Here is a 72,089-nt window from a genome sequence, read left to right as displayed (position 1 = left end):
TCTACATGTGAAGCGGAGTACATGGCAGCCTCGGAGGCAGCACAAGAAGCAGTCTGGGTGAAGGAGTTCATAACCGACCTAGGAGTCATACCCAATGCGTCGGGCCCGATGACTCTCTTCTGTGACAACACTGGAGCTATTGCCCTTGCCAAGGAGCCCAGGTTTCACAGGAAGACCAGGCATATCAAGCATCGCTTCAACTCCATTCGTGAAAGTGTTCAAAATGGAGACATAGAGATTTGTAAAGTGCATACGGACCTGAATGTGGCAAATCCGTTGACTAAACCTCTCCCTAGAGCAAAACATGATCAACACCAGAACTGCATGGGTGTTTGATTCATCATAATGTAACTAGACTATTGACTCTAGTGCAAGTGGGAGACTGTTGGGAATATGCCCTAGAGGTAATAATAAAATGGTTATTATTATATTTCTTTGTTCATGATAATTGTCTATTGTTCATGCTATAATTGTGTTATCCGGAAATCGTAATACATGTGTGAATACATAGACCACAACACGTCCCTAGTGAGCCTCTAGTTGACTAGCTCGTTGATCAAAAGATAGTCATGGTTTCCTAACTATGGACATTGGATGTCATTGATAATGGGATCACATCATTAGGTGAATGATGTGATGGACAAGACCCAATCCTAAGCATAGCTCAAAGATCGTGTAGTTCGTTTGCTGTAGCTTTTTTGAATGTCAAGTATCATTCCTTAGACCATGAGGTTGTGCAACTCCCGGATACCGTAGGAGTGCTTTGGGTGTGCCAAACGTCACAACGTAATTGGGTGACTATAAAGATACACTACAGGTATCTCCGAAAGTGTCTGTTGGGTTGGCACGAATCGAGACTGGGATTTGTCACTCCGTATGACGGAGAGGTATCTCTGGGCCCACTCGGTAATGCATCATCATAATGAGCTCAATGTGATCAAGTGGTTGATCACGGGATCATGCATTACGGCACGAGTAAAGTGACTTGCCGATAACAAGATTGAACGAGGTATTGGGATACCGACGATCGAGTCTCGGGCAAGTAACGTACCGATTGACAAAGGGAATTGTATACGGATTGATTGAATCCTCGACATCGTGGTTCATCCGATGAGATCATCATGGAGCATGTGGGAGCCAACATGGGTATCTAGATCCCGCTATTGGTTATTGACCGGAGAGTCATCTCAGTCATGTCTGCATGTCTCCCGAACCCGTAGGGTCTACACACTTAAGGTTCGGTGACGCTAGGGTTGTTGAGATATTAGTATACGGTAACCCGAAAGTTGTTCGGAGTCCCAGATGAGATTCCGGACATCACGAGGAGTTCCGGAATGGTCCGGAGGTGAAGATTTATATATAGGAAGTCAAGTTTCGGCCATCGGGAAAGTTTGGGGGGTAATCAGTATTGTACCGGGACCACCGAAAGGGTCCCGGGGGTCCACCGGGTGGGGCCACCTATACCGGATGGCCCCATGGGCTGAAGTGGGAGGGGAACTAGCCCCTAGTGGGCTGGTGCGCCCCCCTTGGGCCTCCCCTTGCGCCTAGGGTTGGCAACCCTAGGGGTGGGGGCGCCACCCTTGCCTTGGGGGGCAAGGCACCCCCTTGGCCGCCGCCCCTCCTAGGAGATTGGATCTCCTAAGGCCGGCGCCCCCCCTAGGGACCCTATATATAGTGGGGGAGAAGGGAGGGCAGCCGCACCCAAGCCCCTGGCCTCTCCCTCTCCCTCCCGTGACACTCCTCCGTCTCCCTGCGCTTGGCGAAGCCCTGCCGAGATCACCGTTGCTTCCACCACCACGCCGTCGTGCTGCTGGATCTTCATCAACCTCTCCTTCCCCCTTGCTGGATCAAGTTGGAGGAGACGTCTTCCCAACCGTACGTGTGTTGAATGCGGAGGTGCTGTCCGTTCGGCACTAGGTCATCGGTGATTTGGATCACGTCGAGTACGACTCCATCAACCCCGTTCTCTTGAACACTTCCGCGCGCGATCTACAAGGGTATGTAGATGCACTCCTCTCTCCCTCGTTGCTAGATGACTCTATAGATTGATCTTGGTGATGCGTAGAAAATTTTAAAATTCTGCTACGTTCCCCAACAACGTGCCCTGGCATGGCCCTGGGTACAAAGCCTCTCCCGTGTCCGTTGTAATGGTCGTGTCCTGAGTTTGTGCTCAAAGGAAATTGTTGTGAGTGTAGCAGGCATTCGTCGCCCAAAAACATCATGTGTCCCTCATTTCTTCTTCCTCGGTTCGTGCCAGAAAGACGGCGAGAGAGAGAGGCGGTGAGCCAGGGCCAGCTAGGGTTCGGCTAGACCCCAATAATTGGTATCAGAGCTGATTAGTAACAGGTTCGCTCCCTCCGGCGCACTGGTGGTGGCCGGTGGCGTGACAATGTTGAGTGGCGGCGGTGCGATGAGGTCGTCGGGCCGTGTGTCAGCCTGTGCGTGATCGCCAGTGGTGGCGCTGCGACAGTGGATCGTGTGTCGATCCTGCCGGGTGTGATGCGTTCAACGGCGTGTATCGCCGGAGAAGTGGCGTATGTCGCCGGAGAGGAAGAAGCAGGCATGATGGCGACCGGCGTCAGTGCGCCAGGTCGAGTCTGTTGCCGTGGCGACCCCGCTGACGGCGAGCGTGCGGCAGCCCTGGAAGCCGAAGAAGGCGGAGGACGAGGAGAAGGCACTCCTCGCCAACATTGACGATGTCAGGCCGACCCTCTTGTAGTCATGGCTTAGGGGGTGAGTGTTGGAAATAGGCCATGTCGCGGCGGTGGCGACCGGCGTGAGCGCGCTAGGCCGAGTCCGTGCCAGGCACGTGCATTTTCTGTACATTATCTCGCTATTATCTAGGACATGTATGGGGCGTGTCTAGATAGTGTCTCTGTAGAATCCAAGTGTGTGTGCATGCGTGCGTGAGTGTGTGCGCGGGTGTACGTGTGTGTGTGTGCACCCGACGCGCAGATGTAGGGCTAGGCCGTTGGCCAACGAGGAGGGGTGACCGCGTTGTTCCGTTGCGGGCTCGCCGCGATCCGGGCTTGTACGTGCGCGTCGAGTGTGAGTGGGTGAAAACGCGGGGTGTGTGCCCTGGCGTGGCCCTGGATATGAAGCCCCTCCTGTGTCCGTTGTAATGGCCGTGGCCTGAGTTTGTGGTCAAAAGAAAATTGTTGTCAGTGCAGCAAGCGTTCGTCGCGGAAAAACATCCTATGTCCCTCCTTTCTTCTTTCTCGGTTCATGCCAAAGAGATGGCGCGCGACAGGGATGGCAATGGGTAAGGTATGGGTGGGTACAACCTCCTCTTGCCCAAACCCATACCCATAGAAACTTTCTATATCCACCCATTTCAATACCCATGGGCACAAATTGACACCCATGCCCATACCTATCGGGTATCCTATATCCAATGGGTATCCAATGGGTACACCATATATAGCATTTAAATTTTAAAGAATTACATACATGAGTGTAATATTCAAGTGATGATGGGCAATCAATCTAGTACCGACATGAAGTCCTTTGGTGTGTGGCCAATTCCAGCCGGCAAAGGATTACAATAAGTGGTTGGTGGAAGCCAACATAGTGGAAGGCGACGACGGGAACTGGGTTTGCTAGTTCGAGAGTTGGAAGAGAGTGTGTTGGTGATGAGTCAAGATTTCATCATTTCGAGGAGTCACATAGGACATAGGAGGAATGTGAGCTGGTTGTTGGGAGCCTATTAGCCATGGTTGGTTTAGGGAATAAGGAATTAAGAGTTAGATAATATGAATTGGATGTAGACCTCACATATCATAGGAGTTATTTTCATTTATTAATATTTTCTGGGTACCCATTGGGTTACCCATGGGCGCAATCTTATACCCATGCCCTACGCATATATTTTACGGGTATGGATACCCATTACCCATGGGTATAAAATATTACCAAGCCTTGCCTATGCCCACTATTTTCGGATAGGGTACTTGCGGATACCCATACCCATGGGCAAAATTGTCAATCCCTAGCACGCGAAAGAGGGTGAGCTATGGCCAGCTAGGGTTCGGCTAGACCTCAACAGAAGAGGGAGGAGGCGATGCCGGCCAAAAGTACCTGCAGGCGTTGGGAGAGGAGAGGCGACCGAAACTGCAGTGGCGTTGACTGCGCGTGCCTCATCCTCACCGTCAACGTGCCCTTCGGCCTGCTTATCTGCCACAGCCTGCCCGCTCGTGCTGGAGTGTAAATTGGTTGATATAAAGTGTAGTCTAGATAGTTGCTTGATATAAAGTCTGCTCCACAACAAACTCTACTTCTGCAAAAAAGAAAAACAACCCTGGCTCTGTTTTGGAGAGTAAAATGAAGGAGAAAGATTGTCATGTTTTGCGTAGCCTAGATGTGACAGTTGGCATTCCATAATTTAACCCAATTGAATAATGGTTTGCATAATTTAACCCAACTGAAAGAGTTGATCGACATGATTTTTTTTGAGTAGTTCATCGACCGTACACTGAATGTTAAAAATTCAGTTAAGCAGGCAAGTAAAGAAATATACTCCTAGCCAGATTGTTTGCAACTTGCTAGAAGTATGTTATGGTGCTACTAGAAAGAGGGCGTGAGAGGGCCGGTCGGGGGCCTTTTTGCCCACGGCAGGGCAAGAGGGAACGGATTTCCTTCTTAATTCTTGCTTGATTAGATTGATACATCTCCTCCCCTTATATAGAGAGGTTTACTTAACTCCCTAGCAAGACTTACTAGACCCCTAAGCAAGCGACCTTTATTTCTAATTAACCCTACGACTGACGGGCTATACCGCCAGCCCAGGCCCATTAGACCCATTACATACTCTAACAGAGTATCTATCTATCTATCTATCTATCTATCTATCTATCTATCTAGTGGAGTATCTATCTATATATATTGGAATATATACATGTTCATCCAATATCAACATGCAAAAAGGAAAGATTGACGTTAACGTTAGATTGTGAATGCAATCTAGATGCAATTTATTCTCTTCAAAAGTATTTTTGGGTGAAGTGGTAGACAACACAATGGTTGTCGTCGCCGGCCCGGGTTCAAGTATTCTCATCTACTATAAGAGTAAGACAGGGGATACTCCCGATTGGGCACGTCTTGAACACAGAGGCATCTGCACCCATCTCCCAAAAATACATTTTAAGCATGTTTTAAAATCTCAAAAAAATCAAAAGAAAATTTCATGCATACATGTTCGCAAATATGTATGCGCCGCACAAAGTTTTGTGAAAAAATGTTTTTCTATTTTATCTTCGCAAAAAAGACAAATTTCAGTGTTTTTAAATAGCGTTCCATGACAAAATTGTTTGTCTTTTTTGCACTAGCCACAAAAAAATTATTTTTTCATGAAACTTTATGCACACACATAGAACATAAAGATGTACCCCTGTAACCCTTTTCATATTTCTTTTAGTATTTAGAAATGTGTTTTTTAAAGTGGGTTCATATATATCCGTGTTCATCCATGCACTTTCCGAAATCTCCCCTCTGTTCTCGTTCTTTTACTGACTGATGATTCTCTCTCTCTCTCTCAAAAAAAAAGTACTGACTTATTTTTGTTGAGAAATAAAAGTACTGATTGTTTTCTTTGGAGAATCTATTTTTAGAAGAGTTTTCTTTCGGGAATCAAGTACTGACGAAGTGCTCTTTTCCTTTTTCGCTATGTGCTAACAAGGCCCAGTGAAAAGCCCAGATCGGTCCTACTTCCTGCATTCATCTCGCCGCCGGCGCCGCGTACCCAGGCCAAACCCTCGCCGGCTCGCCGCAACCCACTAACCGGCACGGACGGGAGCACCCGGCGCCGGCGCCCCACGCATCTGGTAGGTCCTCTCTTCCCTCACGCCCCTCTCACGGCTAGCTAGTGCTCTAACCTCCCCTCCCCCGCGCCGATCTTTAGATTAGCCGCTCGTTGCCTCCCCGGAGATGGCGACGGGATCCACAGAGACGGACCTCATGACCGATCCAACGATCAAGCTCCCCGACGACCTCCTGGTCGAGATCATCTCGCGCTTGCCGTACAAGTCCACCCGCTGCTGCAAGTGCGTCTCCACGCGCTGGCGGGACCTCATCTCCCACCCCGACCACCGCGACAAGCTTCCCCAGTCGACCCTTGCCGGCTTCTTCTGCAAAAACCACGGCATGGACTGCGATCCACGTTTTCATGATGTTTACCACAGCGTCTCGGGGGATTGGTGCCCTTTTGACGACTCTCTCTCGTTCCTACCTGAATACGAGCAGCTTGATATCTTGGGCTGTTGCAATGGCCTCCTCCTCTGTCTATGTTCGCAGCCTTATGCCGAGAAACCGGATTATGTGGTGTGCAATCCTGCCACTGAGAAATGGGTAACCTTCCCTGCCAACCGGATTGTGTCGTTTGCTCGCCTGGGATTCGACCCTGCCGTCTCCTCCCATTTCCATGTGTTTGAGTTGGTACCTATCAAAGGTGGACATGATTATAGGATCGAAGAGGTGGGGATCTACTCTTCCAAAGCTGGAGGTTGGACACATCAAATTGCTTGGGACGATCCAATTGAGATACGCTACTTTTCAGGTGGCACATTCCTCAGCGGGGTGTTGTATTTACCTTCTGATAATAATTCGGTTGCAGCCATCGATGTGGAGGGAAAATGTAGGATCATTCCTCTTCCTACTTCTCATGATGCTCCTATTGTTCCTAATGTATATGTATCACTGGGACAATTGCATCTCACAAATAGGGGTGCTTCTGAACTATCAATCTGGGTTCTTGAAGATTCTAGTAGCGAAGATTGTTGGACCTTGAAGCTCAATGTCAGCTACTTGCAACTGTTTGGAGAAGGGTATTCGAGCCGCATGCCATATTATGGTGTTATCTCAGCACACCCAGAACACAATATGGTATTCATAACCATAGGATTGAGATCGGGGTTCCAAGAGCTTGTGAAATTATTTTCATACGACGTGGATTCTAGGGAGCTGTGTTTCGTATCTGATCTTGGCTGGTATGTCAGGCGGGCTTATCTTTCATATGTTCCTTTGTTCTCGGAGTCATTAGCAGATGGGCACTAAATGTCCTGTGTATTGGAGCCTCACAATTGTCTATCTTTCTGATGATACGAGTGTTACATCGTGAGTACGAGCAGAACAACAGTGATTTGGGTAGACCTTTATAAGTGTGGACTCATGTACCACACTTTATGAGGCAAGCTATTCAGTGAACTTAACTAAAACTCTGTTTGGTCATATATGTTAGCAGCTGCAATACCCTACTATTAAACTAATTAAGGATAATTGATCGTCTTGTTGCAATTATTATGAGTATTGATGTCTACATTATTGTCTCTGCTTATTTATCTGTTTGTGGATTATTATTTTTAGTGCGCTAAAGGTTATTTCCTCCTTATTAACCTCAAGCTCTACCCTAGAGCCTAAGATTTTCCTGTTTGGGTGGACCTGGAAGTGCTGTTGCATTACTAGAGCCTAAGATTATTCGGTCTTTGTTTTTTATTTTCATGTGCTTAAACTGTGATATATGGTAATGTAATAGCAGTAGCTTAACACGATCTATTGCTAAGGCTTTCCGGTAGATGAACTGCCGTTTCAGTTTAACGTGAAGAACAAGTGATTTTTCACCATTCTGGTTCGATTATCTTTCTGTCACCTTCACCGGCTTTGAAGCGTGGTTCTCCAGCTGCAGTTTCTAATATATGGAAGTTGAGTTGCCCGTTCAGTTGGTTCAGTCATGGGGGCACTCCTACTCAGAATTGTAACTTCACCCTGTTCTTGCTAGGAATTTTACGATCTACATAACTAGCAGATTTATCAACAGAGAAGCTTGTTATTATTTGCTCCACCTCGGGCTTCTGATTTTCTGTCAAGTGACATCTATCTGGAGGAAGTTCAGATTGGATAATGGAGGACAATTTGACCTGCATATGTTCATGCATAGTGGGGTTGGCATGGTGCATCAGGATGGCAAAGTTGCCAGAACATCTCTCGACCAGGATGACAAAGTTATGTTTGTGTCGGCAGATTCATCAGCAGTGGAGAAAATGAAAATTCTTTACCAGGCGAAGTACAAGAAGAAAATTAGCCTCATGTACAGGACAGTTAGCAGAGACGCAGGCTGTTGGATACAGTCCCAGTAATACACAAGTTTGTGTAGGATGTTGATTACCTTCTTTACTTGAAATGTGCGGCATGGGAATGCGATGCCTCCAGTACTAGCTGCTCGGTGGGCCATCATTAGCCGCGTGATCTCCAACTCATCGTTAGGGTACGACGCCGGCGGTGGCTTCAGTTTCTAGAGCCTCCGAGGATCAGGGAGCCCTTCGTTCTGCAGTTTTGGCTCTGATCTTTTTTTTTTTCATCATTTCTGCTCAAGCTGCGGCAAATAGAAGTTTAACTTGACCTATCGCTAAGGATCATATATGGTAATATCGAGCACATAATTTACAGATTTATCTACATGCCAACTTATTATTGTTTGCTCAACCTCAGACTTGTCATTATTGCCAAGTGATACGTACCTTCCTGTGGAAAGACAGTTGAATCGGCTACATAGACATGAGTAAAGGACCAGGATGACGAAGTTGCCAGGATATCTTCCCAGCACTGCCTGTTATCTTTGTGTCAGTTTGACCAATTACCGAGTGAAAATATTCCTCTAATTTCTTGTCATGGCCTATTTTATTTAATTTAGAAATAATACCCAAAGGATAACTTACTAATAATTATCAAGGAAAACAGTAATCAGCACAGTGAAAAGACAACATGACATAAATTGACCTGCAAAAGATAAAATTACACCCAAAAACATACTGGCTGCCTTCTTCCTAAGATTGTACTCCCTCGGTTTTTATTTAGTCTGCATATTAGATTTGATTGAAGTCAATTTTTGCAAAGTTTGATCAAGTTTAGATAAAATAATAATAAACATTTATCATAAAAATCTATATGATGTGAAAGTACATTCAATAATGAATCTAATGGTATTGATTTGTTATTGTATATGTTAATATTTTTGTCTCTAAACTTTGTCAATGTTTACATTGACTTTGACCAAAGCTAATACGCGGAGTAAATAAAAACAGAGGGAGTATGCTGTCCGTCAAAGCCTGAAAATTGCACTAAACTGGCGGTAGAGGAAAGGGACACTTGCAAATGTACATCCTCTTCATACCAGGCTTTAAATGCTAGAAACAAGATCTAATAACTGCCAAATGAACATCGGCTAGGGTCTTGCCCCATGCAGTGCAAGCTTGCAATGTTTCCCACTAGTCCAGAGGGTTGGTGAAACTATCAAGACCATGCTGCGAAGCAAATGAAAGAAGGAGGTCGAAGTCTCTGTGACAAGAGTCAGTCAATGACTTCCCTTGATTAACACATAAATTATCAAGATCTGAAAAGAACTAACAAATAGGCAACACAAAATCCATACATGCCCTTCGTCGCCACCGGATCAGAAGTTGTCAAGGTAGATTCTGCCACTACCTCGCCGATGCTGCCAGGAGACCAAAACCTACGCAAAAAACAAGGATATACGAGAATTCAAAAAATAATTAAGGGACGGCTCCCACTCCTCGATCTACTTTTTTTTTTTGTATTAGGACTTCAAAATGGTGTATGTTTGTTTGTTGAGGGACTGCAAAATGGTGTACGTTTTTTTTTTAGAAACGCAAAATGGTGTACGTGTGCGAAATAGTGCGACTCACACGGCCCAGTAAAAAGCCCAGATAACTTCACACGCCCGTCCTTCCGGTTCCAGCCCAGTTCCGCAGCATCCGTCCATCCATCTCGCCGCCTTTGTCTCAAAAAAAAAAATCCATCTCGCCGCCTCGCACCCAAACCAAACCCTCACCGGCTCGCCGCCACCCACTCGCCGGCGCGGATGGCAGCACCCAACGCCGGCGCTCTCGCCGCTGTTCGCGCGCCACGCATCTGGTAGTTCCTCTCTTCCTTCACTTTCCCCTCACTGCTAGCCGGACGTATCTCTCTAACCTTTCCTCCTCCCCGATCTGCAGATTTGCCGCCCTCATGGGATCCATGGAGATGGCGACGGGATCCATTGAGACGGCCCTCATCAGCGATCCTACGTCCAAGCTCCCCGACGACATCCTGGTCGAGATCATCTCGCGCGTGCCGTTCAAGTCCACCCGCTGCTGCAAGTGCGTCTCCACGCGCTGGCGGGACCTCATCGCCCACCCCGACCACCGCAAGAAGCTTCCCCGGTCGACCCTCGCCGGCTTCTTCTACAAAACCTACGACATGGCCAGCCGTCCACATGATTTGCATGGTTACCGAAGCGTCTCAGGGAACTGGTGCCCCATTGACGCCTCCCTCTCGTTCCTGCCAAAATGCGAGGAGATTGACTTGTTGGACTGCTGCAACGGCCTCCTCCTCTGTCGACGTTCGAAGCCTTATCCCGAGGAACCGGATTATGTGGTGTGCAATCCTGCCACTGAGAAATGGGTAACCTTCCCTGCCAATGAATGGTCCTCGGAATCGTATGCTCGCCTGGGATTTGATCCGGCCGTCTCCTCCCATTTCTATGTGTTCGAGTTGGTACCTGCTGTGGCTTTGAATTGGAATTTGAAGTATGAATATGACATCGAAGAGGTGGGGATCTACTCGTCCAAAGCTGGAGGTTGGACACATCAAATTGAATGGGACGATCCAATTGAGATACGCAACTTTTCAGGTGGCACATTTCTCAGTGGGGTGTTGTATTTATGTTCCTATAATAATTTGGTTGCAGCCATCGACGTGGAGGGAAACTGTCGTTTCATTCCTGTTCCTACTTTAAATGATGCTCGCTGTGGTCCTTATATTTATGCATCACGTGGACAATTGTATGTCGCAAATTATGGTGCTGCTGAAGTATCAATCTGGGTCCTTGAAGATTCTAGTAGTGAAGATTATTGGACCTTGAAGCACAATGCCAGCTACTTGCAACTGTTCGGTTCAAGCAGCAAGGAATTTTACGGTGTTATCTCAGCCCACCCAGAAGACGATGTGCTATTCATGACTGTTGAAACTACATTACCGGGGCACCGATTACAGATGAAATTATTTTCATACGAAATTGATTCTAAGGAGCTGCGTTTTATATGTGATCTTGGATGGACTTCCAGGTGCCCTTATCTTCCATATGTTCCTTTGTTCTCGGAGTCATTGGCAGATGGGCACTAACTGTCTCGTGTATTGGAGCCTCACAATTGTCCATCTTTCTGATGATGATAGCGAAGTTAGATCTTGAATATGAGCAACAGTAATTTGGGTAAGTTGTGATAAGCTATTGGTGCTTGAGTGAAGTCATGTACCTGACTTATGCTGCTAGCTATTCAGTCAACTTAGTAGTCTGCTTGTGTTTATGTTGTTATTGGCAGCCATGCAGCTGTAATACTCTAGTACTTAATCATGGAAACTTGACCGTTTTGTTGGAACTATTTTGAATATTTGAGTATGTTGATTCTGGTCTCTTTTATTTCTCTGTTTGTAAATAATTGTTGGTATACCAACCTATGTTTTCGACAGTATATGTAAGTTTATATTCTTGTTCTTAATCTCTAGATCTAGTTTAGTAGAACTTATCTTGTTGTTTGGGTGGACCTGGAATGGCCAAGACCGCCGTTGCATTTGTAGATTCAGTTCTGTGCTGTACTTTCATGTCAGCTAAAACTGTGATATAGTAAGGTAACAGTGGTTTAATATGATCTATTGTTAAGGTTCTGATATATGGACAACATTTTCAATTCAACTCGAACCACAATTTCCATATCTGTTGAAACTGTGATATAGTAATGTAACAATAGTAGTTTAACATGGTCTACTGTTAAGGCTTTCTGATATATGAACATCAGCTTCAGTTCAGCTGGACCCGAAATTGTTTTATGCCATTCTGGTTTGGTCATCTTTGTTTCACCGAGGATGACCAATTTGTCAGGATATCTCTTGAGGAGTGCATATTGTTTCTGCTCAGATCGCCTTTCAAAGTTTGTCTGGATCCGACTTCAATCAATGTTTATTTGGCCGTCCTTTTGGGTTGATTGACTTTGTGCCAATTTGTTCAATTTTTATGTGTTGGAACTGGTAATATTCTAGTCTTGTGTCCCCGCAAAGAAAGAAGATATTTTAGTCTTATGGTCGATGTATTTGCGTTGTCGCTTGAAGGGTGGAAACTCGTCGTGATGATGAATGATTTATGACGATTGTTGGTGTGCTTTGTTTTTTTTTGATGGGGTGTGCTCTTATCTATATCTATGTACCTATACCTACTAATAAAGCAAGGTGCGTTTCTCCGATTTTTTCATCCGTTCACTGACGTAAAATTATTTTTCTATCAGAGGTCGTACTAAACTTTTGTGCATCCGTCTGCTAGAAAAAACATAAAACAATTTTCGTACATGGGCTGAGCACGCTGTGGCCGACGAAGCCAGCCCACTTATTTATCTGCCCAGACAGCTGTGAAAGACTATTTGCCGCATGCAGCGTCGAATAAGTGGAGCTTCGCACAGGACGCCCAAGACTGGGCCGGACCATTTTCTTTTTCTCTATGTTCTGTTTCTAATTTTTTCTGTTCCTTTCTCTTTTTCTTTCATCATTTTTTTCTTACCAATTTTAGATTATTTTCCCTTTTCTCATAAATTAAAATCTTGAAAAAATCGTTCAAAATTTCAAAGTTTACCATATTTTAGAAAAGGAATCAGATTTTTTTTTAAAATTCCTATCTTGTAAAATTTTCAAATCTTTACTTTTTTGTTCCCATTGCAAAATGTGTTCAAAATTAAAACAGTTACCATTTTTAAAAAAGTTTGTGTATTACAAAAAATCAAGATTTTCAAAATAAGTTGCATTTTAAAAATATTCCAGATTTTAAAATTATTCTTGTTTTAGTGAAATGTTCACAAATTCAAAATAATGTTCACTGTTAAAAAACACATTTTCTGGACTTGTTCTAAATGTTCAAAACATGTTCACACATTCTAAAAATGTTCATGTTTTTTCAAAAGGTTCATGTTGTCAAAAAATGGGTATGATTTTTTTAAATCTACCTATTTCAAATGATGTTTGTCTTTTTCCAAAAAATGAACGCAATTTTCAAAAATAGGTTCGTACTTTTGAAAACTGTTTGGGGCTTCAAAAATTGTTCATGTTTCCAAAAATATTCGGCAACTCATAAATATTAATTTATTTTCAGAAAAATTCAGCAAAAAAACAAAAAAAAGTTTTGAATCTGACGCTGCATATTCTTAAACATTTGGGTTGTCCATTGGTTAGCATGACCCATTTGTTCGAGTGGCTAGCAGCCCATGGTCGAGTTTTTGAGGTCGCTAGTTAAAAATTTATATTGTGCCTTACAAACATTGGTAGTTTTGGTGCCTGCCAATGGGCTGCCAATGAACTGTTGTGCGTCCACACGCTATTTAACAATAAAAAAGAATATATGCTTCTTGGCTATAATTAAAATATATTGTGGGCGACCAGGCGACAGGCTGGTCAGCAATTTCAAACCTTGATATTGATATATTGAATCAAAAACAATATTGTGGACGCGTGCCAATAGAAAGAATATGTTGGTTTGGATCTAATTATGAAGAATTGTGGGCACATGAGCGCTAGAACAATTAAAGAGAATAAACCCTGATAAAGAAGGGATTGTCTGGTTATCCGTGGGTTATGCTAATAAAATGGAATTTATGCGTTGCAATTAGTAATCTATCTGATTACGTTATCGTAGGAGAGAGTGGTCGAAGCAAGTGCAACGTAGGTCGCCGCACAACTACCAAATGAGGAGACAATCACAACCGTGACACAAAGGTGAACCTGAAGGGGAAAAACACAAGTTGGGTGGTCGCCACTAGGCTTGGCGATGGGAAGCCCGGCCCCGCCGGCCCGGGCCGATGCTGCTCCCGGGCCGTGCCCGGGCCCGTTGTTTTTGCGCTTTTCTAAAGGAGCCCGGCCCGAGGCCCGAGGCCCGGCAGGCTTTTACGCGTTCGGGCTGGGCTTGGGCCCAAAAAACAGGCCCGATGACCGGGCCGGGCCCGGGCCTAGGTTTTTTTGCCTCGGGCTTGGCTAGGCCCGGCCCGAGGTTTGGCCAGGTATAGTCGCTGCCATGCCCACCACTATTAACATCTTGTGGGACAAACATGATTCGCGAGAAGACCACAACTCCTCGCTCTATCGCCCCACCACTATGGATATCGTTTTTGGTGAACACATAATTTATCTCTCTTGTTGCTTCTCAGAAAATATCTCTGCGTTTGCAACGCACGACATATATGCTAGTTGACATATAAATCTTATCATCGAACATCCCGCATCTTGGTGAGGGGACATGTGTTCTTGGCTGGTGAAACAGCGTGGGAAAGAAACCAATATGGACACTCGTCACTGTATAGTGCGTTTTCCATTGCCTACCAACGACACCCTGTCCTTTCAAGTCTTATTCGTGCAGACTGCAACTGTTGTCTCTGATCTTCACAATAAAGCCATTAAGAAAAGAGAATGATTTCAACGTACTTGTTGTCACTAAGGCTGGTTGTAATGATAGTATCATAGTTAGTATCATGCATGTCAACTAGGCAATTTTGATAAGGTGTCATAGCATTAAATGAAGAAAGATAGGGTGCAGTATTATATCATGATACCGTATCGTAATAAATGCTATGCTACTTTGTATCATGCATAACAATAAATAAAGTACTACATGATACTAATATATGATACTATGCATTAGGAAGGTAGTATCATACACTAGTATCATATGCATGATACTAGTATATGATACTCCCCACTACAACCAGCCTAAGAAAATGATCTAAACAGACTGTACAGTAGTATTATGAGGGTGATCATGGAGTTAAGAGTTGTGCACCGCTGTTACATTTTTTTCAACGATAGGATGTTCCTTGACATTATAGCTCCAGCGTTGCTATACACACCACACATTTGTGCCCGACGCCTGCACGATCCAACGTGGCAGCACCTACAGCGAGCATGCATGCCTTAGGCAATTATTTTTTTAAAGCGGTTGCCTAGCGCTGTTGGGAAGGAAGGTGTCGTCTGTAGATCGTGCAGTTCATGTCATGCATGAAGACATTTCGTTATATCTCACAGAAGGCAGAAGGAATCAAGAAAATAAAATCATAAGTAACTTTGTCCCTGATTTCGTTTTCGAAAAACATGTGGTCCCCATCCACGAGCTTACGCATTCGAAGAGTTTAGGTAGCCCGACTATGAGGGGCGAAAATTACGGAGAGTCTGTCGGGGCGACCGGGGGGGGGGGGGGGGGGCGACGCCCACCCATCCGAGTGGCCGGCCCGCCGGCGGACAACTCTGATGACCATGGTCGAGATCCACGAGTGTCTGATGGAGAAAGGGGTCCGACGGTGATCGCGGACTCGCTGGGCCTGCGAGAGGCATGGCTCCAAACAAGGAAAGCGGTGAAGGAAATCGCCATGGAAAGGAAGAAGAGCGGAGAAAACCGATCTGGGATCGCGATAAAAGCTCAGGCCATTGATGGTATAGCCATGGGGAGAATCAGGGGAAGACTTCATACCATGCGTAGAGATCTGGGCCGCGGTCTAGGAGGAAATATTACGGGTGTGGTGAACCCAACTCCTCCTGATGCAAAGGACACAGATCCTCCTGATAAGATCGGAGGATTACCAGAATCAGTAGACGAGGAAAGGTACCAGTCAAAAGGCAAGGTATCATCAGCGAATCCTGCAGTATCGCTGAGGTCAGATCGGGGACGGAGTATATAAAGAGTGGATATAACATAGAGGCTATCACAAACCCTACTGATCCCCTCCCCGTTTGCATTCTGATCGAGTGCGCCCAACAACTTGCAATGGCGAACAGGGAATCCCGCAAGGACAAGGCCCTAATGGAAGCGGAGTCAGGCGCTGGCCTCGCTGGAGGCATGAACCAGGCGGGAAGGATGCTCCGAGGCGACTCCTCCCGCTCCTAGGGAGGCAGGGCGTCCATGAAGAGGCTCGGAGCGGGGGGCGACATTGTTGCGCCAAGGTTCCCGACGCATTTCGACCGCCGAGGCGAGGATGTGGTGGAGCTGGACCTGTCGAAGGAGCGCGTAGCCATGAGATTCCATTGGGTTGCCGTGGGTCTCTTCTTCTCGCCCCTGCCATTCAGCAACGAAGGGCTCTTTGGAGAGCTCAAGGGCAAGTGGGGTCTTGGGGGGGGGCATGGATTACAAGCCCCTGAAGAACAATCGCTTCCTCATCGAGTTCGAGCGCGAGGGCGATCGTCGCTTCATCCTCGACAACGGCCCATGGACTCATCAGGGGGATGCTTTCCTCATGGTCTCTGTTGATGGAGGCGCCCCCCGGGCGAAGTGGAGGTTGCACACATGCCGATCTGGGTACGAGTCCATGACATACCTCCGATCATGTTAGATGAAGGTGTCGCGTGGAAGCTCGGTGATAAGCTGGGAGAGGTGCTGGAGGTCTACACTGATACTAGGGGTAAGCTATGGGGGGATTTCATTAGGATTCACATTAATCATGATGTAGATGAACCCCTTAGAGATAGGATAAAAATCTAGAGATATTCCTAGTGATAAGGTGTTTACCCTAGAGGTTAAGTATGAGAGAGTGCCTCGATTCTGTGGGTACTGTGGTTATCTTGGGCATGGCCAACGCGACTCTAAGTTGCCGGAGGACCTCCATGAGATGAGGTTCATGGCAACAATGCGAGCCTCCCCTTATAAGAAAAGCAACAGTAGAGGGGGCCATGTGGCTCCGGTGGCGAACAGCGTCCACCGCCTCCTGAGTTTTGGGAGAGAAGTTCAGAGGAAGAGAAGCTCACACCAGAACAGGACGGCCTGTGAGAAGATCCCTGAAGAGGTGCTGCTGAACCCACAAGTGCAGGCTACCATTGCGGCTGTTAGTGCACTCAAGGTCTTCGATGATGGTGGCTCGGCCGGAGCCCAGACTCCTCCGAGATCGACCATGTTGCCAAAGTCTAAGGGGGGGGGGGGGTCCAAAGTGAGGTCATGCAATCGGGCACCGAGGGCGTCCCAGCGGAGGAAGGGGGCATCAAACTGGCTCTGAGCCTGGCCCCTCCGGTCCAAGTGATAGACCCGGGACTCGCCCATGGCGACACTATGGCTGCCGTAGTGGAGGCTGCTCCTAGCCTTGCTGAGAGAAACACACCTATGGTCAACCTTGTTCTCGGGATGGCTCAGGCCCAAGGGGTGGAGGTTGCTGTGCAGGGCCCTGAGGTGATGACTGCAAGCGATGACAGGAAAGTTGTGGCTGGATCTGGCGAGGTAGAGGAGGAGTTGCTGTATCCGCCTGGCTTTGAGCCGGGCACGCGCACCACAAGGCATGAGATGGTTTGGTCGGTGGAGGGTCTGTTCAACCGCAAAGTGTTGAAGGATATCAGGTCAAAGAAAAGGGTGGGGCAGGCGTCTTCGATCCCGGGGAAGAGAGGGGGTAGGGATAAGTTGGAGGTGGAACTTGCAGCTGCTACTGAGATGGAGGGTGGACCGGATAAGAGCAAGAAGGTCTGTGCCGCTGGGACGGTGTATGAGGGCATGGTGGAAAGCAAGGAAGCGACCGGGCTAGGGGCTCCCGGCGTCCTGGTGGGTGCCAATGACGGCGCCCACTAGGAGCCATGACGATCATGAGCCGGAACTGTCGAGGCCTCGGGCAACCTCGAACAGTTCAAGAACTAGTGTGTCTGGTGCACACATACAAGCCCAAGCTCGGCTTCTTGAATGAAACTCGACAGAACAATAAGTATGTTTCGAACCTGAAGTGGAGGTTGGGCCTCCGTCACTGTATCACGCAACCCGGCACTGGAAAAGGTGCCGACATTGCTCTCTTTTATGATGAGTCTGTGGAAATAATGAAAATTGCCGTGGGGACGAGGTATATCGATGTGTTGATCCGTCTAAACCCACACAGCTCTTAACGGAGAGGAACCTTTGTATATGGTGAACCCAAAGGCCAAGAGCATCATCACATGTGGACGATGTTGAGAAGAATAAAGGACAGTAGTAATCTGCCTTGGCTGATGGCAGGTGACTTTAATAAGACCATGTGGCAGTCCGAACACTTCTCGGCTGCTAATAGATCTGAGAGATATATGGAGAATTTTAGAGAGGTTCTGTCGGACTGCAACCCTTTTGATTTGGGATTCAAAGGGCCCGGGTGGACTTACAACAATAAGCATCAAGGAAGCCATAATGTTCGTGCGAGACTAGACAGATTTGTGGCCTCTCCGGCGTGGTCAGATCTGTTTATCAATGCCTCGGTGGAGCACATCTGCTCATCTTGATCTAACCACCTTCTAATCTTGCTACGGATGGGAAGTATAAAAGAGTGGAGGCCTGTGTCTGAAGGTAAACAGGGATGTTTCAGATATGAGCAGATGTGGGAGAGGGTGGACTCCCTTCAGCCAACAATCACAGAGTCGTGGAGCAAAAGTGGCCTAGAAGAGAACATGCACATGCTTGGAGCTAAGTTGAAGAGCATGCAGATCGAGCTAACGAACCGGGCCAAGCGTGACTTTGGTTCGATTACAAGGAAAACATCTGAGATCAGGAAGAGGCTCCACAGAATTTTGTGTTCCACACCCACGGTCGCTCTCGAGAGGGAAGCAACAAAACTAGCCAAGGATTTAGATGAAATGCTTCTAAGGGAGGAGCTCATGTGGAGACAGAGGTCTAGAGCGACGTACCTCCATGAAGGGGACAGGAACACAAAGTGGTTCCAGCGGAAAGCGACTTGGCGGCAGAAGAAAAATGCCATCCAAAAATTGCGTGATGCTAGTGGGAACTGGGTGTAGGATACCGTTGGTCTGCATGCGTTAACAAACGCCTTCTTCAGGAACCTGTACACCGCGAGGAGAACACCGATCCCAACGATATCCTAGAGCTGGTAACTACCCGTGTTAGTATGGACATGAATAAAGATTTAGTTAAGCCGTTCACTGACGAGGAAATCAGCGATGCTTTATTTCAGATCGGCCCCCTTAAGGCCCCGGGGCCCGACGGTTTCCCGACACGCTTCTTTCAAAGAAACTGGGAAGACATTAAAGAAGATGTGATCAGAAGTGTGAGGGCTTTCTTTGTGGATGGTGTCATGTCAGAAGGAATAAACGATACGGTGATCATGCTAATCCCAAAAGGAAAAGACCCTCAGTCTCTCAAAGACTATAGACCGATCAGCTTATGCAACATCATCTACAAGGTGATCTCTAAGTGTCTCGTCAATCGGTTGCGCCCTATTCTGGATGGGATCATCTCAGAGACCCAGAGCGCGTTCATCCCGGGCAAAATGATTACGGATAACGCCATCATCGCTTTCGAATGCTTCCATAAGATCCAGCACTGTAAGAAGGAGAAGGACAATTATTGCGCTTACAAGTTGGACCTTGCCAAGGCGTATGACAGGGTGAGCTGGGTTTTTATTGAAGGTGTGCTCCAGAAAGTTGGGTTCAACAACATATGGACCAATTGGGTGATGCAATGTGTCAAGTCAGTGAGGTATTCGATCAAGTGTAATGGCGATCTGTTGGAACCGTTCCTCCCCTCCCGTGGCTTACGTCAAGGGGAACCGTTAAGCCCTTATCTCTTCCTCTTTGTGGCTAATGGTTTGGTGCTATTGTTGAAGAAGGAGCTGGCCGTGAAAAACCTTAGACCGATCAAGATTGCCAGAAATAGCCCGGGTATATCAAATCTTCTTTTTGCAGATGACAGTTTGATTTTCTTTAAGGCGGTGCCAGAAAAAGCTAAGGTGATCAAGCACGTGTTGGATACTTTCCAGAAATGTACGGGACAACTACTTAGCCAGAACAAATGGTCCCTCCTGTTTAGTGAGGTTTGCCATGCGGAAATAAGAGAGGAAATTAAACATATCCTAGGGGTGGTCGCTGAAACCTTTGAAAGTAAGTATCTTGGACTGCCTACTCCCGAGGGGAGAATGAAAGATGAGCAGTTCCAACCAATTATGGACAAATTTGGTAAGAGATGTAGTGACTGGTCAGAGAAGTTTATGTCATTTGCAGCAAAAGAAGTTCATGTGAAATCGCTTGTTCAGGCCCTCCCAACTTTCATCATGAGTGTCTTTATGCTATCCAAAGGCTTCTGTGACAAATATGAGAAAATGATTCGAAACTTTTGGTGGGGGGATGACGAGGGGCATAGGAAGGTACATTGGATGACGTGGGATCGCATGATCAAGCCAAAGAGGGCGGGAGGTATTGGTTTTAGAGACATGCACTTGTTTAACCAAGCACTTCTGGCCAAGCAGGGATGGTGGCTCATACAAAATCCGGATAGCCTGTGAAGAGTTCTTAAGTCAAAGTACTACCCAAATGGGAACCTTTTGGACACAGTGTTTGCAAATGATGCGTCCCCGGTATGGAGAGCCATTGAGTTCGGTCTGGAGCTGTTGAAAAAAAGCCTAATATGGCGGGTGGGGGATGGAAAAAGCATTCAAATTCAGAGAGATCAATGGATCCCAAGGAAAGAGGGCCTTATGACGACTGCCTTCATTAGGCGCTCCCGGATTCGTTGGGTGAACCAACTTATGTTGCCCGATAGAAAGGAATGGAATGAACCCCTCATCCGACAAATCTTATATCCCTTTGATGCTGATGAGACATGCAAGCTCAATATTCCCTCTTCGGAGGTGGGCGACTGCATTGCTTGGCATTATGAGAAGAATGGCCTTTTCTCAGTCAAGAGCGCATATAGACTTGCGGCTTCTAACCCTGAGCAAGTGTCGAATACCCCGTCGAGCTCTTCTAGGGACCCAAATGATCACAACATCTGGGACCTAATTTGGAAAACAAAAGTCCCCGGGAAGATCCGCATCTTTGCTTGGAGAGTTGCAACTAATACCCTGGCCACCAAGAAGAACAAATGGAGGAGAACATGGGAAGTTGATGCCACTTGCAGCTTATGTGGCAATGGTGTCGAGGATGAACACCACGCGGTTATTGTATGCACTAAAAGCAGCTATGAGAGAAGTTTGGAGACTAACTGCGGAGAACAAGCTGAGATTCACCGGTGATGATTGGCTGCAAGTTGCACTAGACACTGAAAACGAGGAGATGCGCGCCAAACTGCTGCTACTCTTGTGGCGATGCTGGCACCTCAGAGAGGACTGCATGCGTAATAATGGGAGAGAATCTATCCGGGCTTCAATGTAGTTCTTAAAGCAGTATGTGGATGATCTGTATAGTTCAGAGGAGACTAATGACAGGCAGAAAGGACGCACCGATTTGGATGAGGGAGAGAGAAAGAACCGGCTGCTTCCCGCCACCCAAGAGGACAAGTGGAGAGCGCCGGCTCGGGGAACGACTAAAATTAACTCCGACGCAGCTTTCTGTGCTGATACAGGGGAGAGTGCGGCGGGGGTGGTTGCCCGGGACCACAGATGCCTGGTTTTTTATCTGTCTGCAAAAAGCTCCCGCTCTGCAGCAGTGTGGAGGAAGTCGAGGCGCGTGCGGCCCTTGTCGGCCTACAGACAATGAGTAGATACTTTAATGGTGAGGTGGTGCTAGAGATGGACAACCAAAACATCATAGCAGAGCTAACCTCCCAGAAACCGTCCAGGACTGCCTGCTATGGCCTAATCATGGATATGAAAGATGCGATGAAGGGTTTTGCTGCATGCAACGTCCAATACGGGATCAGGAAGATCAACAAACTGGCGCATGGTTTGGCGGCGTTGAACAGGAGCATGGGTGACAAAGTGATGATTGCAGACGTCCCACAGGGCCTCCGATCGTTGATGTTGTCCGAGTTTAATGCTCCTTCGGAGTAGTTTCTCCTACTCTGTCCTCAAAAAAGAAAAAGAAAAGAAAAACATGTGATCCCACTCCCACCGTTGCTAGGGATGAAACTGTTTGGGATGGCCGAACCAACACCACCACACTGCCTCCAAGATGCCGAAACAAGATGAGGTGGAGTCCAAACCAAAGCCGAACTGCCACAACCAGGTCGATGGGAAGAGAAAGAGCCATGGCAAATGAACTCCATAAGGCCGCCCTTCAACTAGAAGAATTAACGGCAAAGCGTCGAAGCCCGACAATGGGTTGTCGTTCCCTAATCATCCGAGGGAGGACGGAAGCTTCAACGAGCAACATAGCTTCTCCTCCAATGTCGATGAGGATGAACCTCTTCCAAATCACCGGAATCGAGGGGTGACCGCCCCTTCTTTGCTGCCGAGAAATGGGTAATCGTCCCTGCCAATGAATGGTCCTCGTCGTCGTATGTTCGCCTAGGATTTGACCCAGCCGTCTTCTATTTCCTTATGTTCGACTTTGTACCTGCCATGGCTTTCAATGTAAAATTGAAGTTTGATTATAACATCGAAGAGGTAGGGATCTACTCATCCAAAGCTGGAGGTTGGACACATCAAATTGAATGGAACGATCCAATTGAGATATGCAATTTTTCCGGTGGCACATTTCTTAGCAGGTTGTTGTACTTATGTTCCTATAATAATTTGGTTGCAGCTGTCGATGTGGAGGGAAACTGTCGTTTCATTCCTTCTCCTACTTTACATGATGCTCATTGTGGTCCTTATGTTTATGTATCACGACAACAATTGTACGTCATATATTATGGTGCTGCTGAAGCATCAATCTGGGCCCTTCAAAATTATGGTAGTAAAGATTATTGGACCATGAAGCACAATGTGAGCTACTTGCAACTGTTCGGTTCAAGCTCCAAGGATTATTATGGTGTTATCTCAGCTCACCTAGAAGACAATGTGATATTCATAACCATATAATATACATCGGGATACCGTCGAACACGGGGGAAAATATTTTCATCTGAAATTGATTCTAATGAGCTGTGTTTCATATGTGACCTTGGACGGACTTCCAGGTACCCTTATCTTCCATATGCCCCTTTGTACTCGGAGTCGTTGGCAGATGGGCATAATGGTCTTTTTGTATATTGGACCTCACAGTTGTCCACCTTTCTGATGATGATTATGGAGTTTGATGTCTATTATGAGCAACAGTAATCTGGGTAAGTTGTGAGAAGTTGTTGGTGCTTGAGTGAAGTCAAGTACCTGATTTTATGCTCTGAGCTATTTAGTTAACTTAGTACTCTGCGTGTATTTGTGTAGTTTTATACTTAATCATTGAATTGTGACTGTCTTGTTGGAACTATTATGAATATTTTCATATCTGGATTATATGTTCTCTATTTGTGAATAATTTGATGGTATACTAGCATGTGTTTCAGATAGTACATGAATTGTTATACTCTTCTTTTTAATCTTTTATATAGCCTGTAAGTTATCTTGCTGTCACTAGTAGAAAACAGGGCTTTGGTCACGGGGCAATATTCACATTAGTCTCGGTTCAGTCACAAACCGGGATTAATGTGAGCATTGGTCCCGGTTTGTGCGGCTAAGGCATTAGTCCCGGTTCACCTGAGCCCTTTAGTCCCGGTTTGAGACACGAACCGAGACTAAAGGGTGCGATGCCCTTTAGTCCCGGTTTGTGTCTCAAACCGGGACTAAAGGTCCCATTTTCAAACTCTACCCCCCCAGGTGGATCGCCTTTTTTGTTTTGAAAAAATCAACAGAAAATGATAAAAACTTCAAAAAATAAAATCCTTCGAGAGGTAGTTATATTACTACATCTACTAGTTAGGAAAATTTAAAAACTTAAATTTGGACATGTTTTGCAAAAAAATGTAGGGAAAATGTAAAACGGCTATAACTTTTGCATACGATGTCGGGAAAAAACGTATAATATATCAAAATGTTCGGAACGAAAATCCGCATCCGATGGAGACCACCTACGGCCTGTTTGCAAATTTTTAGAATCCTCAAATTCTAAAAGGAAAAAAAGTTATGCTCAAATTTCAGTTTTTTTTGAATTTTTGTTAAATCTGGTCAAACTATGGTCAAACTACTTATTCAAGAAGTATTAGTGTTACTAAATAATTATTCAAGAATATTAGTGTTACTAAATAATTATTTCAGTTTTTTTGAATTTTGGTCAACTATGGTCAAACTGTGGTCAAACTACCTATTCAAGAAATATTAGTGTTACTAAATAATTATTGATTTTTAGAACAATAGTTTCAAACTCAAACAGTGAAATGTGTGACTTCATGCTCAAGCTAAATTCCCGAGGGTTAATAGGATTGACATCTTACTATTGTCAGGAAAACAACAAGTGCAGACTTGGAAACGAGGGAGAATAGAACCCGGAAGTTAAGCGTGCTCAGGCTGGAGTAGTGAGAGGATGGGTGACCGTTCGTGAAGTTAGAGGAGGGGTGATTAGAGATTAAAGGTTAAATTGAGCAGTGACGAGGGGTGATTAGAGATTAGAGGTTAAAATAATTCAGAAATTTGAAATTCAAAAAAATAAAAAAAAATCATAAAATTTCCTTTAGTACCAGTTGGTGTTACCAACCGGGACTAAAGGTGGACCTCCAGGCAGCGGCCACGTGGAGGGCCTTTAGTCCCGGTTCCAGTTAGAACCGGGACTAAAGGGGAAGGCTTTAGTACCGACCCTTTAGTCCCGGTTCCAGAACCGGAACTAAAGGCCCTTATGAACCGGGACTAAAGGCCCTTTTTCTACTAGTGTGTTTCGGTGGACCTGAAATGGCAAAGACTGTTGTTGCATTTCTAGAGCATTTGAGGAGTACTTGCCATGGAGATTCAATTCTCTTTGTTATTAAATTTATGTGCTGTATTTTCATCTTCTGCTGAAAGTGTGATAGTCGCGCTATTCGTCACCCTGGGTGAGGAATAGTTATTCTTCACCCCCTCTATTTTACCATCAATGCACCGTAATTTTACGTTCCGTAAGTTTTGTCTTATTTCCGACGCAAAAAGGGACTGTAAGAAAATATGTAATCGCCGTAAAAAATATTTTATGTTATGTAAAATTCCAAACGTAAAAACGTAGTCTAAAATACACATAAACTGCAAATTTTCTTGTCTTATGACCTATATTTTTATTTTTCTTACGTCAAATTTTATATAGTGAATCAATAGGAATGTAACTATTTGAATTTGAAACGTAATTTAATTATGAAAAGATCGTAAAATTACCTCGGGTGAAGAATATATATATATATATATATATATATATATATATATATATATATATATATAGGAAAATGGTTGTGTACTCCTGCTCCTCATATACCACATAGATGAATCTTTTATACCTTTTTATTATTTTTAATATACTTCATTAGTAATTATTAGATACCCCAAAATGAGTTTCATGAAAAAATTCATGTGAGTCTATGTATTTTTAAATATTTACGTATATACTGATGTGTTTGTACGTAAAAAGGTATATTACAAAAAATACGTTGCAGATAATATTTTTTCAACTAAACTCATATTGGGGTATCTTAGAATATTTAATGAAGTATATTGAGAATAATAAAGAGGTATAATTAATGCGTATATGAGGTATATTGAGGTTGGGACTACGTACTCTCAAGAGTACAGAAGAGGAATCCTATATATAAACTGTTGTTTCAATGCAAGTGCTTTTTCGCCTCTTTCCGGTTTGATTATCTTCGTGTCACCATCACTGGCCTCAGAGCGTGGTTCTCCAGTTGCAAGTTCTAATAGATTAGTTGTAAAATTATCAACGTAGAAATTTTCTGGGATCCAAGTTATATCCATTTGGAGAAAGTTTAGACTGGACAATGGAGGGCAATCTGGTCAGCTCACTTGAATCAGTTACATCACGACCAAGTTGCCAATTCCAGTTTTGAACACTGCTTGTTATCTTTGTGTCGATTTCATCAATACTATGTTGGGCTGCTATTCTTTCGTGTCTGCTGTGCTTTTGTGTTATTTATCCCAAATCAATGCTAGACACTACAAGTATTTTACTGTAGAAGGCAATAATCAAAAGAAAAGAAAAACGATATTGCTAAAACTCAACCGAACCAAGTCTCAGTTGACTGTGTAGCTGTTGGATCTTTTGCGTGGAGGTTCGTGCTAGACGGAGCATCATCCAACAGCCCTCGCAACACATAGTCCCACCGCTCGTAGTTGCCGGTTGCAGCATATCATCTCACTCGTCCAACGTCCACCCTCGTCGCTTATAGCATGTCGTCCCACTAGTCGCAGGTCCGCAATTGCCGCTTGCAGAATGTAATCACACCGGTCGCAGCACCCATCGCCATTGCTCGCGGCAATTCTTGTAGCGTCTGCCATCGCTGTTTGCAACATGTCATCCCATCAGTTTGCAGCATCCAGCCGTGCTATCCACCCCATGATGCTTGTAGCACCACAACCTTAGTTGGCTGGATTTGGTTGAGTCCTCACAACACCCATCGTCATTGCTCGCAATAAGTATTGCAGCGTCTGCCATCGCTGTTTGCAACATGTCATCCCATCATTTTGCAGCATCCACCCGTGCCGCTTGTAGCACCACAACCTCAGTTGGCTGGATTTGGTTGAGTCCTCGCAACAGCCATCGTCATTGCTCGTGGCAAGTCTTGCAGCGTCTATCATTGCTGTTTGCAACATGTCATCCCATCAGTTTGCAACATCCACCCGTGCTACTTGTTGTAGCACCACAAACCTTAGTTGGCTGGATTTGGTTGAGTCTTAGTCAACTGAATTCTAGACATACCCAAACAAAATATTTGGTTCGCTCTAGAAATCTATAGATGACATATAACTTTTTTTTATGGTGGAAGGGTTCCGAAGGACTCGGTGCGGTGTGGTAGTACAACTTACATATGCCCCAAATGAAAAAAACAATTACATGCTAGTCCTGGCATTTACAAAGACGCCCCTATATGACAAATAATAAACAGCTACCCCATAGAAATAATCACGACATAGTTGGGGGCTACTCCGGACCACTTGCACACCATGGACTCCAAAACTGACGTTGTGTTGTCGCCCTTTTGACATCTTGACCGAGATGAAGAAGATTGGTCGCCCGTCGACCATATGATTCGATGGTACGGTCGGAGACACCAACAATCTACTGGCATCGTTGGAGCCGTAGCTTCTCCTCAAACCTTGCCGATGAGGTGCTCTAGCTCCATCGGCAAATTATAGGTCTCTTATCTTAAGTGGGAGCCCTCTTCCAGATCAGGGGAACCCACGAGCTTATTGAGGGAGGCATCAACATTGATCCTTGGGTAGCAATATACTTAGATTTGATGGGGTGTGGGGGGAGGGGGGCGAACAAAAACTTTGCACCTTGGCACCAACGGGTGGCGATGCCTACATGTGTCGCGTTACTCTTGGGAGCACACGGCAACATAGGCTACAAGAAAAGATCGGGTTTAGATTGTAAGTGTTGTTTGGATGCATTTTGCCCTCTTCAAAAGTGCTCACTGATAGCGAAGTGCTCTTTTTGAGAGAATCAAAATGTATTTCAAAGATCATCGTTTTGAGAGAATCAAAATGTCCTTCACTGAGTGTTTAGACTCACTAAGCCCAGGAAAAACACGACATAACTGGCTTTCGGTTCCACTTCTGCAGTATCCATCCATCTCTCTCGCTCTGCAGCCAAGCCCGAAAATATATATTAGAGCATATGCACCCAGACCCTCTCTATCTAGCCATCCATTTCCTGCTTTAAGATTCATGCAAATACATTTCTCTTTTTTGTTTCTCCCATGTAGAACATATCTTGAAGTTCAAACCTATGTAGTGTGGCAAAGCTTTCTAAGTAGAATGTAGGATAAATCTTTCAGATTTTTTTGTCTATTTATATTTGACAAAAAAACTGAAAGATTTATCCTAAATTCTAGCTAGAAAGTTTTGGCACGCTGCATAGGTTTGAATTTCAACATATGTTCTACGTGGGAGAAACAAAAAAGAGAAAATCTCATATAAAAAATTAATTGCGTCACACGGATCTTAAAGCGATATTGGAGAGCTAGGATAGCAGGGTCTGGGTGCAAGTGTTCTAAAAATCCACGTCCCAGCCAAGCCAAACCAAACCCTCACCGGCCGGCGCGGATGGGAGCACCCAGCGGCGGCGCTCTGGCCGCTCCTCCCTTTGCAGTTCGCGCGTCTCGCATCTGGTAGGTCCTCTCTTCCATCACGCTCCCCTCGCCGCTTGGATGAGTCCCTAACTTCTCCTCCTCCGCCCCGATCTGCAGATTGGCCGCTCGTTGCCTCCCCGGAGATGGCGACGGGATCCATGGAGACGACCCTCATGAGTCATGATCGGTCCGACGATCAAGCTCCCCGACGACCTCCTTGTCGAGGTCATCTCCCGCGTGCCGTACAAGTCCACCTGCTGCTGCAAGTGCGTCTCCACACGCTGGCGGGACCTCATCTCCTACCCCGACCACCGCAAAATATTTCCCCGGTCGACCCTTGCGGCTTCTTCTACACAACCCTCGCCACGGACGACCATCCAGATCTTTCTCATGGTTACCAAAGCGTCTCTGGAAACTGGTGCCCTCATGACGCCTCCCTCTCGTTCCTGCCCAAATACGAGAGCCTTCAAATCTTGGATTGCTGCAACAGCCTCCTCCTCCGCCGAGCCCGGAAGTCGACTGACCCAGAGACGCTGGATTACGTGGTGTGCAATCCGGCCACTGAGAAATGGGTAACGGTGCCAGCCATCGAGTGGTCCTGGTTGGAGAGAAGCGCTTGCCTTGGATTTGACCCGGCCGTCTCCTCACATTTCTATGTGTTCCAGTTGATACCTGCCCTTGCTTGGAATCCGGATAAGAAGGATGATTATAGCATTGAAGCGGTGGGGATTTACTCTACCAAAGTTGGAGTCTGGACACATCCAATTGTTTTGGATGATCTATTTGAGAAACTCTACTTATCAGGTGGCGCGTATTTGAGCGGAGTGTTGTATTTATGTTCTGATAATAGTTCAGTTGCAGTCGTCGACCTGGAGGGAACTTGTAGGATCATTCCTATTCCCACTTCACATGATGCTCTTGGTGGTCCTAATGTCTACGTATCACGGGGACAATTGTATCTCACTTCAGGCTGCTTTTGAGCTGTCTTTCTGGGTTCTTGAAGATTCTAGTAGTGAAAATTGTTGGACCCTCAAGCTCAATATCAGCTACTTGCGACTGTTTGGAATAAGACTATTCAAGCTCTGGGCAATTTTACGGTGTTATCTCAGCTCACCCAGAACACAATGTGATATTCATAATCAAAAATTTATATCGAGATGCCGATCACTGAAAAAATTATATTCATATGAAATGGATTCTGGGGAGCTGCATTTCATATGTGATCTTCCATGGAATTCCAGGTTGCCTTATCTTTCCGATGTTCCTTTGTTCTCGAAGTCATTAGCAGATGGGCACTAAATGTCTTGTGTATTGGAGCCTCACAATTGTCAATCTTTCTGATGGTACTAGAGTTACATTAATGGTACAAGCAGGGAAGCAAGTGATTTGGGCAGAGCTTCATGAAGTTGTGATAAAGCGGTTGGTGCTTGACTGCACTCATTACTGGACTTGTGGAGCTAGCTAGCTATTTAGTAAACTTAGTACTGTGTTTGTGTTCAAGTGGCCATTTATAGCAGCCACGCAGGCGTAACACCCTACTACTTAAGTACGGATATTTTACTGTTTTCTTGGAACTATTATGAATATTTTAATATCTACGTTCTTCTCTCTGCTTATTTCCCTATTTCTGAATGTGTTTATCCGCTTATGAACTTTAGTTGTACATGAATGGTTGTTTTCTTGTTCCTAACATCTAGCTCTAATTAACCTAGAACTTAAGATCTTGCAACCTTGTGTTTCCGACAGTAGAAATGAATGGTTATATTCTTGTTCTCAATCTCTAGCTCTAGCCTAGAACTTATCTTGTTGTTTGGCTGGACCTGGAATGCAAGACTGCTGTTGTGTTTATGTAGCGTTCGAGGACTACATGCTGTGGAGATTCAGTTCTCTTTGTTATTCCATTTCTGGTGATGTATTTTTGTTAACACGATCTATTTCTAAGGCTTTCTGACATATGAACTGCTTGTTTCAACTTGATGCGAACCACAAGTGCTTTTTTGCCATTCTGGTTTGATTATTGCTGGCTTCAGCGCTTGATTCTCCTGCTGCAGTTTTCTAATAGAAGATGTGTACCCGTTCAGTTAGTGTAACTGCAACCTGTAGTCGTTGGGAATCTGTGTTTTACATAGAGATTTATCAACATAGAAACTTCTTGCTATTTGCCAAGTGACACCTATCTGGAGAAACTTCTGACTGCCAATTTCTTCTTCACACTTAAATCAGTTCTAGACAGAGATGGCCAAGTCCTGTTATCTTTGTGTCGATTTGATCATTTCATGGTCGATGCTTGATCCAAGACGTATGTATCCTCTTTCAAAATGGTATCCACCCAACATTCTTATCGTTTGGAAGTTGATAAGCAACGACGCTGCAAGGGCGAGGCGTCAACACCACTCAGGCTTCAGTTCTGAATCTCCATAGGCGGTAGGCACAAGCTTCAGCGCCTAGTGCTACCCAACGAATGAATCATCTTGACAGAAATAATAATCTTAATCTGCAAAACAGAGTTTCACACGAGGCTGGGCTTCAGCCAAGGAGGGTCATACGTGACTCTGAACTACTTCCTCTGTAAAAAATATAAGAGCGTTTAGATCACTATTTAGTGATCTAAACACTCTTATATTTCTTTACAGAGGGAGTAGATAGCTTGACCATCAGACGTTCCTCACTGCCTTTCTGGAATGTCGACCAGTAGCAAATGGAATAACAAAAATAAGCTGAGTTATTAGCAGATCGTCAATTATATACAGAGGCAATGTACACACCTACAAAATGAGAAAACAAGTCAGCAAAAGGGATTACATTCTTACTTGCTGGATCACCCAACAACTTTCTTGGGGATGTGCTCAATCTTTTTCCGATTTGGACGTTCGCCTGTTTTACAAGACTGCATGAACTCATCGTTGCAAGAATCAAGACACAATTCCTCAATAGACTGGGGCAGTGTTGGAAGAGACCGGATATTCTTGCAATCACCGATATACAGTTCCTTGAGCAACATGAGGTGCTCCATGTTGCCTGGTAAGGAGTCCCAGCTGTAGGTATAAATCTGGAGCACATGAAGATGAGGGAAAGCCTCAAATCTAGGTCCTAGTTGGCTGCATCTTGAGAGGAAAAGATTACGCAGGCTCGCTAGGCCATCGCTCTGCTTACCCACCATCCAATCTGGGTACCTTGAACCTTTGTATCCACGTATTACAAGTTCTTGAAGCCCCACGGGAGGGCACAGGCCCTCAAGCACCTCCACTTCAACTTCTGGACTGCACCTTGTATCATTATCACCAACCCATATCAACCTCAGTTCTGTGAGCCATTCCTTGGCAGCTATATTGGTTTCGAGAGATTCCTCCTTGCCTTTAACATTTTCAAGGCCATGCATCTCCAGACAGCCATGAAGCATTAGGTCCCTCAGTTGCCATATCTCATAACACTATTCATTGCTTACTGTGAAGCACGGTAGTGTTTGATCAAGATTAGCCTACCCAAGTTAGGGAATTTCATGTTTGGCCAGCAGAACATGTGCCTCAAGTTGACAAGGTTAGCAAAGGGGAATTCCAACATTATCTGCAATCTCGGCAGCCCCTTGCATATACTCTCAATGAGTCTCTCCTCAACTGGTGTATCCTCTTCAACAACATCAATGATGAGAGTGCCTAAATTTTCCAATCCAAGGATCTTCTCAGTAATCAATTCTGCATCATAATTCTGAACAAAAAGATGTCGGACATCTCGAGGGACTTCTTCCTTCCAGCCTTCTCTGTAGCTCATTGTATTCTCAATTCTGAAGCAATCACTTCCAACAATCTTGGCTAATAAATCATGTAGCAGATCATGAATTGTAAAGTATTCTTCTTCAGAGGAATCATCTACTTCTAGTTACAGAAATGATCATGACATTAACTCTAGAATGTAGCCCTTGGCTACATCTTCCATGTCCTCTGTTGCAAAGCTGCTCTTCACAAAGCCTTGCGCTATCCATAGGCGAACTAACTCATCCCTTCTCAACTTCGATCTTTGGGGGAAAATACTGCAGAATTCAAAGCATCGCCTAATGTCTGGATTAAGCAGTTGGTAGCTCCACCAAAGAGCATCGATGGTTGAGGGAGTCCTGGATTAGGGGGTCTCCGGACAGCCGGACTATATCCTTTGGCCGGACTGTTGGACTATGAAGATACAAGATTGAAGACTTCGTCCCGTGTCCGGATGGGACTCTCGTTGGCGTGGAAGGCAAGCTTGGCAATACGGATATGTAGATCTTCTTTCTTGTAACCGACTCTGCGTAACCCTAACCCCCTCCGGTGTCTATATAAACGGGAGGGTTTAGTCCGTAGGACAACAACAATCATACCACAGGCTAGCTTCTAGGGTTTAGCCTCTACGATCTCGTGGTAGATTAACTCTTGTAATACTCATATATATATATATATCATCAAGATCAATCAAGCAGGACGTAGGGTATTACCTCCATCAAGAGGGCCCGAACCTGGGTAAACATCGTGTCCCCCGCCTCATGTTACCATCCGCCTTAGACGCACAGTTCGGGACCCCCTACCCGAGATCTGCCGGTTTTGACACCGACATTGGTGCTTTCATTGAGAGTTCCACTGTGCCATCACCGTAAGGCTTGATGGATCCTTCGATCATCGGTAACGAGGCGGTCCAGGGTGAGGTTTTCCTCCCCGGACAGATCTTCGTATTCGGCGGCTTCGCACTGCGGGCCAACTTGCTTGGCCATCTGGAGCAGATCGAGAGCTACGCCCCTGGCCATCAGGTCAGGTTCGGAAACTTAAACTACACTGCCGACATCCGCGGAGAACTGATCTTCGACGGATTCGAGCCCATGTCAGGTGCGCCGCACAATCACGACGAGCATGACGTAACTCTGCCGTCGGACAGTGTTCGGGAGATCACACCTGCAACTACTCCGGCCCTCAATCCGGAGCAAATTGCGCCATCCGAGGACGGGGGGATAGACCCCGCCATGGAGGCCGCACTCTCAGTGGCGATGGAGCCAGATACTGACTTCGCCCCTTACGAGAGCCGTGTTGCCGAACCACTGGATTCGTCTCCGGCCACGGACTCCGAGCCGCCTGTGTCCGTGCCTATCGAATCCGATTGGGCGCCGATCATGGAGTTCACCTCCGCGTATATCTTTCAGCACTCACCTTTCGGTGACGTGCTAAATTCATTAAGGTCTCTCTCCTTGTCAGGAGATCCTTGGCCGAACTATGTCCGGCTAGAATGGGATGCGGACGACGAAGAAATTCGCTGCCCACCCACCACCCACTTAGTAGTCTCTGTCGATGATTTAACCGACATGCTTGATTTCGATTCCGAAGACATCGACGACATGGACGACGATGCAGGAGAGGAACAGGAACCAGTGCCCACAGGGCGCTGGACAACCACTTCACCACATGACATATACATGGTGGATACACCCAAAGAAAACAATGACGAAGAACGGCAGGATGCAGCGAAGAATAGCTCCCTCGAGAAGCAAGCAAAGCGTCGGCATAGGCGCCGCTCAAAATCCCACCTCGGCAAAAACAGCGATAACAGTGCAAGAGAAAATAACACTCCAGTCGACTCCAGAGGAAACGACGATCACATTGACCCAGCGGCAGAGCACGATGAAACTGCAAACGGAGAACATAGTATGGATCCGATGTCCGAACACGGTGACGCCAAGGATAAACCTCATCAAACCCCCTCTGGGGAGGAAAACAGTCCGGACGAAGATGCACACATCATCCCGGAAACGCACTTGGAACAAGAGAACCTCCGCAGAAGGCTTATTGCCACATCGAGGAGTCTGAAGAAGCAGAAGCAAAGGCTTAAGGCCGCACAAAATATGCTCAACAACAGGTGGAACAAAGTGCTCGACAACGAAGAAAAGTATGGTGGATGTTACCACACAAAGAGCTATCCAAAGCGCAAGCTATTACCTGAATTCGACGATGAGGCCTTAGAGCCCACATAGCCAAAAAATAAAATGGCCAACCGGCCGGATGAACCACCTTGTGACCGCGATAGAGTGGCTAACAAGGCCGCACATAAGTCAATACACGATCTACGTGAGGACTTGCGCCAAAAATCCAATATGACCAGATCCATCTATGGATCTAGGAAGCATGCTCCGACAGAAAACCAAAACCGAATACTACAACCATCTGAACGCCATGATACATCCAAATACAGGGGTGCCACACACCCCCTATGTTTCACCGATGAGGTGCTGGACCACGAATTTCCAGAAGGATTCAAACTAGTGAACATAGAGGCGTACAACGGGACCACAGACCCTGGGGTCTGGATTGAGGACTTTATCCTCCATATCCATATGGCTCGCAAAGACGATCTCCACGCCATCAAGTACTTCCCCCTCAAGCTTAAAGGACCAGCTCGGCACTAGATGAAAAGCCTCCCCGAAAACTCAATTGGAAGTTGGGAGGAGCTCGAGGATGCTTTTCGGGCTAATTTTCAAGGGACCTATGTCCGACCTCCGGATGCAGACGATTTAAGTCATATAATTCAACAGCCCGGAGAGTCAGCCCGAAAGCTTTGGAACAGGTTTCTCACTAAGAAGAACCAAATCGTCGACTGTCCGGACACCGAAGCCTTAGCAGCTTTCAAGCACAGCGTCCGAGACGAATGGCTCGCTAGACACCTCGGCCAAGAAAAACCGAGAACAATGGTAGCCCTGACAAGCCTCATGACCCGCTTTTGCGCGGGCGAAGATAGCTGGTTAGCCCGCAGTAGCACCAGCGACCCAAGCACATCCGAAGTCAGGGATGGCAATGGAAAACCACGACGCAGTAAAAGCAAACGTCAAAATAAAGAAGACAGCCCAGACAATACGGCGGTAAACGCCGGATTCAGGGGCTCTCGACCAGGTTAGCAGAAAAAGCCTTTCAAAGGCAGCAGAGATGGACCGTCCAGCCTAAACAAGATTCTAGACAAACTATGTCAGATTCATGGCATCCCCGATAAACCTGCAAATCACACCCACAGAGAATGCTGGGTCTTCAAGCAGTCTGGTAAGCTAAATGCCGAACACAAGGGGAGGGAGACACCAAGCGAAGACGAGGACGAACCTCGCTAGCAAAGCACTAGAGAACAGAAAAAATTCCCACGAGAGGTTAAAACAGTAAACATGATCCATGTGACGAAGAGGAGAAGCAAACATGCACTCCAAGACATACGCGCCGTAGAGCCCGTCACCCCTAAGTTCAACCCCTGGTTGGCCTGCCCGATCACTTTTGATCGCAGGGATCACCCGACAAATATTCGACATGAAGGATTGGCTGCCTTGGTGTTAGACCCAATAATAAACGGATACCATCTCACACGAGTCCTAATGGACGGCGACAGTGGTCTAAATCTGATATATCAGGACACAGTCCGTAAAATGGGGATAGACCCGACAAAAGTCAGCCACAGTAATACTACCTTCAAGGGAGTAATACCAGGCCCAGAGGCCCGCTCCACGGGCTCTCTAATACTAGAGGTTGTATTTGGTTCACCCGACAACTACCGAAGTGAGAAGTTAGACTTCGACATTGCTCCATTCCGAAGCGGCTATCAAGCACTACTCAGAAGAACATCTTTCGCTCGTTTTAATGCGGTACCACATTACGCTTCTCTTAAGCTTAAGATGCCTGGTCCACGTGGCACCATCACAGTTAGTGGACATATTGAGCGTTCTCTACGCGCGGAAGAACGTGTAGCGGCTTTAACAGCCGAGCACTAGACGGCCTCACCAACCAGAATAAATGACAGGTCGTCAAGACCGCGGACACTGTTCGACGAGTCCGGCGCATCACTAGATATACCTGAGTTTGGTTTGATGGTTAAAACTTCATAGACGGTACCAGGGGCTTCCCGTGTGTAATCAGGGCTAGTTCGGCTCAACTTGACTTATCTTGAATTTTAATGGTTTATCGAGAATAACCAATTTTTTGGCACGACAACTTTCACCTAAGTTCTTCTCTTTTACATATGACAATCGTGCTGCACCCGTCCAGGACACGGCACAACGGAGACACAGGCGCAGACGTGCAGCAGGGACCCGCTCAAAGGTTTCTTTTCAGATTAAGACCCCGCGTAAACCTTTTTTACTGTCTCTTGTTGTTCACATCCTCCGGATACTCAATACAACCGAGAAGGATGCTGACGTTATTGGCATTTCGCCACGTCAGAATATTGCACGTACCTGGACACTCGGGGTTTATTATTAAGGGCATTGTTCAGCCCGTCATATGTTATAAAGACCGAATACCTTAGGGAGTGTTCGGCGTCGCGAGTTTGGCCTTATATGCATCAGCTCCGAATCATGTCTTTGGTTAAATGTTGGGTTTGCCCGGCTCCCGTGTTTTGCTACCTTATGTTCCGCTCTATCGGCTAAGGTGGCACCGGGAGAACTACTGCGATTATGCCCTAATTCATCCGGATGAGCACCTCAGTAGAGAAAGCCGAAAACTGACTGTCATGATAAAGCGCGAGACTGGTCAACCACTCGATGACTTAGCGGAATCTTCGGGATTCCTCCGCATTAACGAAGGGCCGTTTCCCGGTCATGTACGTATGCGCACCGTATTCGGGCAAGCGCGGAGGTACCAGGGGCTATATAGTAGTCCCACCGTCAAACTCTTATGGCTAAGTGAAAGTGTTAAAGCAATATAGTCCGATTGCCTCGTTCGCTGCGCTACCACCTCCTTAATGGACCAAAACGTTGGATCAAGTGTGAATACGCGTTTTTTGTGAACACCCCCGCATTATATGCGTGGGGGCTGAAGCTGACGACTGCAAACTTTCAGGTTATATACATATATACATAAACGGCCGCATAAGAGGCATCATAATACTTTCAGGCAAAAGTATAAACACAGCCTTTATAATTCAATAAAACATTGTTTCTACAATGGGAATACATGCCACTAGAACATTATGTTCTTCGAGCACTGAGCCTCTATTGAACGAGCGCCTTCAAGGACTTCTTCAAAGTAGTGCTCGGCAGGTACTCGGCCTACGACCGAACTCTGGGTTGCAATAGCAGTGGCCTCTATCCCTGCTCAGTATGTTTTGACATGGGCAAGTGCCATACGCGCACCCTCTATGCACGCCGACCTCTTCATAGCGTCGATGTGCGGCACAGCACCAAGGAACTGTTGCACTAAACTAAAATAACTATCCGGCCTTGGCCCTTCCGGCCACAGATGATGCACAACAGACCTCATGGAAAGCCCGAACAACCTATGGATCTCGGCCCACTCGGCCATTCGCTCATTCAACAGCAGCGGACGCACTGGAACATGGAACTGTGACCAGAATAGCCTTTCCACTTCACGATCTTTTTGATCCTTAAAGTACTCGGCCGCATCAGCAGCACTGGCTGCCAAATCCACGTATGTATCTGCAGAACTCCATAGTTGATCAAGAGGGGCATACTTCGGATCTCCGAACTTCATCCGCAACAAAAAGGGCTTCCCAGCCGCGATATCTCCAGCTTGACGCAACTCCTCCTTCGCCACTCTAATTTTAGAGCGGGCTTCCTTGGCTGCTACCATGGCCTTCTCCAAGTCCGTCGCCTTCGCTCGGCTTTCTTTTTCAAGAAGCTGGTAACGGTCGGCGACATCTTTCAACTGAACGACCATCTTGGCTATTTTTTCCCTGCTTCGGCAATGCAGAGCCTGTTCGGCCCTCAGCTCTTCGACTGCCTTTAGAGCAGCCACATAACTATTCCTGGCTTGTTCTTTGGCTCGGGCAAGTTCCGCCCGAAGGGTCTCCACGGTGGCAGCTCCATCTGCAGTCACAACATATTAAAGATACTAGCATCATGCTCCTCTTACTATGTGTTGATCACCGGAGAAATCACATACCCTGTGCCTCGTCGAGCCGCTTGTTTACAAGCACGATGTCGGCATCTGCCGCATCAAATTGCCGCTTCAGCTTGGCAAACTCACCAGTCCGGCTAGCCACCGGACCTTCAGCCACCTGCACATGAAGGCAGCCTGATTATTACCTGGGACTATGATCCTCTGTTTGCCGCCATTCTCGACGACAACCAGAGTCTCAGGGGCTACTATCTGCATAGGGCACACCTAACATGTGCGGTACTGTCAAAAACATACACTATTTCACGTACCTCAAAGCCTTTCAGCAGACTCATAAAAGCTTCGTGCAACCCGCTTTCGGCGGATGAAATCCTCTCAATCACCGTACCCATTAGCGTACGATGCGCTTCTGAGATGGCGCTTGCTCCAGAAGATCCTTCACTGCGTCTGATTGCACACCGGACGGTTCCGGACTCTTTCTGCTGCTCTCTTTAGGAGCCGAATACTAAGGAATTCGGGTGGCCGAAGGATTACCCTCTGGCCTTGGCGGATCAGGAGAAACCCTCCGCGATGACACTTCAGGGTCACCCGCCTCATGAGGCAGGGTGGCATGGGGAGGTGTTTCGCTCTCCATCATCTCCGGAAGAAGATCCCCCGAAGACGAACTCTGTCGAGAAGGGCTACAATCCGAACTACAAGATATATGCTTCGGTTATTGTCTTCAGAAGTAATGTAGGATATTTTTACTATTAAGTACTTTTTGTTTACTTACAGCTCGGTAGAGGGCTGATCCCCTTGCGGGCATTGTGCGGCAAGAGTACCCTCCGAGGCAGGACCCTTTGGCGAAGATTTCTTCCCCCGTTTGGAAACCTTTGTTTCCGGGTCTTTAGAGGTGGTCCTCTTCCTTCCTTGGAGAGAGGGAATTTCAGATTATTCTCCCTTGTTATCCTCCTTCACGGAGGCGCTAATTCCCCCGATTTGGACGAATAATGAGTGAGGCCTGCTTTCAGCCTCTTTATTTCCCCCTTTATCTTCCCCTGAGGGCGCCTGATAAGGCGCCGGCTCGAGCATTCTGGCTAGTACTGGATTGGCCGAGCCTTTTGGAAGGGGGGCCGAACACCTGATCATCTTCGCCTTTGTTACCTAGTCCTGGTCGAAGAGAGACTTTTCAGAATGATGTTATGATAAATAAAAAGACAGCGTGTTCGGCCACGGGATTACTTACTTGGGTATCTAGGCGATTACAGCTCAGACCCTTATCCTCGGTGGTGTCCGGACACTTTATTTGTGGTCTGAAGAACAATTTGTACATCTCTTAGAGCGTCATGCCGAGGAAGTGCTGAATAGTTCGCGATCCTTCCGGGTTGAACTCCCACATACGGAGGGGTCGACGTTTGCAAGGCGGGACTCGACGAACTAGCATGACTTGCATTACCGTGACCAGGCTGACATCTCTCTCGAGGAGATCTCGGATGCGACTTTGCAATATCGGCACATCATTTACTGGCCCCCAGTCCAGCCCCTTGTTGATCCCTGACGTCAGTTGTGGTGGGGGGGCCTGAGCGAAAGGCAGGTGATATGTCTCCAACATATCTATAACTTTTGATTTCTCCATGCTATATTATCTACTGTTTTGGACATTATTGGGCTTTATTATCCACTTTTATATTATTTTTGGGACTAACCTATTAACCAGAGGCCCAGCCCAGAATTGCTGTTTTTTTTGCCTGTTTTAGGGTTTCGAAGAAAAGGAATATCAAACGGAGTCCAAACGGAATGAAACCTTCGGGAACGTGATTTTCTCAACAAATAAGACCAGAGAGACTTGGACCCTACGTCAAGAAATAAAACAGGAGGCCACGAGGTAGGGGGGCGCGCCCACCCCCACCATGCGCGCCCTCCACCCTCGTGGGCCCCCTGTTGCTCCACCGACATACTCCTTCCTCCTATATATATCCACGTACCCCCAAACGATCAGAACAGGAGCCAAAACCCTAATTCCACCGCTGTAACTTTATGTATCCACGTGATCCCATCTTGGGGCCTGTTCCGGAGCTCCGTCAGAGGGGGCATCGATCATAGAGGGCTTCTACATCAACACCATAGCCTCTCCGATGAAGTGTGAGTAGTTTACTTCAGACCTACGGGTCCATAGTTAGTAGCTAGATGGCTTCTTCTCTCTTTTTGGATCTCAATACAATGTTCTCCCCCTCTCTTGTGGAGATCTATTCGATGTAATCTTCTTTTTGCAGTGTGTTTGTTGAGACCGATGAATTGTGGGTTTATGATCAAGTCTATCTATGAATAATATTTGAATCTTCTCTGAATTCTTTTATGTATGATTGGTTATCTTTGCAAGTCTATTCGAATTATCAGTTTGGTTTGGCCTACTAGATTGATCTTTCTTGCAATGGGAGAAGTGCTTAGCTTTGTGTTCAATCTTGCGGCGTCCTTTCCCGATGATAGTAAGGGCAGCAAGGCACGTATTGTATTGTTGCCATCGAGGATAACAAGATGGGGTTTTCTTAATATTGCATGAGTCTATCCCTCTACATCATGTCACCTTGCTTAAGGCGTTACTCTATTTTTAACTTAATACTCTAGATGCATGCTGGATAGCGGTCGATGAGTGGAGTAATAGTGGTAGATGCAGGCAGGAGTCGGTCTACTTGTCTCAGACGTGATGCCTATATACATGATCATACCTAGATATTCTCATAACTATGCTCAATTCTGTCAATTGCTCAACAGTAATTTGTTCACCCACCGTAGAATACTTATGCTCTTGAGAGAAGACACTAGTGAAACCTATGGCCCCCGGGTCTATCTTTATCATATTAATCTCCTACTACTTAGTTATTTCCTTTGCTATTTACTTTGCCTTTATTTTACTTTGCATCTTTATCTTAAAAATACCAAAAAATATTATCTTATCATATCTATCATATCTCACTCTCGTAAGTGCCCCTATAGGGATTGACAACCCCTATTTGCGTTGGTTGCGAGGATTTATTTGTTTTGTGCAAGTACGAGGGACTTGCACGTAGCCTCCTACTGGATTGATACCTTGGTTCTCAAAAACTGAGGGAAATACTTACGCTACTTTGCTGCATCATCCCTTCCTCTTTGGGGAAAACCAACACAGTGCTCAAGAGGTAGCAAGAAGGATTTATGGTGCCGTTGCCGGGGAGGCCTACGCAAAAGTCAACATACCAAGTACCCATCACATACCCTTATCTCCCGCATTACATTATTTGCCATTTGCCTCTTGTTTTCCTCTCCCCCACTTCACCCTTGCCGTTTTATTCGCCCTCTCTCTCTATCCTCCCTCTCTATTTGCCTCTCTTTGCCCGCTTGCTTTTTGTTTGCTTGTGTGTTAGTTTGCTTGCTTGTCACGATGGCTCAAGATAATACTAAATTGTATGACTTCACCAATACCAACAACAATGATTTTATTAGCACTCCGATTGCTCCTATTACCGATGCTGAATCTTGTGAAATTAATACTGCTTTGCTAAATCTTGTCATGAAAGATCCGTTCTCCGGCCTTCCTAGTGAAGATGCCTCTACCCATCTAAATAGCTTCGTTGATTTGTGTGACACGCAAAAGAAGAAAGATGGTGGATAATGATATTGTTAAATTGAAGCTATTTCCTTTTTTGCTTAGAGATCGTGCTAAAGCTTGGTTTTCGTCTTTGCCTAAAAATAGTATTGATTCATGGAATAAGTGCAAAGATGCTTTTATCTCTAAGTATTTTCCTCCCTCTAAGATCATCTCTCTTAGAAACGATATTATGAATTTTAAGCAACTTGATCATGAACATGTTGCACAAGATTGGGAGATAATGAAATTAATGATACGTAATTGCCCTACTCATGGTTTAAATTTGTGGATGATTATACAAAACTTTTATGCCGGATTGAATTTTGCTTCTAGAAATCTTTTAGATTCGGCCACGGGAGGCACTTTTATGGAAATCACTTTAGGAGAAGCTACTAAACTCCTAGATAATATTATGGTTTATTATTCTCAATGGCATACTAAAAGATCTACTAATAAAAAGGTGCATGCGATAGAAGAAATTAATGTTTTGAGTGGAAAGATGGATGAACTTATGAAATTATTTGCTAATAAGAGTGTTTCTTCTGATCCTAATGATATGCCCTTGTCTACTTTGATTGAGAACAATAATGAATCTATGGATGTGAATTTTGTTGGTAGGAACAATTTTGGTAACAACGCATATAGAGGAAATTTCAATCCTAGGCCTTATCCTAGTAACCCCTCTAATAATTATGGTAATGCCTACAACAATTCTTATGGAAATTATAATAAGATACCCTCTGATTTTGAATCTAATTTTAAAGAATTTATTACTTTGCAAAAGAATTTTAATGCTATGATTGAAGAAAAATTGCTTAAGATTGATGATTTGGCTAGGAACGTTGATAGAATTGCTCTTGTTGTTAATTCTTTGAAACTTAGATCTATTCCACCTAAGCATGATATCAATGAGTCTCTCAAAGCCATGAGAATTTCCATTGATGAGTGCAAAGAAAGAACCGCTAGGATGCATGCTAAGAAAGATGCCTTTATAAGAGCGTGTTCTTCTAGTTGCTATGAAAATAGAGATGGAGATCTAAAAGTTATTGATGTGTCCCCTATTAAATCTTTGTTTTGCAATATGAATCTTGATAATGATGGGACTGAATATGATCCACCTTTACCTAGAAGGCGTTCCAAGAATTCGGAATTTTTGATCTTGATGCTAAATTTGATAAAAGTGGGATTGAAGAAATTAAAACTTTAGATGTTGCTAAACCCACTATTATGGATTTCAAGGAATTTAACTATGAAAATTGATCTTTGATTGATTGTATTTCCTTGTTGCAATCCGTGCTAAATTCTCCTCATGCTTATAGTCAAAATAAAGCGTTTACTAAACATATCGTTGATGCCTTGATGCAATCTTATGAAGAAAAACTTGAATTGGAAGTTTCTATCCCTAGAAAACTTTATTATGAGTGGGAACCAACTATTAAATTAAAATTAAATATCATGAGTGCTATGCTTTATGCGATTTGGGTGCTAGTGTTTCCACGATTCCAAAGACTTTGTGTGATTTGTTAGGTTTCCGTGATTTTGATGATTGCTCTCTAAACTTGCACCTTGCGGATTCCACTATTAAGAAACCTATGGGAAGAATTAATGATGTTCTTATTGTTGCAAATAGGAATTATGTGCCCGTAGATTTTATTGTTCTTGACATAGATTGCAATCCTTCATGTCCTATTATTCTTGGTAGACCTTTCCTTAGAACGATTGGTGCAATTATTGATATGAAGGAAGGAAATATTAGATTCCAATTTCCATTAAGGAAAGGCATGGAGAACTTTCCTAGAAAGTAAATTAAATTATCTTATGAATCTATTATGAGAGCCACTTCTGGATTGCCTACCAAAGATGGCAATACCTAGATCTATTCTTGCTTGTTATGCCTAGCTAGGGGCGTTAAACGATAGCGCTTGTTGGGAGGCAACCCAATTTTATTTTTATTCCTTGCTTTTTGCTACTTTTTAGTAATAAATAATTTATCTAGCCTCTGTGTTGGTTGTGTTTTTATGTTTAATTACTGTTTGTGCCAAGTAGAACCGTTGTGAAGACTTGGGGAAAGTCTTGTTGAACTTGCTGTAAAAAACAGAAACTTTAGCGCTCACGAGAACTGCTGTCATTTTTATTTGGAGAGTGCTATTTAGTTAATTATTTTTGAAGATGATTAATAGATAAATTCCTCACGTCAAGAAATTTATTTTAGAATTTTTGGGGTTCCAGATCTTGCGCTAGCTACAGATTACTACAGACTGTTCTGTTTTTGACAGATTCTGTTTTTCGTGTGTTGTTTGCTTATTTTGATGAATCTATGGCTAGTAAAATAGTTTATAAACCATAGAGAAGTTGGAATACAGTAGGTATAACACCAATATAAATAAAAATGAGTTCATTACAGTACCTTGAAGTGATCTTTTATTTTCTTTCGCTAACGGAGCTCACAAGATTTTTTACTTTAAGTTTTGTGTTGTGAAGTTTTCAAGTTTTGGGTAAAGATTTGATGGATTATGGAACAAGGAGTGACAAGAGCATAAGCTTGGGGATGCCCATGGCACCCCCAAGATAATCTAAGTACAGCTAAAAGCCAAAGCTTGGGGATGCCCCGGAAGGCATCCCCTCTTTCGTCTTCTTCTATCAGTAACTTTACTTGGAGCTATATTTTTATTTACCACATGATATGTGTTTTGCTTGGAGTGTCTTGTATGATTTGAGTCTTTATTTGTTAGTTTAATACAATCATCCTTGCTTTACACACCTTTTGAGAGAGCCATACATGATTTGGAATTTGTTAGAATACTCTATGTGATTCGCTTATATCTTTTGAGTTATATAATTTTTGCTCTAGTACTTCATTTATATCCTTTTAGAGCACGATGTTGGATTTGTTTTATAGAAACTATTGATCTCTCATGCTTAACTTAGATTATTTTGAGAATCTTAAATAGCATGGTAATTTGCTTAAAATCCTAATATGCTTGGTATACAAGATTAATAATAAAACTTTCTTATGAGTGTGTTGAATACTGTGAAAAGTTTGATACTTGATAATTGTTTTGAGATATAGAGATGGTGATATTAAAGTCATGCTAGTTGAGTAGTTGTGAATTTGAGAAATACTTGTGTTGAAGCTTGTGATTCCCGTAGCATGCACGTATGGTGAACCGTTATGTGATGAAGTCGGAGCATGATTTATTTTTTGATTGCCTTCCTTATGAGTGGCGGTCGGGGACGAGCGATGGTCTTTTCCTACCAATCTATCCCCCTAGGAGCATGCACGTAATACTTTGCTTTGATAACTTGTAGATTTTTGCAATAAGTATATGAGTTCTATATTACTAATGGTGAGCCCATGGATTATACGCACTCTCACCCTTCCACCTTTGCTAGCCTCTCTAATACCGTGCACCTTTCGCCGGTATCATACACCCACCATACACCTTCCTCAAAACAGCCACCATACCTACCTATTGCATTTCCATAGCCATTCTGAGATATATTGCCATGCAACTTTCCACCGTTCCGTTTATTATGACACACTCCATCATTGTCATATTGCTTAGCATGATCATGTAGTTGACATCGTATTTGTGGCAAAGCCACCATTCATAATTATTTCATACATGTCACTCATGAGTCATTGCATATCCCGGTACACCTCCGGAGGCATTCATATAGAGTCATATTTTTTTTCTAAGTATCGAGTTGTAATTGTTGAGTTGTAAGAAAAATAAAAGTGTGATGATCATCATTATTAGAGCATTGTCCCAGTAAGGAAAGGATGATGGAGACTATGATTCCCCCACAAGTCGGGATGAGACTCCGGACAAAAAAAAGAAAGAAAGAGGCCATAAAAAAAGACAAAAGGCCCAAAAAAGAAAAAAGGGAAAAATGAGAGAAAAAGAGAGAAGGGACAATGCTACTATCCTTTTTCCACACTTGTGCTTCAAAGTAGCACCATGATCTTCATAGTAGAGGGCCTCTCATGTTATCACTTTCATATACTAGTGGGAAATTTTTCGTTATAGAACTTGGCTTGTATATTCAAATGATGGGCTTCCTCGAAATTGCCCTAGGTCTTCATGAGCAAGCAAGTTGGATGCACACCCACTTAGTTTCTTTTTGAGCTTTCATATACTTATAGCTCTAGTGCATCCGTTGCATGGCAATCCCTACTCACTCACATTGATATCTATTGATGGGCATCTCCATAGCCTGTTGATACGCCTAGTTGATGTGAGACTATCTTCTCCCTTTTTGTCTTCTCCACAACCACCACTCTATTCCACCTATAGTGCTATATCCATGGCTCACGCTCATGTATTGCGTGAAGATCGAAAAAGTTTTGAGAATGTCAAAAGTATGAAACAATTGCTTGGCTTGTCATCGGGGTTGTGCATGATTTAAATATTTTGTGTGGTGAAGATAGAGCATAGCCAGACTATGATTTTGTAGGGATAACTTTCTTTAGCCATGTTATTTTGAGAAGACATAATTGCTTTGTTAGTATGCTTGAAGTATTATTATTTTTATGTCAATATGAACTTTTGTCTTGAATCTTTTGGATTTGAATATTCATACCACAATTAAGAAGAATTACATTAAAATTATGCCAAGTAGCACTCCGCATCAAAAATTCTGTTTTTATCATTTACCTACTCGAGGACGAGCAGGAATTAAGCTTGGGAATGCTTGATACGTCTCCAACGTATCTATAATTTTTGATTGCTCCATGCTATATTATCTACTGTTTTGGACATTATTGGGCTTTATTTTCCACTTTTATATTATTTTTGGGACTAACCTATTAACCGGAGGCCCAACCCAGAATTGCTGTTTTTGCCTGTTTTAGGGTTTCGAAGAAAAGGAATATCAAACAGAGTGCAAACGGAATGAAACCTTCGGGAACGTGATTTTCTCAACAAATAAGACCAGAGAGACTTGGACCCTACGTCAAGAAATAAAATAGGTGAAAGTGCTAGTGATCGACTAGAGGGGGGGGGGGTGAATAGGCGATTTTTAGGAAAGTCTTCAAAACATGTAAGTTTTGAAGACAAACGATAGAAATAAACCTATTATCATGCAACGGAAGGTAGACGACACTAGACAAACCATAGTCATGTATTCAATGAAGTAAAAGCACAATGACAAATAGCAGCTAGGCAGTAAGGATCAGGTAGGAAGATGTTGAGAAGCCAATCAGTCCACGTAATCACTTAGTGAAGTCAAACGGTGATGCTATCGTACAATGACTTCACACGAGCTAACAGTAAGTAAAGGGAAGGGAAGGATGAAACCAGCGACTCGTTGAAGACAATGATTTGTTGGACCAGTTCCAGTTGCTGTGACAACTGTACACCTGGTTAGGGAGGCTGAGATTCAACTCAGAAGACCTCGTCTTCACCTTATTCCCCTTGAGCTAAGGACACCCAGTCCTCGCCCAATCACTCTGGTAAGTCTTCAAGGTAGACTTCCAAACCTTCACAGACTTCGTTCACCGGCAATCCACAATGACTCTTGGATGCTCAGAACATGACGCCTAACCGGCTGGAGGATTCACAGTCCTCAAGTGTAATAAGTCTTCAGATCACACAGACAAGAAGACTTAAGTGATTCCTAACACTCTTTGGCTCTGGGTGGTTAGGGCTTTATCCTCTCAAGGAATTCTCTCTCAAAGGCTTCGAGGTGGGTTGCTCTCAAACGACAAAAGCCGTACTTTAACTCTGAGCAGCCAACCGTTTATGGTTGTAGGGGGTGGGCTATTTATAGCCACTAGGCAACCCGACCTGATTTATCCGAAATGACCCTGGGTCACTAAGGAACTGACACATATTCCAACGGTCAGATTTCAAACACACACGACAACTTTACTTGGGCTACAAGCAAAGCTGACTTGTCCAACTCTGAACAAGATTCGCTCTCATAGTCTTCACTCGAAGACATAGGATTTTGGTTAAGCATCACTTTAGTCATTCTGACTGGTTTTCTTGGACCCCACTTAACAGTACGGTGGTTCCTATGACTCAACAAAGAAGAAAAAGAACTATGAAAGATCTAAGTCTTCGCGCTCCATAGTCATCATGCGATGTCTTCTCTTGTCATAGTCTTCAATGTGAATGTCTTCACATACCACCATTAACTTCAATGTCTTCATACATTTTTAGGGGTCATCTCTGGTAGGAAAACCAAATCAATGAGGGACTTCTACCTGTGTTATCCTGCAATTCTCACGAACACATTAGTCCCTCAACTAGGTTTGTCGTCAATACTCCAAAACCAACTAGGGGTGGCACTAGATGCACTTACAATCTCCCCCTTTTTGGTGATTGATGACAAACTAGTTGAAGTTTTCAACGGGGAATATAATATGTGAAATTGTAAAGGATAAGAAATTGTCTTCATAAGTTGCAAGGGCTCCCCCTGAAGATGTGCATATAAGCAGTTTGCTTTTGGAATGCAAATGCACATGGCAGGTTGTACTTGTGGAGATCCTCTTCAACTTATGATGACAATTCATTATGCATGAAGGTATGTGAAGATAATGACATGCATAATGAAAAATGAACGTCTGCAAAATGATCTAAGTGCGGAATTTATCATCGCACCACAAAATAGTAAATAAGTAGCAGACGACCATTGAGTTTAAGTGTTACAACTCAAAGAACCAAATGTATCAAAACGAGAGTTGTAAACACTAGACAAAACATAAAGTAACCGCCCATATTGACCCGCTTGAAGACTATCAAACTCATATGCTTTTCCCCCTTTTGTCAGTGAGGACCAAAAAGGTTTGAAGACATAGAGCATCTACTCGTTCCGACAAAGAGTAGGTGAAGCAGCAGGATCGTCGGTGGTGTTTGGCGGTGCAGAAGAACTTGGGGCAGTGTCGAGGCGTGCAGAAGTAGGGGGCGGTGAAGTGGCATCATCTTCGTCCTCGATCACTCTAGCATTCACAGTTGCCGCAGAGGAAGAGAACTCAGAGTCTTCAAGAGATGGAGTTCGTCGCAGCACAGCCCTTCGGGGAGGTGTGGAGTCAAACTTGAAACGTTCAGGGAAGCCATCCTCGTGAAGATCATCCTCAGAGCACATAAGCGTCAGCCCTTTCCATGTACGCCGACAGGTTTCATGGGCAACAAAGGCATTCTTGGTGGCAAGATTGCGAATGCGGTTGACATCCACCAAGAGGCTTTGCATTTGGCGCTTCAGCCAGTCATGATGCCTATCATGTTTCTGATGAAGAGCAACCAGAAGCTCTCGGTGATTGAGAACACGAGATCGCTTCTTGGGTCGTTGGGCAATAGTGCTTTCAGTGGCTTTAGTAAGAGCATGATGAGGTGCACGTGTAGTTCCAGCCAGAGGATAAACACGAGTGACTGCTTCAACTCCTTCAATGTTCTAAGTGAAACTTTGATGCTCCGCATTCTGAAGACTAAGAGGTTCCTTGGCAGGCTCAGGATAAATGGCTTCAACGGACATATCCACATCAGGCAGAAAGATCTGATGATTGCGAGCAGATGGCTGATATGAGATAGCTGAGTGGAGTTTAATCAGCCGCATTATCCATGGATCGTAGAACTTCAAGCCAAAAAGATCAAATCCTGATGCAGCAAGTTGGCGGATGAAGAAGTCCTGTGCATTGAAGCATTTGCCATGAAGAATATAGAAGACCAAAGTCTTCATTGCACCTTCCAGCTTTGCATGTGGAGAATGTCCTTTGATGGGCCAGAGAGTTCGCCTTATGATGTGATAGATAGTCCTTGGCAGATACTCAAGGTCTTCAACAAAGAACTCCTTAGGATATGCAACATCTTGTGGCAAGGGCTTCATCATACTGAGCATCTGACTCATGTTCGGTTCAGGCTTCTGAAAGATGCTCTCCATAGCTTCACTGTGAAGTTGACAACCAGGTTCATAGAGATCTCCAGGAGTGGGCAGACTAGTGAGCTCAATGATATCAAAGGCTTTGGCTTCATGATGAACATTTCCTATCATCCACTCCAGGACCCAAGTCTTCGGATCTCTATTGTAACCACGTATGTGAAGTGTGGCATAAAATTGGAGCAGCAACTCTTCGTTCCAGTGCTCTTGGTCGGTGACGAAAGACAACAATCCAACCTCTTTGAAGCAATCCAGAGCTTCTTCCAAACAGGGCAGACCAGCTATTGCTTCGGTGTCAAGACGCATATGTGGGAAGATGCGACCTTGATTGTACAGAATGCAGGAGTAATAGCTTCGCTGCGGGTAGCTCCAGAACCGATCAGAAGATATTCTTTCCCTTGAGTAGGGGTTCTTGGAGCTATTGAATAAAGTGTTGTCTGCTTTGAAGCCATTGACATTAAAGGATCCGGGTGCTGAGGCAGGACCTGGAAACCTGGGCAACCTTGGCATTGCCTTTTGTACCTGAGGCCTGTGCTCAATATGATAGTCAAACTGAGGACCGACAGCAGGCGCAGGAACAGAAGCAGTGACATCATTGGCTTCACTGACTTCTGGTTCTTGGGTTGGTGTAGGCTCCACATTTGCTTCAGCCATGACAACATCAGTGGCTTCATTGGTGTTGGTGGTGGCAGCCTCAAGATTTTCTACCTCCACTTGATGAGGTGGAGGGTCGGGCACAAACACGTTCTCCTCGAGAACAGCTTCTTCAGTAGTTGGGGGAGTAGGAACACGTTCTTCTTCTTGAGTGTCATCGGCTGATGCAGCCGGAATGTCTTCAGCAGTTTTAGCATCAGACTCGGAGACTTGAGACCTTGGTCCTTTGCGAAGCCTGCGTAACGTAGGCGATGCCTTTGGATATGGAGTTGGCTGGACCTCAAAGTCATCTTCTTCTTCTTGCCGGGGTGGTGTGACTTGTTGTTGTTGTGGGTGATCAGCCCATGTTGCATCCTGAGCAATTGGCGTCAGAGGACGACCAATGCTGATGAGTTCGCTGTGCATAAGCATAGGCGATGATACCTATTGGTGCTCGATCTGAGGAAGAACTACATCATCTTCAACATTGTCATGGTGACCAATGTCTTCAGCAGCGGTGGGATCAGCTGTTGGAATGTCTTCAGCTTCATAAGCCTCTGTGGAAGCAGGATCATGGACAGTCAGTTGGCGCTCTTGATGTTCAGCGGCAGGGCGAACCATGGAGATAGGTTCAACAATTAAGGGCTCTGTGGGAGCAGCCCGTTCCTTCTTGGTCTTCCGCTTCTTTTTGGAGGGAGCAGCATCAGAGGCTTCATGATATTTCCTCTTTCTGGCTCTAGCCTCAGCAGTCCTCGTCTTCTTCAGTTCTGAAGCGGTAGACCTGGCTTTTGGCTTCGAGCCAGTCATGCTGGTTGGGAAGACAATGGGATCTGCTTCCTGCCTTGATGCGTCGGGTTCGGCCACAGTGGGCTTCTTCTTCTTCTTAGCAGCCATCCTGGGATCAATGCCTGGACGCCCAAGGGCCTTGCGCTTCTCAGCCTCGTTGTAGGCGTGCACACACTTGTCAGCCAGGATCTTCATGCGCTCACGAGAACCCTGAGCTTCTGCACGTTTCTTGAGAAAGGCTTCCTTGAGCTCGTGCAGCATAATCTTGAAGTTCTTCACCTCTTGCACGTTGAGCTTGGCCATATGCTTCTTGAACCGAGCTTTCTCAAAGTCAATCTTCTGCTTTAGTTCAACGATGCGCTGGGTGATAGCTAACTCTGAAGCAATGGCACCATGGAAGGCAACACTGAGGCCAATGGGAAGTTGCAGGTCTTCAAAGCTGAGGTTGGGCGTTTCAAACCACTCATCGATGAAGTCGTGGATGATTGCCACGTCAAACAGAGGCAAATTGTTGAAGATTTCTGCTTCTTCTTTGCTCTTGATCAGTTGCTCAAGAGCGTCATCTGCCAGATCTTCATCACTGGATAGATCAATGGCATCGTTGCGCAGAATGGCAGTAGCAGTCAGTTCTTGGGTGGTGTGTGGCAGGGGCATCTTGACTCTCGGGGGCTTGGAGATACGTGACAGACCTTCAGACTGCACACTGTCTTCAGGAGGTGCAGTAGCCAGTGGCTTCGCCCGTGAAATTTTTGGGGCTGAGGCAGGCTTTGAAACTTTAGGTTGCTTCAGTTTCTTTGGCTTCGGCGCTGCAGGTGCTTCATCAGATTCAGCGTCATCTGCAGGCTCATCCACAGCTGTCCCTTGAACCACGATGTGAGTGATGAGACCTTCCAGATTGTAGAAGGGCCCAACAAGATTGGGTTCAGCTTCGCGGGTGCCATCGGCACGGGGAGCAGAGGGACCAGGGTTGAAGTCTAGTCCCAATGACTTCTTATTCTGCTTCGCTGAGTTCTTGGCAAACTGGAAGTTGCGCTTGAACAGATTGTCGTCACGACACCATAGTAGTGACGATGGGTGTGCATCTGCAGGCTGTGGTCCTCGGACCATGCAGGGATAGAAGCCTTGATCAATGTCTTCGTCTCTGGACCTGGGTTGAAGATTTTTGTATAGGATGTCTCCCCAAGGTCGCTTGATGGCATTTTTCTCAGCATATTCCTGGGTCACAAACCGGTATTTGAACCATTGTTCTGCCCAATATCTTCGAATCCATTGGATTCGGGTCTTGCGCTGATTGTAATCCTCTTCAGGATCTGTCTTGTAAAGCTCTGAGAGGTCATCAGGCAAATCTCTTGATGTTCCCCCACGACGCTGTCTGCCACCCTTCCTTACAGATTTCTCTGCAGCCATGAACTTCAAACTGAATGGCTTTAACATGTTCAAAGGCTTTAGAGGCTTTCGCTTGCTGGATAAATAGGAACTGGCTTCGGGAGAATTTATATGATGCTATAAGAATTCTGCAAATGAATGCAGACTATGAGAACCAAGGGATTCTCCCACGGACATGTACCTGTGATAGCATTAAGGTGCGAGGGAAGGGGAAGAGGTCATTGCATTCTCAGAAGATTTTGAAGATAAATCAGTTTAGAAGACATTGACCTCATCGTGCGAAGACATTCACTCATAGATAAAGAGTTGGTTCCAGATTTGTACGAATCCATGGATCAATACAAGTGAGGAATCTAACTACTTTGTGAAGCATAAGTGAACATACTAGGCATATTATGAGATGCAGTAAGAAATAGATCCAACTTGTGTGAATAGAAACTTCTTGTGGCAGAAAGTGATGAATCAATAGGATCAAAGGGGGCCGTAAAAAGGAAGTTTTATTTACCACACAAGGAACTGCTAGACGGAGTGGAAGAGGAGGCCAAGCAGTTCGATCGTCCGTGCCCTAACTTGGCGATGGAGGACACCTACGACGACGGCGGAGAAGACGATGTCCGCGGCCGGTGTGAAGATGGCGTCGGAGAGGTTGCGGCAGCTAAGCGCTTCATCACCGGCGTCGTCGAGGGCTAGCGGTGGCGCTAGGGTTTGTGCGAGAGTGGAAGAAAGTATAATGACTGTGGTGAGGCGTGTATTTATAGGGACAGAGACGGCACAACGTTATTACACAGGTGCCCCTGGCGATTCACATCTGAAGAACACGTGGCCATCATGCAGCATATCGGAGGTTGTTCCACGTTCCCACGCACGCCTGGATTGTCGGGTGGTCGTTCCCACTTCTCCGGGTTTCAGGTGAAGGAATTGGCATTGAAAATGGACTTAATGTTTGTCTCTGTATCTTCTGCTGACAAGGACGCAGAGAAGACATTCGACAGTTTCAATAGAATGCATATGATTTGGAGAGATAGAGTTTGAGATAGAAAGCATAGAGAGGTTAGGGTCCGATCACATTCACTTAGTTCAAAAGATTCAACAAGAAGACATAGCTATAAGTGAATGCTGTAGAGGACAAAACACTATGTATATATATGAAAAAGACAATCAAACCAACATAGTGAAGATAATAATGAGGACAAGTTGAGAATGAAGACAAACAAAATGTGAAGACATAGCAAATGTAACGCCATGGGTAAAACACTTCAAAAAGAAGAATTTGGTGGTGGCGTTACCCACCGTATAGGAAGTATTAGACCCAGACACGGCACACAATTATCGTGGCGCTCCGAAGTCAAATTCCACATTAATGTATTCACACTTAGAATGTATGTCTTCATTGATTGAAGATATACTTTATTTCGTGTGTTGCACATCTAAGTCGTCAATATGCATAAGTGTTAGGATGTGTGCCTGATCACAGGACATTTGAGGATTCCAAGATATTTAGCTCACACCGTAACTTGCAAAATCTCTTCTCATCCAAGGCCTTGGTGAAGATATCTGCCAATTGCTCTTCAGTGTTGACGTGTATGATATCAATATCTTCCTTCACAACATGATCTCTGAGAAAGTGATGACGAATTTCAATGTGCTTTGTCTTCGAGTGCTGAACTGGGTTGTTGGCAATCTTGATGGCGCTTTCGTTGTCGCAGTGAAGTGGCACTTGCTTCAGATGAATGCCATAGTCTTTGAGTGTTTGCTTCATCCACAGAAGCTGAGCCCAGCAAGATCCAGCAGCAATGTATTCAGATTCAGCAGTAGAGAGAGATACACAGTTCTGCTTCTTTGAAGACCAACATACAAGTGATCGTCCTAGAAAATGACATGTGCCTGATGTAGACTTGTGATCCACCTTGTCACCAGCATAATTAGCATCCGAGAAACCAACCAGATCAAATTCTGAGCCCTTTGGATACCATAACCCTAGAGTTGGGGTGTAAGCCAAATATCGAAGAATTTGCTTCACAGCTAAGTGATGCGTTTCCTTTGGTGCCGCTTGGAATCGAGCACACATGAAAACACTAAGAATAATATCTGGCCTAGATGCACATAGATAAAGTAAAGAACCAATCATGAAGCGGTATAACTTTTGGTTGAACTCTTTACCATTGTCGTCGGGACCCAGATGATGTTTGGCTGGCATTGGCGTCGTGAAACCTTTGCAGTCTTGCATACCAAACTTCTTCAGGCAATCTTTGAGATACTTCTCTTGAGATATAAAGATGTCGTTGCGTTGCTGACGTATTTGAAGACCAAGGAAGAACTTCAGCTCACCCATCATTGACATCTGATATTGCTCTTGCATCATATATCCAAACTCTTCATTGTATTTCTGATTGGTGCAGCCGAAGATTATGTCATCCACATATATTTGGCACACAAACAGTTCACCATCATATGTCTTCGTGAAGAGAGTGGGGTCAAGGGAACCAGATTTGAAGCCTTTGCTCTTCAGGAAGTCTTTGAGTGTGTCATACCAAGCCCGAGGGGCTTGTTTGAGGCCATACAGTGCCTTGTTGAGCTTGTATACCATGTCAGGATGTTTTGGATCTTCAAAGCCAGGAGGTTGTGCAACATACACTTCTTCTTCAATCTTGCCATTGAGAAAAGCACTCTTCACATCCATTTGATATAGAAGTATGTTGTGATGATTTGCATAGGCCAGCAGTATGCGTATGGCTTCAAGTCTAGCCACAGGAGCAAATGTTTCATCGAAGTCAATCCCTTCAACTTGAGTGTATCCTTGAGCAATGAGACGAGCTTTGTTTCTGACAACTTGACCATGCTCATCTTGCTTGTTGCGATATATCCATTTGGTGCCTATTATATTGTGCTTCCAAGGATCAGGACGCTTAACCAGTTCCCATACATTATTCAGCTCAAACTGTTGAAGCTCTTCTTGCATAGCTTGAATCCATTCAGGTTCCATGAAGGCTTCTTCAACTTTCTTGGGTTCAGTTATTGAGACGAATGCAAAGTGCCCACAGAAGTTTGCTAGCTGAGTTGCCCTTGAACGAGTGAGTGGACCTGGTGCATCGATGCTATCAATTATTCTCTCAATCTACACTTCATTTGCAACACGAGGATGTATAGGACGAAGATTTTGCTCTTGCTAATCATCGTCATCGTTAGAGGGATTGTCTTCAGGCTGAGCATTATCTTCAGGTTGTTCAGGTGCAGAGATGATAAGTTCCTCTTCAGGTTGAGCTTCAGAAGGTATGATTTCTCCAGTTCCCATAAGTTTGATTGATTCACTGGATGGAAATTCATCTAGCACATTTGGCAGTTGCTCTTTTTGTGAGCCGTTAGTTTCATCGAACCGCACATCCACTGTTTCAACCACTTTATAATGAAATAGATTGAAAACTCTGTAGGAGTGCGAATCCTTTCCATATCCAAGCATAAAACCCTCATGTGCTTTTGGTGCAAATTTTGAAGTGTGATGTGGATCCTTGATCCAGCACTTGGCGCCAAATACTCTGAAGTAGCTGACATTTGGCTTCTTGCCAGTAAGGAGCTCATAGGATGTCTTGTTCAGAAGCTTGTGAAGATAAACACGGTTGATGATATGGCATGCAGTGTCAATGGCTTCAGACCAGAAAATTTTCTTGGAGTCTTGTATTCATCAAGCATCGTTCGAGCCATCTCAATAAGTGTTTTGTTCTTGCGTTGGACGACGCCACTCCGCTGTGGCGTGTACGGAGATGAGAAGTCATGTGTGATGCCCAAAGTATCAAGATATGTATCAAGGCCAGTGTTCTTGAATTCAGTGCCATTGTCACTTCTGATGTGCTTTATCTTGGCGCCATAGTTGTTCATTGCTCGATTGGCGAAGCGTCTGAAGACATCCTGCACTTCAGTCTTGTAAAGGATTATATGCACCCAACTGTATCTTGAATAATCATCAACAGTGACAAAGCCATAGAGACAAGCAGTAGTAGTAAGAGTTGAGTAATGAGTGGGACCGAAAAGATCCATGTGTAGCAGTTCGAAGGGTTGAGTCATTGTCATGATTGTCTTCGAGGGATGCTTGGCCCTCGTCATCTTTCCTGCTTCACAGGCACCGCATAAGTGATCCTTCTTGAACTTGATGCCCTCGATGCCTATGACATGCTTCTTCCTTGCAAGAGTGTGGAGGTTCCTCATGCCAGCATGCCCTAGCCTTCGATGCAAGAGCCAGCATTCAGAAGCTTTTGCTAGAAGACATACTGCAAGTTGTGGTCCTGCTGAGAAATCTACAACATACAAATCATCTTTTCGATACCCTTCAAACACTAGAGACTTGTCAGATTCCATTAGTACAAGGCAACGATATTTTCCAAACATCACAATCATGTTTAAATCACAAAGCATTGAGATAGACATTAAGTTGAAACCAAGGGATTCAACAAGCATGACTTTATCCATGTGTTGATCCTTTGAGATTGCAATTCTACCTAGACCCAATACCTTGCTTTTACCAGTGTCGGCAAATGTGATGTGACTTTTGTCTGATGGACGTAAAGTTAAGTCCATGAGAAGGCTTCGCTTGCCAGTCATGTGATTTGTACACCCACTATCAATAATTCATTCTGAAGCAGCTGGTGTCGTACCCTATAGTACAGTTAGGGGGATAGGCTTCACGAAGAGAATTGTGAAGCAAAAACATTTGACGAACCAGTGGATTATTAAAGCTTAGATCGAGATTAGGACTGTTAGGACAAGTTGCAAGCGATTCAAAAACAAAATACATAATAAGACCATTTGGGCATTTGATCTTGCGTCCTACAAGATGTTTAAGGTCCCCAGCAATAGCATTAGACGATTTTGGTTTTCGTCTGGAGACCTTTCCCTGCAAAAGAGAGTTAAGCTTTCTTAGCCACCCACATCTTCAGGGGTGGCTTCGAAGCAATAAGTCTAAGTGCAGCATCTGAGAACTTTGGCTTTGGAGCCCTAGCAAAAAGTCTTGCAGGTGGACAATAGTACTCATAAGAATAAGCAGAATAGTTCTTGGTCTTATGAACATGGTGGTTTGATGAACCGTGCTCATATTCATAGGCCTGAGTATGGCTTCCCTGCAAAACATTTGCGTTAGTTTGACTCCGGTGAGTCCTCTGTCTGTATGAAGCCTTTGGACCGTATGAAGCCTGTGGTCTGGAGTTTGTCTTCTTCACCTGTGGTGTCATGATGACATTCACAAGAAGATTCTCCAAACACCTTTTCGGCAGCCAGATCTTCTTCATAGGCGGTCCATTCCTGCAGTTAGTACCAATGTACCTGGCAAACACTTCACCATTCTGATTCTTAAACAGTTTATAGTTTGCATCAAAGGATTCATCAATAATAATGGGGTTAGCACAAGTGAATCCAGATAGAGTGGATAGATCTACTGAAGGTTCCTTTGCAGCAACCCATGTGGTTTTGGGGTACTGCTCAGGTTTCCAGTAAGAGCCATCAGCATTCATTTTCCTTACGAACCCAACACCCTCTTTCCTAGGGTTTCGGTTCAGGATCTGCCTTTTTAGGACATCGCATAGTGTCTGATGCCCTTTGAGACTTTGTACATCCCTGTTTCAAGTAGTGTCTTCAACCTAGCATTCTCATCAGCAATAGCAGTGGTGTCCTCAGCAGAGGGGTTAGTTTCCACATCAACAGTTGAAGATTTTGCAACAGTAGTAGCAGTAGAGCATTCAACAACAGAAGTAGCGTTATCACGCTCAATGCATTTAAGACATGGTGGTTCAAATCCTTCCTGAGCTGAACTGATCTGTTTGGCGCGAAGTGACTCGTTTTCTTTTTGAAGATCTTCATGAGCCGCTCTCAATTTCTCAAGATCTTGCTTCCTTTGAAGATAATCATAGGAAAGCCTTTCATGAGCTGTTGAGAGCGTTTCATGACGACTTTCAAGTTCCTCATACTTAACGTGAAGATTTTTTATGTCTTCAATTAAGGACTGAGATCGAGTCATTTCAGCGTCTAACAGATCATCGCTTTTGTCTAACAGTTTTTGAATGTGTTCCATAGCTTTCTGTTGTTCAGTTGCAATTTTAGCAAGTGTTTTGTAGCTGGGTTTCGAACCACAATTAGAGTCATCGTCACTAGATGTTTGATAGTGAGTAGTGCGTGTGTTTACCTTGGCACCGCGTGCCATGAAGCAGTAGGAAGGAGCGGAGTAGTCCTTGTCGTTTGCATCGGTGTCGGTGATGAAGTCATTTTCTTCAGTGTTGAAGATGGACTTGGCAACGTATGCTGTAGCCAGACTTGCAACGCCAGAATCGGACTCCTCCTCAGACTCCACTTCCGCCTCCTCAGAAGCGAACTCATCCTCAGAGTCCATTTCCTTGCCAACAAATGCACGTGCCTTGCCAGATGAGCTCTTCTTGTGTGATGAAGACTTGGAGGAAGACTTGGAAGACGATTTTGAGTATCTCTTCTTCTTCTTGTCGTCAGAGTCATACTCCTTGCTCTTCTTCTTCTTCTTCTTCTTGTTCTCATTGTCCCACTATGGACATTCAGAGATGTAGTGGCCAGGTTTCTTGCACTTGTGACATGATCTCTTCTTGTAGTCATGAGCAGAAGCTTCATCATTCCTTGAGCTTGATCGTGAAGACTTTCTGAGGCCTTTCTTCTTGGTGAATTTTTGGAACTTCTTCACAAGCATAGCAAGCTCCCTTCCAATGTCTTCAGGATCATCTGAACTGCTGTTAGATTCTTCTTCAGATGAGGAGACAGCCTTTGCCTTCAAGGCACGAGTTCGCCCATAGTTGGGACCGTAGATGTCTCTTTTCTCAGAAAGCTGAAACTCGTGTGTGTTGAGCCTCTCAAGTATGTCAGACGGATCGAGTGTCTTGAAATCAGGACGTTCTTGAATCATCAGGGCTAGGGTGTCAAACGAACTGTCAAGTGATCTCAGGAGTGTCTTGACGACTTCATACTTGGTGATCTCAGTAGCACCGAGGGCTTGAAGCTCATTTGTGATGTCAGTGAGTCGATCAAACATGAGCTGGACATTCTCATTGTCATTTCTCTTGAAGCGATTGAAGAGGTTGCAAAGGACATTGATTCTTTGATCTCTCTGGGTTGAGACGCCTTCGTTGACCTTGGATAGCCATTCCCAGACGAGCTTAGATGTTTCCAAAGCACTCACGCGGCCATACTGTCCTTTGGTCAGATGACCATAGATGATATTCTTGGCAGTAGAGTCCAGTTGAACGAACTTCTTGACATTAATGGCAGTGACACCTTCTCCGGCCTTGGGAACGCCATTCTTGACGACATACCATAGGTCGACATTAATGGCTTCAAGATGCATGCGCATCTTATTCTTCCAGTAGGGATATTCAGTTCCATCGAAGACGGGGCACGCAGCAGAGACTTTAATTATCCCTGCAGTCAACATAGCTAAAACTCCAGGTGGTTAAACCGAATCACACAGAACAAGGGAGTACCTTGCTCTAATACCAATTGAAAGTGCTAGTGATCGACTAGAGGGGGGGGGGTGAATAGGTGATTTTTAGGAAAGTCTTCAAAACATGTAAGTTTCGAAGACAAACGATAGAAATAAACCTATTATCATGCAACGGAAGGTAGACTACACTAGACAAACCATAGTCATGTATTCAATGAAGTAAAAGCACAATGACAAATAGCAGCTAGGCAGTAAGGATCAGGTAGGAAGATGTTGAGAAGCCAATCAGTCCACGTAATCACTTTGTGAAGTCAAACCGTGATGCTATCGTATAATGACTTCACACGAGCTAACAGTAAGTAAAGGGAAGGGAAGGATGAAACCAGTGACTCGTTGAAGACAATGATTTGTTGGACCAGTTCCAGTTGCTGTGACAACTGTACATCTGGTTAGGGAGGCTGAGATTCAACTCAGAAGACCTCGTCTTCACCTTATTCGCCTTGAGCTAAGGACACCTAGTCCTCGCCCAATCACTCTGGTAAGTCTTCAAGGTAGACTTCCAAACCTTCACAGACTTTGTTCACCGGCAATCCACAATGACTCTTGGATGCTCAGAACGCGACGCCTAACCGGCTGGAGGATTCACAGTCCTCAAGTGTAATAAGTCTTCAGATCACACAGACAAGAAGACTTAAGTGATGCCTAACACTCTTTGGCTCTGGGTGGTTAGGGCTTTATCCTCTCAAGGAATTCTCTCTCAAAGGCTTCGAGGTGGGTTGCTCTCAAACGACAAAAGCCGTACTTTAACTCTGAGCAGCCAATCGTTTATGGTTGTAGGGGGTGGGCTATTTATAGCCACTAGGCAACCCGACCTGATTTGTCCGAAATGACCCTGGGTCACTAAGGAACTGACACGTGTTCCAATGGTCAGATTTCAAACACACACGGCAACTTTACTTGGGCTACAAGCAAAGCTGACTTGTCCAACTCTGAACAAGATTCGCTCTCATAGTCTTCACTCGAAGACACAGGATTTTGGTTAAGCATCACTTCAGTCATTCTGACTGGTTTTCTTGGACCCCACTTAACAGTATGGTGGTTCCTATGGCTCAACAAAGAAGAAAAAGAACTACGAAAGATCTAAGTCTTCGCGCTCCATAGTCTTCATGCGATGTCTTCTCTTGTCATAGTCTTCAATGTGAATGTCTTCACATACCACCATTGACTTCAATGTCTTCATACATTTTTAGGGGTCATCTCTGGTAGGAAAACCGAATCAATGAGGGACTTCTACCTGTGTTATCCTGCAATTCTCACGAACACATTAGTCCCTCAACTAGGTTTGTCATCAATACTCCAAAACCAACTAGGGGTGGCACTAGATGCACTTACAACAGGAGGCCACGAGGTAGGGGGGCGCGCCCACCCCCACCAGGCGCGCCCTCCGTCCTCGTGGCCCCCCTGTTGCTCCACCGACGTACTCCTTCCTCCTATATATATCCACATACCCCCAACGATCAGAATAGGAGCCAAAACCCTAATTCCACCGCCGTAACTTTATGTATCCACGAGATCCCATCTTGGGGCCTGTTCGGGAGCTCCGCCGGAGGGGGCATCGATCACGGAGGGCTTCTACATCAACACCATAGCCTCTCTGATGAAGTGTGAGTAGTTTACTTCAGACCTACGGGTCCATAGTTAGTAGCTAGATTGCTTCTTCTCTCTTTTTGGATCTCAATACAATGTTCTCCCCCTCTCTTGTGGAGATCAATTCGATGTAATCTTCTTTTTGCGGTGTGTTTGTTGAGACCGATGAATTGTGGGTTTATGATCAAGTCTATCTATGAATAATATTTGAATCTTCTCTGAATTATTTTATGTATGATTGGTTATCTTTGCAAGTCTCTTCGAATTATCAGTTTGGTTTGGCCTACTAGATTGATCTTTCTTGCAATGGGAGAAGTGCTTAGCTTTGTGTTCAATCTTGCGGCGTCCTTTCCCGATGATAGTAAGGGCAGCAAGGCACGTATTGTATTGTTGCCATCGAGGATAACAAGATGGGGTTTTCTTAATATTGCATGAGTCTATCCCTCTACATCATGTCACCTTGCTTAAGGCGTTACTCTATTTTTAACTTAATACTCTAGATGCATGCTGGATAGCGGTCGATGAGTGGAGTAATAGTGGTAGATGCAGGCAGGAGTCGGTCTACTTGTCTCAGATGTGATGCCTATATACATGATCATACCTAGATATTCTCATAACTATGCTCAATTCTGTCAATTGCTCAACAGTAATTTGTTCACCCACCGTAGAATACTTATGCTCTTGAGAGAAGACACCAGTGAAACCTATGGCCCCGGGGTCTATCTTTATCATATTAATCTCCTACTACTTAGTTATTTCCTTTGCTATTTACTTTGCCTTTATTATACTTTGCATCTTTATCTTAAAATACCAAAAATATTATCTTATCATATCTATCAGATCTCACTCTCGTAAGTGGCCCTATAGGGATTGACAACCCCTATTTGCGTTGGTTGCAAGGATTTATTTGTTTTGTGCAGGTACGAGGGACTTGCGCGTAGCCTCCTACTGGATTGATACCTTGTTTCTCGAAAACTGAGGAAAATACTTACGCTACTTTGCTGCATCATCCCTTCCTCTTCGGGGAAAACCAACGCAGTGCTCAAGAGGTAGCAGGCGGCTACCCACTTGGTACTCCGGGGAGCTGTGATATAAAACCACTCCCGTTGCCATAAACTGGACACCTCTGGGAAGGAACCCTCTGGCCATGGAACATCAATGCCTTTGCTTATTACGGCACCTCCGCACTCTGCGTGTCACCCCCCAATCATCTTCGGCTTCACATTGAAAGTTTTGAGCCATAGGCCGAAGTGTGCGGTAATGCGGAGGAAGGCCTCACACACAACAATGAACGACGAGATGTGAAGGATGGAATCCGGGGCCAGGTCATGGAAGTCCAGCCCATAGTAGAACATGAGCCCTCTGACCAAGGGATCTAGAGCAAGGCCTAGCCCTCGGAAGAAGTTAGAGATGAATACAATGCTCTCTCCGGGTTCGGGTGTGGGAATGACCTGCCCTCGAGCAGGCAGCCTGTGCGAGATTTCGACGGTCAAATACCTAGCCTCTCTTATCTTCTTGATGTCTTCCTCTATGACAGAGGAAGGCATCCACCGACCTTGAAGGTTGGATCCGGACATGGTTGAAGGTCCGAAGCACCTGACCTGAGCCTTGGGTGTTGGAACTCGAGGCGGGGGAAGGATTCGATTGAGTACGAGAGGGGAAAAAAGGACAGGCCTTGGCCTCTTTATAAAGAGGGTGAATATCAAGCGTCCTCCTCGTGCCCGTTTGGGACTTGCCTAAAATCAAGGAGTCATACCAACGGGCACGATTGGGTTACCCACGTCCGTATTGATGAGAATCATGTAATAAGGGGGACACGATCTCTGCTTCGACAAGACGTGTCAAGAAAACTGCCTCGTGATATGTGTAGTGCTGGTTGAGAAAAATGGTTTGAATAATGACCGGGCCATGACATGATGTCATGTTGCTGAACATGTCAGCAGATTAGATTTGTGGAAATATTATTCTCTCTACGGTGGTATGCGGAACTTGTTTTGCAGAGCCGGACACTATTCTTGTGTTCAAAATATTCTATGGAGTATTCGGAAGAACAACCCGCCTTGCAATGCCGAAGACAAATCCGCGTGCCGGACTCATCATCGTTGAAGCCTGGTTCAGGGGCTATTGAGGGAGTCCTGGATTAGGGGGTCCCCGGACAGCCGGACTATATCCTTTGGCCGGACTGTTGGACTATGAAGATACAAGATTGAAGACTTCGTCCCGTGTCCGGATGGAACTCTCCTTGGCATGGAAGACAAGCTTGGCAATACGGATATGTAGATCTTCTTCCTTGTAACTGACTCTGTGTAACCCTAGCCCCCCGGTGTCTATATAAACAAGAGGGTTTAGTCCGTAGGACAACAACAATCATACCATAGGCTAGCTTCTAGGGTTTAGCCTCTATGATATCGTGGTAGATCAACTCTTGTAATACTCATATCATCAAGATCAATCAAGCAGGACGTAGGGTATTACCTCCATCAAGAGGTCCCGAACCTGGGTAAACATCGTGTCCCCCACCTCCTATTACCATCCTCCTTAGATGCACAGTTCGGGACCCCCTACCCGAGATCCGTCGGTTTTGACACCGACAATGGTGTCATTCAGCATGCCATGGTTTACAATATTTTTCCAAAACTTGATATCTGGGTTTGTCCCAAGTCGTCGCGCCCCTGCTACTGCTGCAATAGGTGATTGGTGTAACTTTTCTGCAATATAAATTCTTAATCGGAAGCACTTGTAGTGCCCTGTTCATAATGCATAAATATCAAAAATTATAAATCCTTGTCCAAATCAGGTATTTTAATAGGTTCATCATCACATAGAGCTGTAGTTGCAACTATTGTTTGAGCCGTCACTAAGATTTTGATTCCTTTCATCCCAACTTTGAGCAGAGAGATCAGTTCCTCCAGTTGTTGGTTGTTCTTGGTCTTCACCCACTTATCATCCAATTTTTTTATTTAGAAATGGAGGAGGACCCCCGGCCTCTGCATCTGGACGGTGCATGCAGCCACTTTATTAATTATGCAGACAAGACCTTACAAAGTCATACAGCAGTCAGACTAAAGCCACCGTCTGGGCAACATCTATTGCTACTCCTATCCAGATGATGTAGGGATGCTGATAGTCTAGGCCTAATACCAAACATACCTTGCAGCCAAACCGAATATCCAAGGCCGAGGTCCCAACCAGGACGCCTGCCGGGTATGGGGCACCCATCAGTCCGGCGCATTCCTCAATCAGGACGCCTGCCGGGTATGAGGCGGCCGCAGCCACCTGCCACCAATCCATCTTCAGTGATGTACTGCTGCATCTATACCTTGCTTGGTCTAGCTGCCGTCGACGCCACCACGGCGCTAGACAATGCCACCATCTTGCGCTCGTCTGTCATCACATGCCCACCGGCGAGGCCCCGTTGCTCCATGCCGCTGAGACCCGTTGTTGTTGACGTGCCAGATGCCACGCCGCTCCTCCTTTGCGAACACCACCTGCTTCACACCTACAAAATGAGAAAACAAGGCAGCAAAGGGATTACATTCTTACTTGCTGGATCACCCAACAACTTTCCTGGGGATGTGCTCAAGCTTTTTCCGATTTGGACGTCCGACTGTTTTGCAAGACTTTCATGAACTCATCGTTGCAAGAATCAAGACACAATTCCTCAATAGACTAGGGCAGTGTTGGAAGAGATAGGATATTATTGCAATTACCGATATACAGTTCCTTGAGCAACGTGAGGTGCTCCATGTTGCCTGGTAAGGAGTCCTAGCTGCAGGTATAAATCTGGAGTACATAAAGACGAGGGAAAGCCTCAAATCTAGGTCCCAGTTGGCTGCATCTTGAGAGAAAAAGATTATGTAGGCTCTTCGTGCCACTACTCTGCTTATCCACCATCCAATCTGGGTATGTTGAACCTTTGTATCCACCTATTACAACTTCTTGAAGCCCCATGAGAGGGCACAGGCCCTCAAGTACCCCCGCTTCAACTTCTGGACTGCACCTTGTATCATTAGAACATGTGCCTCAACTTGACAAGGTCAGCAAAGGGGAATTCCAACATTTCACCGCCGTAAAAATCTAGCAACTGGATTAGGTGAAGTTTAGTTAGTGCGCTTGGTAAAGTCACAAAGCATGAGTAGTCCGTCATAAAAGCAAGATAGTGTAGGTGTTTTAACCGAGTAATAGATTTTGGGATCGAGAACTTATTGGGTTTCCTGATTCGACGATGTTTCTTGCTAAAAGCAACGGATAGTATCGGCAATCTCGGCAGCCCCTTGCATATACTCTCAATGACTCTCCTCTCAACTGGTTTATCCTCTTCAACAACATCAATGCTAGGAGTACATAAATTTTCCAATCCAAGGATCTTCTCAGTAATTAATTTTGCATCATAATTCCGAACAAAAAGATGTCAGACATCTCGAGGGACTTCTTCCTTCCAGCCTTCTTTGTGGCTCATTGTATTCTCAATTATGAAGCAATCACTTCCAGCAACCTTGGCTAATAAATTATGCAATAGATCATGAATTGTAAAGTATTCTTCTTCAGAGGAATCATCTACTTCTGGTTGTAGTAATGAGCATGACATTAACTATTGAATGTAGCCCTTGGCTACATCTTCCATGTCCTCTTTTGCAAAGTTGCTCTTTACAAAGCCTTGCGCTATCCATAGGCGAACTAACTCATCCCTTTTCAACTTTGATCTTCGGGGCAAAATATTGCAGAATTCAAAGCATCGCCTAATGTCTGGATTAAGCGGTTGATAGCTCCACCAAAGAGCATTCATTGTGTCATTCAACATGCCATGGTTTGCAGGATTTTTTGAAAACTTAATATCTGGGTTTGTCCTAAGTCGTCCTGCCCCTACTACCGCCACAATAGGTGATTGGTGTAATTTTTCTGCAATCACCCTCCCACCTCATATAAATTCTTCATCGGCAACACTTGTAGTGCCCAGTGCATAATGCATAAATATCGAAAAGTATATATCCTTGTCCAAATCAGGTATTTTAATAGGTTCCTCATGCATAAATATTGAAATGTATGCACCTCGTGCTTTTGTGTGTTTCATGAAATTTCTGAGCCGTTTTATTTATTTTATTTTGGTCATTACTTCTAGGTCACCAATGGATTCGTCATGGAATGATGGACGTGGGAACTCAGACCTTGATGAATTCATATTCAACGAGTTCATCATCTCATCGGATTTGGATGATGAGGATGCTGAAATGATGATGATGATGATGCGTATCCAAGAGGAGTTGGAGAAGGCAGAGGAACACGTCCTCAACTTCAAGGTTTCCATCAAGAGTTGGAGAGTTATTCCCCATGATAGGATTCCCAGTGCACGACTTCTGTACACGGACTACTTCACATTGACCCGATATTCCCCGAAAGTATCTTTCGTCGTTGCTACCAAATGAGCAGAAATTTGTTCTTGTGGGTAGTGGATGTTGGGGAACGTAGTAATTTCAAAAAATTTCCTATGCACATGCAAGATCATGGTGATGCATAGCAACGCGAGGGAGAGTGTTGTCTACGTACCCTCGTAGACCGTAAGCGGAAGCGTTATGACAACGCGGTTGATGTAGTCGTATGTCTTCACGATCGACCGATCCTATCACCAAAAGTACGACACCTCCGTAATCTGCACACGTTCGGCTCGGTGACATCCCACGAACTCATGATCCAGCAGAGTGTCGAGGGAGAGCTTCATCAGCACGACAACATGATGATGGTGATGATGAAGGTACCAGCGCAGGGCTTCGCCTAAGCACTACGACGATATGACCGAGGTGGATTATGGTGGAGGGGGGCACCGCACATGGCTAAAAGATCAATGATCAACTTGTGTGTCTATGGGGTGCCCCTTGGCCACGTATATAAAGGATGGAGGGAGGAGGAGGCCGGCCCTCATAGGGCGCGCCCAAAGTGTGGAGTCCTACTAGGACTCCCTAGTCCTAGTAGGATTCCACCTCCCACATGGAATAGGAAAGAGGGAAGGGAGAAGGAGAAGAAAGGAAGGGGATGCCCCCTTTCCCTAGTCCAATTCGGACCAGTCCCTAGGGAAGGGGCGCGGCCACCCTTGAGGCATTTCTCTCCTTTCCCGTATGGCCCATTAAGGCCTAATACGAATTCTCGTAACTCTCCGGTACTTCGAAAAATACCCGAATCACTCGGAACCTTTCCGATGTCTGAATATAGCCTTTCAATATATCGATCTTTACGTCTCGACCATTTCGAGACTCCTCATCATGTCCCCGATCTCATACAGGACTCCGAACAAAATTCGGTCATCAAATCACATAACTCATAATACAAATCGTCACAGAACGTTAAGCGTGCGGACCCTATGGGTTCGAGAACTATGTAGACATGACCGAGACTCATCTCCGGTCAACAACCAATAGCGGAACCTGGATGCTCATATTGGTTCCTACATATTCTATGAAGATCTTTATCGGTCAAACCACATAACAACATATGTTGTTCCCTTTGTCATCGGTATGTTACTTGCCCGAGATTCGATTGTTGGTATCTCAATACCTAGTTCAATCTCATTACCCACAAGTCTCTTTACTCGTTCCATAATGCATCATCCCGCAACTAACTCATTAGTCACATTGCTTGCAAGGCTTATAGTGATGTGCATTACCGAGAGGGCCCAGAGATACCTCTCCGACAATCGGAGTGACAAATCCTAATCTCGATCTATGCCAACTCAACAAGTACCATCGGAGACACCTGTAGAGCACCTTTATAATCACCCAGTTACGTTGTGATGTTTGGTAGCACACAAAGTGTTCCTACGGTATCCGGGAGTTGCATAATCTCATAGTCATAGGAACATGAATAAGTCATGAAGAAAGCAATAGCAATATACTAAACGATCAAGTGCTAAGCTAATGGAATGGGTCAAGTCAATCACATCATTCTCTAATGATGTGATCCCGTTAAGCAAATGACAACTCATGTCTATGGCTAGGAAACTTAACCATCTTTGATTCAACGAGCTAGTCAAGTAGAGGCATACTAGTGACACTCTGTTTGTCTATGTATCCACACATGTACTAAGTTTCTGGTTGATACAATTCTAGCATGAATAATAAACATTTATCATGAAATAAGGAAATAAATAATAACTTTATTATTACCTCTAGGGCATATTTCCTTCAGTCTCCCACTTGCACTAGAGTCAATAATCTGGTTCACATCGCCATGTGATTTAACACCAATAGTTCACATCACCATGTGATTAACACCCATACTTCACATCGCCATGTGAGCAACACTCAAAGGGTTTACTAGAGTCAGTAATCTTAGTTCACATCGCCATGTGATTAACACCCAAAGAGTACTAAGGTGTGATCATGTTTTGCTTGTGAGAGAAGTTTAGTCAACGGGTCTGCCATATTCAGATCCGTATGTATTTTGCAAATTTATATGTCAACAATGCTCTGCATGGAGCTACTCTAGCTAATTGCTCCCACTTTCATTATGTATCCAGATTGAGACTTATAGTCATCTGGATCAGTGTCAAAACTTGCACCGTCGTAACCCTTTACGACGAACCTTTTGTCACCTCCATAATCGAGAAACATATCCGGATAATTTTGACCGCTTTACAGTGATCTACTCCTAGATCACTATTGTACTCCCTTGACAAACTCAGTGTAGGGTATACAATAGAACTGGTACACAGCACGGCATACTTTATAGAACTTATGGCTGAGGCATAGGGAATGACTTTCATTCTCTTTCTATCTTCTGCCATGGTCGTGCTTTGAGTCTTACTCAATTTCACACCTTGCAATACAGGCAAGAACTCCTTCTTTGACTGTTCCATTTTGAACTACTTCAAAAATTTGTCAAGGTATGTACTTATTGAAAAAACTTATCAAGCGTCTTGATCTATCTTTATAGATCTTGATGCTCAATATGTAAGTAGCTTCATCGAGGTATTTCTTTGAAAAACTCCTTTCATACACTCCTGTTATGCTTTCCAGAAAATTCTACATCATTTCCGATCAACAATATGTCATTCACATATGCTTATCAGAAAGGTTGTAGTGCTCCCACTCACTTTCTTGTAAATACAAGCTTCATCGCAAGTTTGTATAAAACTATATGCTTTGATCAACTCATCAAAGCGTATATTCCAACTCTGAGATGCTTTGCACCAGTCCATGGATGGATCGCTGTAGCTTGCACATTTTGTTAGCACCTTTAGGATAAAAAAAACCTGCTGGTTGCATCATATACAACTCTTCTTTAAGAAATCCATTAAGGAATGTAGTTTTGACATCCATTTACCAGATTTCATCAAATGTGGCAATTTGCTAACATGATTCGAACAGACTTTAAGCATAGATACGAGTGAGAAACTCTCATCATAGTCAACACCTTGAACTTGTCGGAAACCTTTTGTGACAATTCTAGCTTTGTAGATAGTAACACTCTTATCAGCGTCCGTTTTCCTCTTGAAGATCCATTTAATCTCAATGGCTCGCCAATCATCAGGCAAGTCAATCAAAGTCCACACTTTGTTCTCATAAATGGATCCCATCTTAGATTTCATGGCCTCAACCCATTTCGCGGAATCTGGGCTCATCATCACTTCCTCATAGTTCGTAGGTTTGTCATGGTCTAGTAACATGATTTCCAGAATAGGATTACCGTACCACTTAGGTGCGGAACATATTCTGGTTGACCTACGAGGTTCGGTAGTGACTTGATCTGAAGTTTCATGATCATCATCATTAACTTCCTCACTAATCGGTGTAGGCATCACACTACTAGAAAAAGGGCTATAGATGGGATTGACACTAATGGCGCACCAGACAAGCGGTGCGCCATTAGAGCTGAAACTACTAATGGCGCACCTGGCCCAGGGTGCGCCATTAGTATCAAAAAAAAAATTTGAACTAGTGCGCCTGTCCAAACATACTAATGGCGCATCCAGACACAGTGCGCCATTACTAGTTGTAACTAGTAATGGCGCACATGTCGGAAAGTGCGCCACTAATGTTGTTTTTTTATTATATTTTTTATTCCTTTTTTTGCAAAACTACTAATGGCGCACTGTTCGACCGTGCGCCATTACTAGTTTAAACTAGTAATGGTGCACTGTGGAACAGTGCGCCATTAGTATGTTTTTTTTGCAAAACTACTAATGGCGCACCACCAGAAGGTGCGCCATTAGTAACCTGGATTACTAATGGCGGATTTAGAGTTGGTGCGCCATTAGTAAGTAGGCAGCAACAAGATATTTTGGACAGCCTCTCCTACCCACACTCACTTTCTCCCCACTTCATTCTCTCCACCTCCTCCTTGTCTCGGGTGCCTCCTCTTTTTCACCTCATTTCCACCATAGATTCATTCAATTTAAGTGGTTAAATTACCTTGTTTTGATAGGTAAGTAAGGGGGGAAGCTATATTTATGTTGTTCTCCCTACAACAATGTGCGCATGCACTTTTTATGGCCTAGCTAGATCTATGTATGTTCGTGGTGTTGCATATGTTTGTGGTGTTGCATATGTGTTTGTGTTTGGAGGTGTACCGGTATTTGAAATGCGATAGTTGCCAATATTTTCCTGGAATGTTGATTCATTTCCGTTTCGGCGAGAATTTTGGCATTAAGCATTCTTTTTTGTCCTATTTTTAGGGAAAGTCATGCCAAATTTTTTCTTGGTTCTAAAATATCGTTTTGCTCTACCCCGCAGGCGACCATGGTCCGCACGATGACCGAAGGCATCGTGAATAGGTTTTTGAGGTCCGCGAAGACCGAGATGCTTCAAAAGAACGAGACGGAGATAAGATGTCCGTGTCGAAGATGCAAGCTGAAGAGCCTTATTGCGGACCCGGAATCCGGGCAGGTGCGGGACCACCTGCTCTTGTGTGGTTTCATGGATGGCTATCGGTGGCAAGGTGATGAATATGACTACGAAGTCGTCCATGGGGGCCGGGCAAGAAATGAGGAAGGGCAGCAAGACAACCACTGCGGCTCGGGCGGGCGAGAAGACGAAGAATCCCCAGGAGATGATCACGACGGTGATGCTGTACACAGTCATCATGTAGAAGATGCAGGACATGATGATGAGGAAGATGCCGGAGCAGATGACGGGCATGATCATGAAGATGATGATGCCGGCGGAGCAGACGACGCTGGACCATCGATGGGCTGGGTGCAGGACCCTCATATTCAAGAGCTGCTTCTCAAGCAGACGGATAACGCAAGAGCTGCCGCCCGAGAGAAAGCCAAGATGGATCAACTTGAGTTAGACGCGGTTACTCCATTGTATGAAGGATGCAGGCCCGAGGATACCCGCCTGAAAGTAACGCTCATGGCTCTGGAGATGAAGGTAAAACACAAAATGACCGACGCATGCTTCGACGAGAACATGTCATTCTGGCACGAGCGTCTTCCCAAGGGGAACAAGTGCCCGACCAGTTTGGAGGAGGCGAAGAAAATCGTGTGTCCTCTGGATTTACCGCACGTGAAATACCATGTGTGCATGAACAATTGCATCATTTATTGGGACGAGCACGCGGAGTCTACCATATGTCCGGTGTGCGGCGTCACTTGATACAAGAAGAGGAAGAAAGCTCCTCGAAAAGTGGTGTGGTACTTTCCGATCACTCCTCGTCTGCAGCGGTATTTCGCGGACCCTAAGGTAGCAAAGCTCCTGCGTTGGCACGCGGATAGGGAGGAGAAGAAGCGAGAAGATGACGCAAATGATCCGGAGATAGATAAAAAAGACAAGATGCCGAGTCACCCTAAGGATGCGAGCCAGTGGCAAGCGTTGAACTTCAAAGACCCAGAATTTGGGAACGATCCAAGGAACATTGTGTTGGGCGCGAGCACCGATGGAGTCAATCCGTTTGGTAGCCAGAGAAGCACACATA

The 72,089-nt window shown here is 45.0% G+C and overlaps 2 protein-coding genes and 2 pseudogenes across 2 annotated transcripts; 3 read left to right on the top strand and 1 right to left on the bottom strand.

Annotated features, from left to right (window-relative positions):
• Positions 1–5,681: 5,681 nt before the first annotated feature.
• Positions 5,682–7,315, top strand: LOC147981352 (F-box protein At5g07610-like). The gene is made up of 2 exons (XM_087517089.1): positions 5,682–5,819; positions 5,897–7,315. Exon 2 carries the CDS (start codon positions 5,923–5,925, stop codon positions 7,045–7,047), a length of 1,125 nt encoding a protein of 374 aa, XP_087373215.1. The 5' UTR covers positions 5,682–5,819; positions 5,897–5,922; the 3' UTR covers positions 7,048–7,315.
• A 2,423-nt stretch (positions 7,316–9,738) lies between these two features.
• On the top strand, positions 9,739–11,464 carry LOC125549103 (F-box protein At5g07610-like). The gene is made up of 2 exons (XM_048712591.2): positions 9,739–9,921; positions 10,002–11,464. The coding sequence occupies exon 2, from the start codon at positions 10,015–10,017 to the stop codon at positions 11,167–11,169; it is 1,155 nt and encodes a 384-aa protein (XP_048568548.2). The 5' UTR covers positions 9,739–9,921; positions 10,002–10,014; the 3' UTR covers positions 11,170–11,464.
• A 16,640-nt stretch (positions 11,465–28,104) lies between these two features.
• On the top strand, positions 28,105–29,481 carry LOC147981351 (F-box protein At5g07610-like; annotated as a pseudogene).
• A 1,307-nt stretch (positions 29,482–30,788) lies between these two features.
• Positions 30,789–64,416, bottom strand: LOC147981350 (putative disease resistance protein RGA4; annotated as a pseudogene).
• Positions 64,417–72,089: the final 7,673 nt, after the last annotated feature.

The sequence above is a fragment of the Triticum urartu genome, chromosome 3A (assembly GCF_056163025.1).
Source record: "Triticum urartu cultivar PI428250 chromosome 3A, HENAU_Tu73, whole genome shotgun sequence".
NCBI lineage: Eukaryota > Viridiplantae > Streptophyta > Magnoliopsida > Poales > Poaceae > Triticum > Triticum urartu.
This window is presented reverse-complemented; position numbering and strand designations above follow the sequence as displayed.

What these genes read in the sequence shown, in the direction of transcription:
- LOC147981352 (XM_087517089.1), top strand. Translation starts at nt 5,923, where the DNA reads ATGGCGACGGGATCCACAGAGACGGACCTCATGACCGATCCAACGATC.
- LOC125549103 (XM_048712591.2), top strand. Translation starts at nt 10,015, where the DNA reads ATGGGATCCATGGAGATGGCGACGGGATCCATTGAGACGGCCCTCATC.